Below are 72089 nucleotides of genomic sequence, written 5' to 3'. Positions count from 1 at the left end.
ATAATAGCACAGCACTTTGTATGGTGTCTCTTTATGTCAGCTTTGGAAGGCTCTATTCTCTTCAAGTTGGCAAACGTACTCCCACTGGATTGAGAATATGCCTTTTTAGTTTCCTGCCCTAATGTGTCACCTTGTGCAAGTTGTGTGTGTGTGTTCAAACTTTTACTACAAAGGTGCTGTGAGACATGGCTTCCTGATATATAATCATAATTCCTATATGTGTGTTTAACAGTATCTGCCATTCTTTGGCATTTTGGGTCAGTAAATATCCGTATCAAATATCACTCTGTAATTATCTGGTAAACTAACTTGACTGAACCTTGTAAAAGCATAGAAAATTCCACATTCAACTGCCTGAGTAGAATAATTTGACAGAGATGAAATATGCCACAATTACCTTTTACCTCCTTTGAAAATGGTCATTTTATGAAGATTGATCCATTCTTACCATTATCATACAAAGACTAAAGTACTATGCACACTTACTTGAGGTAATTCCTAATGTAGTAGTGGCCAATGCCACCGGCCGGGGAGACAGAGAACAGGGCAGACAGGTGCAGAACGGGCCGCAGCTCTCGCGCTCTCTCTCCCTCCCTGCCCTGAGTGTAATTTGAGCTGCACAGGCTGATCATTCAATGGGTTGAACCACGTAGGCTGGTCATTCTCTGGGCTGGAATCCCAAGCAAATGACCAGCCTGCACAGTTCAGACTGGTGAATGACTAGACCGTGCAGCTTTATTTTCTTTATAAATTATTACTAATTTTTTATAAATTGCAACCCCTGTAGCTTGGTTTGAGTATCTCCTGGTTTTGCTTTCTCTTATGGATCTTAAAAGTCTCCTGGGACTCTGCTAGATTTATTTAAATAGAAATAAAACAAATAATAATACAGTGGATCTCTTTGTTCATATTTATGTTTTCTTAAATCATTCTATTGAAAATTTCCAACAGCCTTTTAACTACCTTCTAGCTTAGTATATTAAACCTCTGAATGAATTTATTGATGGTGGCAAAGAAAAAATATGGAGGAAAATGAATGAATTCCCTTGAGATACATGGTATGTCATGAACTTCCTGAAGTTATTTTCAAATGTTTCTGCCAGCACCAATAAATCCCTCATGTTTCAGGATAGACTGTATTAATTAAAGAACTGGATTAGGTGTTTTAAAGTTGCTGAAAGTTATATCTGCAATCGGTCATGTTCGGAGTGTATGTTCAAGATGAAATATCTGCTATTTTAACAAGCAGACACAGAAACCAGCAGTAACAGCATTTCAGATGTTTGATTAGTAACATTCTTCTTGTAATTTTGGTTTACAGGATGTGTGCTTATTATTTCCATATACAGCACACATAGATCATAGAGCTCCTAAGACTGGGTGTCTTGCCTCCAGTCTCTTAAGAAATCTTGACATCTTTGTGAGAACCGTTTTCATCCAACTTTAATGATATTGCTTATTCATGTTAATAGCAATGAAAGAAGAGGTGGGCGAAGAAGGAAATAGGGCTTTCTTGATGTTCTGTAGTGAACTTGTGGTCAAGGACTTTTGAGATTTGGGTTTATGTCCAGTTAGAATTAATTATATTTGCAGTCCACTCATATTAATCTAAATGTGTGGATTAATCTGAATGTGTGAACAGCGATGTATGTGGGGCGGGAGAGGAAACCCTCTGGATAGAAAAGATTGAAGTTTACATATAAAAATTCTTAGTGGGTCTATTTACACAATCGTGCGCGGTCAGGCGGAGGGGGCGGGGTGGAGGCAGGGTTCGACCTACCTTCCCCCATACAACTACTCTGAGCCCCTGTGGTGCACAAGCTGCGTCCCAGTGCTTCCGGGAGCAGCACAGATGACTAATTGTGCTGCTCCCAGCAGTACTGCATGGGTAAACAGAGGCCAGGACCCATTGTTCCAGAGAATCCCACAGTGTGCTGAGCACAATGCACTGGAGGATTCCCCCAGGGAATGGGCATTCTAGGCACCTGTCTCTATGTCAGCAGGAGCTGCGAACGGCTCGTGCTAACACACGATCCCAGAAGTCAGATTAAGGGCAAGTTTGCACCCTTAACCTTGGCTGAGAGCCAGGCTTCAGCGCTGAATTTAGTGTTGCAGTGCCACCAGAATCCACATGGATCCCGGTGGTTGTCATGGGAGCCAAGCTAGTGTTCTCTGCTAGTGAGAACAGCCTCAATATAAGTAACAGAATACTTAACATTTAGAATGTTCAAAACATACCACATCAATTTCTAATCCTTACAATTCCTCTGTACAGTAGGTTCATTAGCATTGATATCTCCACCTGTAGACTGCAGCTGAGGCTAAAAACATGGCTTGCCTAAGGCCACTTCATGAATACATTTTGGTGTTCTCCTCCTCCCTCTCTTGTTCTTTTTGTTTCTTTCACAGGAGACATGAAATAACCCATTTTCTCATATGAAGCATGAGATATGAACCCATTAACCCATATGAAGCATATTACCCAATATGCTTCATATGCAACAAGCTTTCTGGAGTATTTCAGTAAATACGTATGGTTTTAAACTTCTTGTAAAGTTCCTCTCACACTGTTGGTTTTTTAAAACCGTGCTGTCCTCCTTTTTTCCTGTATCTCACTGTACGTGGCAGTGATGCCATTCTGGACTGTAAGATCAAGGTGGATCTCTTACCCCCCCCCCCCCTTCTCTCCACATTCTGGAAACCTCTGTCAGTAAGGTGTAGGTGTCTCAGCAATGATGCATACGGAAACAGAGCAGAGTGGTGCCCTCATGGCTTCTTCTCTTGATAAGTATGGATGAAGGAACCATGTAAGCAGAACCAATACTATGACTGATTCCCTTGCCAATGCTGCATTCCCTGGAACTCAGCAATAGCTGCAGCTGGGGGCTCATTGTGACAGCAATATAGCACAATTACATGGCATAGATGAGGTAGGCATTTATAATAAAGTTCAGGCAGTTCATTGCATTGACAGGAGCAAAAATAACTAAGCTCTGCAATTTTTTGTTATATTAATATTTTATATATTACCTGTTTAAATAACATGTCTATCCTTTATTTTGATTAAAATATTTGAAGGGGGGTCTGATTTAATTTTATTTATTATTATTATTTCTTGTTTACACAGTCAGACAGGTGTTATTGACTGGTTTGTTTTATCCAGACATCGAGTCCTTCCCAAGGACCTGGGATTCCAGAATTTTATTGTCAATTGTTATAGATATCATTGCAGAATATAGGCTGTTCCAATAAAGCTGCTTTTTGTAATTGGCTGATGGTGATTTCTGTGGCCCCTATGGTGTTGAGGTGCTCTTCAAGGTCTTTTGGAACTACACCCAGGGCACCAATGACCACTGGGATTATTTGGGTCTTTTTCTGCCACAGCCTTTCAATTTCAATTTGTAGATCTTTGTATTTGGTGAGTTTTTCTATTTCTTTTTCTTCTATTCTGCTATCCCCTGGTATTGCTATGTTGATTATTTTGACTTGTTTTTCTTTCTTCTCGACTACAGTTATATCTGGTGTATTGTGTGGCAGATGTTTGTCTGTTTGTAGTCGGAAGTCCCATAATATTTTTGCATCTTCATTTTCTACCACTTTTTCAATTTTATGGTCCCACCAATTTTTGGCTACAGGTAGCTTGTATTTTTTGCAGATGTTCCAGTGTATCATCCCTGCTACTTTGTCATGCCTTTGTTTGTAGTCAGTCTGTGCGATCTTTTTACAACAGCTGATTAGGTGGTCCACAGTTTCATCTGCTTCTTTACTACTACTACTACTTTACTACTACTACTACTACTACTATTATTATTATTATTATTATTATTATTTATTGCATCAATGATGGCAAAAAACCAGATCTATGCATTGCTTTTGATGCGTGTGCAAGGCAGCAATAAATCTCTGGTGCTCATTAAGTTAACAGTTAAGACCATGGATGATGGGCTGGAAGTCCCTGCTTCAAATTGCAGCTCAGCTTACTGGGAGGGGTTGGGGCAAGCCATTGTCTATCACTCACTACACCCCTCTCCATCTGTAATCCAGGGCTAGTAAATATTGGACTGAGACCTGGCCTGAGCCTCAGCTTCCCTGTGCTTGAGCCATGGAGAGCCAGTTTCCTGCCTCTGTGGCTCACATAAGATGTCATTTACCAGTCTCCCCCGAACCCCTGCCCAATCTCTTCACCCCCATCCCAATCTTCTTACCGATGCTGCACAGCACTGCACTCACTCCACACAACCTCACCCACATCACACCACCCATGGAATGCAGAGCACACCAAGAGGAACAGAGCAGAAAGGCGTGTAGGAAGAGAGGTGAGGAGGAAGAGCAACAGCAGCGGAATGGCAGCAAAGGGGGCAGCTGGGGAGGTGGTTAGTGGAGGTGGGAGGCACGGGGGGGCTCCTTGCCATCACAAATCTTCCACCTGACCGTGCCTCATGAGCAGGCGGGCCCTCATCAGCCTCTCCTACAAAGTCATTGTAAAGACTGCTGAAATAATGTGGGAGGAGCACTCAGTGCACTTCCAAAGAGCACTACAGAACAAGAAGTGTGTTGGCACGTTAGCCATGAACAAGAAGCTAAGGCATCCAATGAAGTCACATCTCCTTGGCCAAAGGTGGTGCTCTGTAGTCCTATTCTGAATTCTAAGCCTTTAGGGGGAAACTGCCTACCTGCTTCCACCTTTTGCTGTAGGACTAGAAATGTGCTTCTCTTTTATTTTAATGCAGATATTATGGATTTCATGGTTTCAAGAAATCCACCATAATCTCTGCTTTAAAGGCATGATTGATCGATATTTATTTGTTTGGTTGGTTGGGGTTTTTTTGTTTTTTTTACACTTATATCCCGCTCTTTCTCCGAGGAGCTCAGAATGGTGTACATGGTTATTTTTATCCTCACAACAACCCTGTGAGGTAGGTTAGGCTGAGAGAGAAGCGACTGGCCCAGAGTCACCCAGCGACTTTCATGGTTGAATAGGGATTCGAACTCGAGTCTTTGCTGTCCTAGTCCAACACTCTAATCACTATGCTATGCTGGCTCTCTTAATAATAATAATAATAATAATAATAATAATAATAATAATAATAGTTGCTGTTGTTGTTTACACAGTCAGACAGGTGTTATTGACTGGTTTGTTTTATCCAGACATCGAGTCCTTCCCAAGGACCTGGGATTCTAGAATTTTATTGTCAATGTTGTTGCTGTTGTTATAGATATCATTGCAGAATATAGGCTGTTCCCAGTAAAGTTGTTTTTGTAATTGGCTGATGGTGATTTCTGTGGCCCCTATGGTGTTGAAGTGCTCTTCAAGGTCTTTTGGAACTGCACCCAGGGCGCCAATGACCACTGGGATTATTTTGGTCTTTTTCTGCCACAGCCTTTCAATTTCAGTTTGTAGATCTTTGTATTTTGTGATTTTTTTCTATTTCTTTTTCTTCTATTCTGCTATCCCCTGGTATTGCTATGCTGATTATTTTAACTTGTTTTTCTTTCTTCTCGACTACAGTTATATCTGGTGTATTGTGTGGCAGATGTTTGTCTGTTTGTAGTCGGAAGTCCCATAATATTTTTGCATCTTCATTTTCTACCACTTTTTCAATTTTGTGGTCCCACCAATTTTTGGCTACAGGTAGCTTGTATTTTTTGCAGATGTTCCAGTGTATCATCCCTGCTATCTTGTCATGCCTTTGTAGTCAGTCTGTGCAAACTTTTTATAACATCATCATCATCATTACCCCTGCTAACTGGGCAAAGAGGCACCTTTTACCGTGGTGATTCTCTTTATTTAGCAGGGGGAGAGTAACTGGCCCTATCCACCCCCAGCACAGTACCTCCGGTGAGTGTCTTATGTTTCTTTTTAGAATGTGAGCCCTTTGGGGAGAGGGAGCCATCTTATTTGTTATTTCTCTTTGTAAACCGCCCTGAGCCATTTTTGGAAGGGCGGTATAGAAATTGAATTATTATTATTATTATTATTATTATTATTATTATTATTATCATTATCATTATCATTATCCTTACTTACTTTATATGAATTATTATTTGAGGTATAAAATATACCACAAACATGTCGATATTGGATGACTTAGATTGGATGACTTAGCTAACAGTCCAATCTGGAAACAAAGATTACTTGCATTTGAGTCAAATTAATTCTTTAACTGTAAGGAAAAGCCTTAGATCCTAAACACACAATCCTAAGCATGTTTACTTGGAAGAAAATCCCACTGTGTTCAATGGGACTTATTCCTTAGCAAGTGAGTTCTGAAAGGCAACTGTCATTTGGAAGCAAGTCCCACTGAAATAACATTTGGGTGGATTGAAGTACTAATTGTTTGAGGATAACTTGTTTGTAGATAATAGCCAAAGTATATTGTGCAAATCCCTAGTGTGGAAGTAACCATGCACACATTTTGACATAAGCACAAGAAGTCCCACAAGGAAAGAAAAATCTGGGTTTCCCAACCCCTGAAGGAAACATAATCCTGAGTTTATATCAGATGCTTTATGAGAGTTTATTGGAATATCCAACAGGGTTCATGTACTGTGTCACAAGGTAAAGCCTGTTCTTTGGTGATTTAGTAGCAGCATGTGCCGGTGTTACTGTAATTTATAGAACACAGATGGTCAGGGAGTGCCCCTGCTGACTTGTACCTCAATATAAAACCAGGCCTCATGTGTCATGTGTTGTGGATACCTCCAGTTGACTTTCCAAAGTTACACACTGATGCTGAGATCTCTTCTAACGTCAAAGATTCCAGGAACCAGCAATTTTGCAATTAGAGGCTTATTTGGGAGGGGCAGGGGCAACTGCAAATAAATACAATTTAGAAAGGCAGATATAAATGAACTACATGAAAAGAAAATGAATTGGAAGAAATATTGCTTCCTTTCTCTGGGGCTGAAGAGTCTAAACTGACACTTTCTGTCATCTGGTAAATCAATAAGGGAAAAGGGTTAACTCTATTATCTTGAATCTTTCCAAAATAAGTTTTCATCTCCAAAGTGGGGTGGGGGGTGGGATCTGTTTTGGTTTTTACAGAATAGGCCTGATCCAGAAGTGATTGTGCAGTTCTAACAGCCCATGCTCATCTACATTTCATTCGTACATACATTCATTCAGTTTATATACCACCCATCCTAAAGTGGCTCAGGGTGGTTTACATTAAAATAAAAAACATAATAAAACAATTAAAATCAGAAAATATTTAAAGCAGATTAAAATTAAATCTAGATATCATTAAAAGACATGCTAAAAAGATGGGTCTTTAAGGCTCTCCTGAAGGCCTCCGAGGAACATAATCCTCTTATATCCACAGGGAGCGCATTCCACAACCCAGGGGCGTTAACTGAGGAGTCCCAATCCCAGGTCACCACCAGAAGAACTGGTGGCACCCAAAGATGGACCCCTCCTGATAATGAGCAATGGGGATCTTGTAGAGAAAGGTGCTCTCTTAGGTAACCTAGACTTAGACCATTCAGGGCTTTAAAGGCAATAACCAGCACTTTGTACTTTGCCTGGAAACATATCGGCAGCCAGTACAACTGTTTAAGAACAGGCATAATGTGGTCTCTCCAGGATAACCCAGAGACCAACCTGGCTGCAGCATTTTGGACTAACTGAAGTTTCCAAACCACATACAAAGGCAGGTCTACATAGAGAGCATTGCAGTAGCCCAACCTGGAGGATACCAGCCGGTGTCCCACTGTTTTCAAGTCATTCTCCTCAAGGGACTTGTGAAGTTTGAATCAATCACATTTACTCAGAAGCAAATCTTATGGTGTTAAATGGGCCTTACTCCCACATACATGTGCTGTGTCCGGCAGGCTTACTCTGTTAATGTAATTGATTTCAATTAAACAGTATGTGATTAAATATTTCCATTGCATTAAAAGAACTGAAAGGTGCTTAATTTTAGCTTGATCCACCAAATATATTCAGTCATGATAAAACAAGAGGCTGGTTTGCACACATACCACCCAGTAGCTTTCTTTATGTCATGGCTGCTTTCCACACTGCACGGAAGGAAGTGGTGTGAAATCCTAACATTTTGAAGCCACGGTCAGATTTCACACCACTTCCTCTCGGGAGAGAGCAAGGGAGAGAAAGAAGAGGAAGAGGGGGGCATGTGACTGATGGCTTTCCCTTGCCACCTCCACCCCCACCTTGGTGAATTAGCACGGGGCGCAAGCTTCCAGAAGGCTCAGAAGGAGTTTGCGGCTAGCATCTTGTCCAGCCAACCCTTGCACACAGCAGCTGCTAATGCAGCACCAGGGTGGCGAGCAGTGTCTTCCAGCCCTCATAACGGGTTGCGGGTTGAAATCAGCTGCTCTTCTTCTGGCTCCATCCCGTGATTTGTGCAAGAGCACTAACTCCTTGCAAAAAAAAAAACCCCACACAAAACCACTGGCAAAAATAGTCTGCCTCTGTGCTAGCCACACTTCTACAGCTGCACTCCTATGCACTCTTACTTGGGAGGAAGCTCGTTGAACTAAATTGTTTACTTCTGAGTAAACCCATCAAGCCAGCAAACTGTTCTAAAAACTTTTTTTTAAAAACCAAACCAGCTACTATTTAAAATGTTGTATGTTCATTACAAAATAGTAGCTGAGATGTCAAAATAAGATCTGCATGCAGGCTGTGTCTTTGTGATTGGCACCTTGCTGCTCCCATATGCAAAACAGTGTCAAAACTCAGATCATACGAATGCACATCGAGCCTGTAGGTAGTGAAGCAATTTTAAGTTGCCACCTGGTAAGCACCATGGAGATGAGAATACACACTTCTCTCCACAATGCAAGGCTGGCCCACATGTGCATTATCATGAGGCTTCCCCCCCGCCCCACACACACACACACACACACACACACACACATGTTCTTTTAATTATGTTCATATGACAGCTAGTTCTAGATTAGTGGCAAGTACTGGATTGCAATGGGAGAGACCTACTTTCAAAGCTGTGAACTCTCTGGTAAAGCATTAAGCAAATCATTCAGTTCCCCAGTGATAAAATGGGACTGTGAATAACTCACTTAATGGGGTTGTAATATTTTTGCCACAATAATCTGTTCCCTCTTACTGGTTCTAGAACAATAGCATCTCTTTGTTGCAGTGCCTGTTTAAGAGAACAGTTGGAAGATCTTGGTACTAGGAAAGAGTTAAAGAATTCCTACTATGGATCTTACAGCTGGATTTGAAATCTGAAATGCAGGTTGGGTAGATTAATGGTGGTGGAAGGTTTAAATTTGTGTTTTTTATTAATATTATAATAAGGGTAAAATTTATAGTTGTTATCACAAAAAGAGGTGCGCGGGAAGTCAATTTGTAATTGTGTTTATTATGACTGTTATTGTTAAAAGTTAATAAACATTTGAAATTTTAAAAAAAGGAAAGAGTTTTAGAAAGAGGGCAGACTTCTTATATATTATTCAGTCTAAAGAGGGAGGGGAGAGAGAGAAAGAACGAGTACACACACTTAGGAAGAAAAGATTTCACAAATTAGTCGTCAAGCTCCCTTCCCCCGTTCCATTCCAGTGCATTTGTTTCAAGTCATTAACTTGAACGAGAGCCAGCGTGGTGTAGTGGTTAGAGTGCTGGACTAGGACCGGGGGGACCTGAGTTCAAATCCCCAGTCAGCCATGAAACTAGCTGGGTGATTCTGGGTCAGTCACTTCTCTCTCAGCTTAGCCTACTTCACAGGGTTGTTGTGAAAGAGAAACTCAAGTATGTAGTACACCACTCTGGGCTCCTTGGAAGAAGAGCGGGATATAAATGTAAAAATAATAAAAATAATAACATGATATCTAGATAGTGCAAATATTCTTCATCCTGTGATTTTATTATTTTGTTTGTTTGTTTGTTCAATTGTTCAATTTCTAGACCACCCTTACAAAATAGCTCAGGGCGGTTCACAAATACCACAAAACAGTTAAAATCAATCAATGGTCAAAAACAAAGAATTTAAAATACAATAAAGCAGCTAAAAATAAAGCAATCCAAAACCTGATTTTAAAAAACCTGATACATTAAGAACCCTTTAAAATAATTTAAAAACCCTCGAAGGCCAGGCTGAACAGGTAGGTCTTTAGGGCCCTCTCTTTTAGGCAGAAAGGCAAAGGAATGCTGCAGGTGAGATGAAAACCAAGTTGAATAACTGGGCAGCTGCAAACACAAGCAGCAGGAACACCTTTTGCATTACCAGGTGATGATGTTCTTGACAATTTTGCTACAGATCCCCAGCTGAGGTGTGTCAGTTTCTATTTTCTCAGAGCTGTGCTGATTTACACCAGCTGAGGGCCTGGTCCATTGTCTGCTCTCATACTTCTGACTGACAAATAATGTTGCTGAGGAATGCATCTTCTGTATGCAATGTGTCAGTGAACCTACTTCTTGTATTCTACCCAGTATCTATTATATTTGGTTGTTTAGAAGTTTGTCCCAACAGGGATCCAGTATAGAGTGTGTGGGTGGAGTCAAGTAGCCTCTTGTGGATTTCTCCCAATACATAACACTCGTTTCTACTTCTGGTGCAAAGAGATGCCACCATTTTAGCTGCTTTGGATTAATTTGTCACCACCAAACACTGGACTGAGATAATCTGATTATGCTGGCAATTGAACTTTTTTGAATTTTAAGAGCTTAGATATCTCAGGTTCAAATTTTTATTATGAGAAATATTGCCTGACATTTGATACTATACATATTTATTTAATCTAAGATATAAGACTATACATGATATAGAAGATCACATATGTATTTCAATCAATGATTGCATAATCAGTGTGATGTAGTGGTTAGAGTGCTGGACGAGGACTGGGGAGACCCGAGTTCAAATCCCCATTCAGCCATGAAATTAGCTGGGTGACTCTGGGCTAGTCACTTCTCTCTCAGCCTAACCTACTTCACAGGGTTGTTGTGTGAAAGAGAACCTCAAGTATGTAGTACACCACTCTGGGCTCCTTGGAGGAAGAGCGGGATATAAATGTAATAATAATAATAATAATAATAATAATTATTATTATTATTATTATTATTATTATTTATTTATTTATTTATTTATTTCTTGTTTACACAGTCAGACAGGTGTTATTGACTGGTTTGTTTTATCCAGACATCGAGTCCTTCCCAAGGACCTGGGATGGCTGAATTTTATCATCAATACTGTTGGTTTTTATAGATATCGTCGCAAAATATAGGCTGTTCCCAGTAAAGCTGCTTTTTGTAATTGGCTGGTGGTGATTTCTGTGGCCCCTATGGTGTCGAAGTGCTCTTCAAGGTCTTTTGGAACTGCACCCAGGGCGCCAATTACCACTGGGATTATTTGGGTCTTTTTCTGCCACAGCCTTTCCATTTCAATTTGTAGATCTTTGTATTTTGTGATTTTTTTCTATTTCTTTTTCTTCTATTCTGCTATCCCCTGGTATTGCTATGTCGGTTATTTTGACTTGTTTTTCTTTCTTCTCGACTACAGTTATATCTGGTGTATTGTGTGGCAGATGTTTGTCTGTTTGTAGTTGGAAGTCCCATAATATTTTTACATCTTCATTTTCTTCAACTTTTTCAATTTGATGGTCCCACCAATGTTTGGCTACAAGTAGCTTGTATTTTTTGCAGATGTTCCAGTGTATCATCCCTGCTACCTTGTCATGCCTTTGTTTGTAGTCAGTTTGTGCGATCTTTTTACAACAGCTGATTAGTTGGTCCACGGTTTCATCTGCTTCTTTACAAAGGCGGCACTTGCTGTTTGTGGTGGATTTTTCGACTTTTGCTCTTATTGCATTTGTTCTTAGTGCAGCCAGTATTAAACCCTCTGTTTCTTTCTTCAAGTTGCCATTCTTAAGCCATTGCCAGGTCTTGTTGATGTCTGATTTTCCACTTATATTGTGCAAATATTGACCATGCAGTGGCTTATTTTTCCATTTTTCTGCTCAGTTCTTGACTTGTTCTTTCTTGTAGGCCTGCTTTATTTCATTGGTGTCGAATAGTTTTGCATTATCGACCATTTGAAGTGCATCTTCTTCACTGACCTTTATATATTCTTCAAGGCCTCATTTCTCCTCCTCTACTGTTTGATGGACTTGCAGCATTCCCCTTCCACCTGAGCTGCGAGGGAGGTAGAGCCTATCGACATCACTGCGGGGGTGCAGAGCATGATTGATGGTCATGATTTTCCTGGTCTTACGATCTAGCGTCTCTAGCTCTGCCTGGGTCCAGTCTGTTATTCCTGCAGTGTATCTGATAACAGGTATAGCCCAGGTGTTTATGGTTGTATGGTGTCCCCGCCATTGAGTTTGGACTTGAGGATTTTTCTAACTCTCCTGATGTATTCACTTCCCATTTTTCTTTTAACTTCAGTGTGTGCGATGTTATCAGCCTGGAGAATGCCCAAGTATTTGTAATGTTCTTTCTCTTCCAGTTTCTTGATCTTGCTTCCATTGGGCAGTTCTGTTCCTTCTGTTTTTGTTATTTCCCCTCTGTTCATTATTAATGCAGCACACTTGTCTAGTCCAAACTCCATTGCTATATCGCTACTGAATATACGGACAGTGTTTAGCAGTGATTCGATTTCTGACTGGGACTTTCCATACAGCTTCAGATCGTCCATGTACAGCAGATGGTTGATTTTACTGGATGTTTTAGATGTTTGGTATCCGAGGCCTGCTTTGTTTAATATTTGTGAAAGTGGGGTCATGGTGATTACAAACAACAGAGGGGTTAGTGAGTCCCATTGGAAAATGCCTCTTCTAATGCTAACCTGTCCAAGTGTCAGACACCTGTCCAAGTGTCTCGCCATTGATTGTTAACTGTGTACTCCACATGCTCATTGCTTTTTAAATAAATATCTGAATGTTTTTGCTGACACCAGTTGTTTCTAAACATTTTAGTATCCATGTGTGAGGCAATGAATCGAAGGCTTTCTTGTAATCAATCCATGCAATACTTAGATTGGTTTTTCTTCTCTTGCAATTTTCTAAAATCATTTTGTCAATCAGCAGCTGGTCTTTTGTGCCTCTGGTGTTCGGGCAATTTCCTTTCTTTTCAACTGGAAGCTGTTTGTTAGTTAATAAGTGTTGTATCACTTCATCTGCTATTATTCCTGTTAATAATTTGAACATGGATGGCAGACAGGTTATCAGTCTATAATTACTTGGAACTGCACCTTTTGCTGGGTCTTTCATGATGAGATGAGTTTTCCCAGTTGTTAGCCATTGTTCAATATCACCTCCTTGCAAAATGTGATTCAACTGTTTTGATAGTCATTTATGAAGGCTTGTTAGGTGTTTAAGCCAAAAGCCATGCAGTTCATCGTCGCCTGGAGCAGTCCAATTCTTAATTTTCTTTGCTCTTTCACTTATTAATTCTGGTGTTGTTGTTGTTGTCAACAATAATGACAGAATATCCCATGTATAGAGAGAGAGAGACACATGTTGACAAAAAGCATTACAGAATGAATAAGTGAATATGAGGAATCTCCATATTGTCAAAGTTTCATCATTTGTAAGAAAAATTGTCAACATGCCTTTGGGGAGGTAGACAGTCTTCATATTTTGGATGTTCATGGTAGCATGTATAAAAACAAATTCTGCCAATCACAAGTTAGAATCAAGGGGGTGGGGTCTGACCTGAAACACTACGAGGATCGGAGTAATATCTGATCTTTGAATATGAGAAATTTAGATGAAGATTCTAGTATAGATGAACAAAAAAAGTTATTTAAAATATTTCTATTCCACCTTTTGTATACTCAAAGTGGTGTATGCCATTAATTTTAAAAGAATATATCATTAAAATACAAATACAACAACAATAAAAACTGAGAGTGACAGAAAAACCAACACTGAGACAAAGAAGCTGAGAATACACAATGAAAATTTGGGGCAAGGGGGAAAGAATGGGGACAAGGCGGATTAGATTGAAGAACAGAATAAGCCCACACAGAGAAAAGAACCAGAAGGAGAGCTGTAAGGCAAATAAAATTGACAGCCTCTCAAAACTCAGGTGGCACTTTCTCTTTCCAGTTAATTACAGTTTTAATTACACGGCTTCTTGTGACTCCTTCATACCTAATAAAGTAGACTCTGTGGGGTGGCAAAGTTGAATTTTGCTTGAACTGCAGGTGTAAGACGCAGCATGAGACATAAATCAACTTCTTAAACATGTTGTTAGGGTGTGTTCTGGCTTTTTCTTCCCATTTGCTTGTAAAAATGTGGCATCTTTTCACCGTCATCCTTGAAATGTGCAAAGAAGCTGGGTACTGAATTGGGTCTCTGTATATTTTCACTGACTTTGAATATTTGCTCCTCACTGTTTCCTGCAGTTCCACATATAGATGCTCCTGGGACCAGTTTCATGATGTGCAAAAGCAGTAAACACGTGGCAAGATGGAAACTGGATGGTGGATGAATGAATGAGTTCATTCTAGAGAAAACAGAGGAAATCTGCCCACAGCACAACTGTCCTGCTCTCTGTGTATTTACAGTATTTCATGTCAAGGCCAAGCCAAGACACCTCAGTTTGAACCAGTTTGGAGCTGGTCCTGAGGTACCACTTTCCAAGAGGAAGCTTACCACAGCAAGTTGGTAGTCCAGTTGTCTGTACTGTCCCACCCAATGATATGAAACTTGCTTTGCTATATTTTTGATCAGGTGCAGAAGTACGGTAACATTTTCCTCTACATTTGGCAAGAAAATACAGATAACAAAGCAATTGCACATGGTGATAAGTTACCACATTGTTTATTTCATATGGAAGTACTGTACTAAGTCAACTGGCTTAGTAATCTTTGAAGTGGTTTGCAAGTAAATATCTTGCTTGGCAATGAATGATGGCTGTTAAGCCATAGGTTGACAAGACCCACCATGGTAATGGAGACAGAGGTAGGTGTGGGGATGCTGCTGTGGATGGAGGAACTGTGGGGATGGTGCTTTCACACCCAAACATTGGCACCAGCATCTTCACTGCTTAGGAGTTCACAGCAGCATCCCACCATCTACAGATCAGCTGCAGATCATGTCAGCTGTAGCTCTGCATCTTCTTTGCAAAAATAAGAGCTCTGCTCATGCACAATCAGAACCTACAGAACTTTTATTGATATGGCTATTGACAAAGTGAATGTGACTCTGCATATCCTTTTGGATCTCTCAGTGGCTTTTGATACCATCGACCATGGTATCCTTCTGGGTCACCTGAGGGAGGTGGGATTGGGCGGCATTATGTTATAGTGGTTATATTCCTACCTCTCTGGTAGATTCCAGATGGTTGTTTGGAGACTGCTGCTCTGCAAAGTGAGAACTGAAGTGTGGAGTTCCATAAGGCTCCATACTGTCTCCAGTGCTCTTTAACATCTACATAAAACCACTGGGAGAGATCATCAGGAGGTGTGGTGCAGGGTGTTATCAATATGCTGACAACACCCAAAAATATTTCTCCATATCAACCTCATCAGGAAATGGCATAACTTCTCTAAATGCCTGCCTGGAGGCTATAATGGGCTGGATGAGATATAACAAACTGAAATTGAATGAATCCATACAAGACAGATACTGACCGGGCAGAGGGGGCGGGGGGGGGGTGACCCAAGAGTTGGTTTAGATTTGCCTGTTCTGGATGGGGTTACAATCCCCCTGTAATATCAAATACATAGCTTGGGAGTCCTCCTGGATCCCAAACTCTCTGAAGTTCAAGCAGTGGCCAGGAGCGCTTATTATCAGCTTCGGCTGATATGTCAGCTATGCCCATTTCTGGAGGTAAGTGACTTTAAAACAGTGGTTCATATGCAGGTAACCTCGAGGCTTGACTACTATAATGCACTCTCCATGTGATGCCTTTGTATGTAGTCTGGAAACTACAATTGGTAGATTCTGAAAGAACTGCACTGGCTGCCAATATGTTTTGAAGTGAAATACAAAATGATGGTTATTACCTATAAAGCCATCAATGGCTTGAGTCTAGGGTACTTAAGAGAAAGTGATGGTTCCTTTGTCATGAACCCAGCCACCTATTAAGATCATTTGGGGAGGTCTGGTTACGGTTGCCACTGGCTCATTTGGTGGTGACTTGGAACCAGGCCTTCTCTGTGGCTACCATGGGGCTTTGGAATATGCTCCCTATCAAAAGCATCTCCATTTCTGATTGCTTTTGGAAAGACCCTCAACACACCTGTTTTCTAAGGCTTTTAAGTGAAATTAATTTTAAACTATTTTTATCCTATGAAATTGGGTTTTTAATTTTATTCTGTGAAACTGTTTTAATTGTTTTACTCTTTCATATTAGTTGTTTTAAACTGTGCACACCACCTAGAGATACACATATCAGGCAGTATATCAAAAAATTAAAATAAATAATATTGACTGTTTGACTTATTAAGTGCCGTCAACTAGGTGTTGACTCTTAGCGACCACAAAGATAGATTCTCTCCAGGATGATTTGTCTTCAGCTTGGCCTTTAAGATCTCTCAGTGGTAGATTCACTGCTGTCGTAATCGAGTCCATCCACCTTGCTGCTGGTCATCCTCTTCTTCTCTTTCCTTCAGTTTTTTCCAGCGTTATGGACTTCTCAAGGGAGCTGGGTCTTCACATAATGTGTCTGAAGTATGATCGTTGGAGCCTGGTCATTTGTGCCTCGAGTGAAAATTCTGGATTGGTTTGTTCTATGATCCATTTGTTTGTGTTCCTGGCTGTCCGTGGTACCCTCAAAAGTCTTCTCCAGGACTAAAGTTCAAAAGTGTCAATACTTTTCCTATCTTGCTTCCTCAAAGTCCAACTTTCACATCCATAGACTGTCACGGGAAAAACCATGGTCCGAACGAGTCTAATCTTTGTAGGTGTAGACAGGTCACGGCATCTAAATATCCTTTCCAAGGCCTTCATTTCAGCCCTACCAAGTGCTAATCTGTGGCGTATTTCTTGACTGCTGGATCCTTTACTGTTGATGGTCGATTCTAAAAGGCAGAAGCTATCCACCACTTCAGTGTCTTCATTATAAATTCTGAGGCTGGTTGCTGTACCCGTTGTCATTAGTTTAGTCTTCTTTACAGTTAGTCATTGTCCCATTTATTCACTGTGCTCCTTGACTTTCATTACTAGAGCTTGCAGATCATTCGCATTCTCAGCTATCACAGTGGTGTCATCAGCGTAGTGCAGGTTATTGCTGTTTCTTCCTCCAACTTTAAAATCACACTCATCTTCTTCCAATCCAGCTTCTCTCAGTATATGTTCAGCATATAAATTGAATAAATACGGAGAAAGTATACCGCCTTGTCTTACTCCTTTGCTGATCTGGAACAAGTCTGTTTCACCATGTTCTGTCTGGACTGTGGCTTCTTGTCCTGTGTTTAGGTTTCTTGTGAGAACAATGAGATGTTCTGGGATGCCCATTTTCCTAAGGATATTCCACAACTGGACATGGTTGATGCAATTGAAGGCTTTTCTGTAGTCACATATTGACTTCTTTTTGGTGCTCTTTGCCTTTCTCAATTATCCAGCATGCATCAGCAATGATGTCTCTTGTTCCTCGGCCTTTTCTGAAACCAAGTTGAACATCTGGCTTTTCCCTTTCCATGTAGTGCTCTAATCTGTGTTGGATGAGCATTATTTTGCTAGCATGTGAAATTAAGGATATTGTGCAATGTTTTGCACAATCTGTTCAGTCTCCTTTCTTTGGTATGGGTATGTAGACTGACCTCTTCCAATCCGTTGGCCACTGTGTTGTTCTCAACATTTGTTGGCATAGTTGGTTAGAGCCTTGACTGATTCTTCTTCTGTTGCCTGCCATATTTCTGTAGCTATTCTAATTATTTTGCAAGATGGTGCCATGTTTCTCATCTGAGCCCCTAAAGACTGCTTCATCATAAACCTTAACAATCTTATATCTATAAAATCAAGTCTGTGACTTTAAAACACAGCATAAAGCTATACAGATAGGAGCATGATTGATTCAATGCCTAGGGACAGGAAGAAGGTTCAGCCCCTACCCAAATTCTATCCTAAAATGCAGCACCCTTTTACTTTCTCCCATACAATTGAATGGATGTAGTAAGGTACTGCACTTGAAGGCAATACTGTAGTCAGGGTGCCCTTCACCTCTAGCTGTGTGGCCCAGCCCTTACTGAAAAGTATCCCCTACAGAGGGTGCAATGTTTCTGTATGCTGTGGACCCCACAAGGGCCTTATGATATATAACCTGCAATTCACATAACTCCACCTGTCACAGTATGCGACCAGACATAAATAAAAAGTTATTCTTGAGAATAATACTTGAGAAGACTTCCAGCAATGAACAGAGCAATTAGGGCAAAGTCAAGAGATCCATGTTTGTTTGTTTTAAACAGTGTAATGTTATTTGCAGTGGCCAGATCCAAGCAGGACCATGGTGATGGGTAAGGCAAGTTCAGCCCCTATCACCCATACTGTTTCCCCCAGGTTTTTTTTCCTCCATGGGGCAAGCAGTAGCTGTGGGACAATTTTCACAGGGAAAATGGTATGGGTTAAATCTCTCCTCCAGGAGCACCACAGTTCCAACCAGATTTGGCCCTTTGTGGCTGTAATTAAACATTTTTAAAGCTGTAGATTTCCTGGTGTCGGGTCTAGTTTGGCCCTTAGTGTGGTGTCAAAGCATAGAAATGGGGAGAGAGGGGAGAAGCTGTCTCATAAAGCAATTTAGTGAAGAAAGCAATAACACACAAGTAAAGAAAGCCAGGTGTGGATCTTAGGCAGCAGCAAATGGTCTTCAGGGACTTCATTAGCTGATTAATTCAAGCTTGCTATTATCACTATAAAAACTCCACTTTGGGAAGAAGAGTTTAAGTGGGAAAGTAATCCACAAGGAAACTCAAGGATAAGCAATTTTGTACACTTTTCTCAAGTCTGCTTGGCTTGCAGTGTGCAAAAACATGATCTGAACAATAATTTGAAGAACTGGAGTGGAAACACAACTGTCCATTTTGTACTTGGATGGGAACCCTGCTAAGAAAATGGCCACTAACACAACCTGCTTTGTGCTGTTAACTGTTTCTAACTTTCCTTTTGGGGGCAAGGTGATAGAGCATGTGGTGGTGTCTCAGTTGCAGAGGGTTTTGGATGGTATGGATAATCTAGACTCTTTTCAATCTGCCTTCCATCCTGAATATGGGACTGAAACTGCCTTGGTCGCTCTAGTGGATGACCTTCACCAGGAGCTAGACAGGGGGAGTGTGTCCCTGTTGGTTCTGCTGGACCTCTAAGCAGTGTTCGATACCATCAACCATGATATCTTTCTGGACCACCTCGAGTATGGGGATTGGAGATAATGCTTTGGAGTAGCTTTGGTCCTCTCTCAGGGGGAAAGTCTAGGAGGTGGTGCTAGAAGACTACTGCTTGACTCTGTGGCCATTGACCTGTGGGTTTTCACAGGTTTTGGTTTTGTCTCCCATGTTGTTTAACATCTACATGAAAGCGCTGGGAGAGGTCATCCGGGGACTTGGACTGAGTTGTCAGCAATACAAAGATGACATTCAGCTCTATCTCTCCTTGTCACCTGATCCTAGGGAGGCAGTGAATGTCCTGAATCGTGGGCTAGAGGCTGTGATGGGTTGGATGTAGGCTAGTAAACTAAGATTGAATCCAGGCAAGACAGAGGTGCTGTTGGTCAGTAGGAGAGCCAATCAGAATGAGGAGATTAGACTGGTTCTGGATGGGGTTGCAATCTCTTTGGAAGAGCAGGTGCACATGAAAGGGCCTTCTCAGTTATTGCCCCAGACTTTGGAATGCTCTCCGGGCATCTGCTCCTCAGTCTCCAGCACAGTTTTTAGATAGCTAGTCAAAGCTTGGCTTTTTACCCAGGCTGAGTGTTGTTGTTTTTTGTTGTTGCTGCTGCTGCTGCTTTGTAAGTTATGGTTATATTGTGTATTTTTAAAAACTTTTAAGTAGATTTGTATTTTTATATTCCATTTTAATATTCTTATTGTATAATATTTATAATCTTATATTGTTTAAAATGTTTTGTAAACCACCTTCAGATTGTTTTTAATGAAAGGGGGTATAAACATTTAACAATATAATGCATAATGGGTTCAAAGGCACATTTTTCTAGGTTGCTGGCAATCTCTTCTCCATGATACCACCATAAAGTGATTGGCTGCAAAATTGCTCCTTTACATAAGGAGGCTATTCTCACGATCGGCAAAAATCAGGCTAGGAGAGCCTAGCCCGATTTTTGCCAATCGTGTAAACCACCGGGCTCGCAGACGAGCCTGGTGGTTTACAAGCGGGTCACCCACTTCTGTAGCCCTTCCCATAGCCCAGTTTTGCGGAGCAAGCGCTCCGCAAACCCGGGCTATCTGATCATGAGTAGCCGTGGCGCAGCTCCACGCCATGGCTACTCGCGAGTAGTCCCCCGGAGGGGAGGCAAAAAGCTGCCTCCCAGCTCCGGGGGTCTCCCCAGTATGCCCTGCACGCTTGCGCAGGGCATACTGGGGTGACCCCCGGAGCCGGGATACTGGAGCTTCCAGGGGCCACGCAGCCCCCAAGCTCCCCAGCCCCCTCTGGCTCTGTCACGGAGCCAGCAATTGTGTGGGCCGCTGATCCGGCTGCCCAGGGCTCCCTCCCCACTTACAGTTCTAAACCGGGTCTCACTGATTGTGAGACCCGGCTCAAGGAGTCTTCTACAAAACTCTTGAAAATCCAAGGATAGCTCAATAGCACAGCTCTTCCAAGTTCATGTTTGATATATTTATCAGCTGTAGACACCTTTGGGGCATGTTTGGGTAAGGAGGAAGATTGGGGTTTATTCTTGCAGCCACTGTTTTTCTGCAGCTGTACAGATGGGGCACTTTTTGATAGGGCACTCTTTTCACCTAAAGAGATCAACTCCTATCCTTCCCTGCCCTGCTGTTTAGGCCTCTGGGACCTCCTCAAGCTAATTTCTCAATTTACAGACCTGATCTTCATGACCAACATCCTGACTATGTGTGTGCCCATGTACCAGGGAGAAAGCAGAGCAGCAAAAAAAACAACAACCACCCACATACAAACATACATGCAGTAGGTGCTGCAGAGCTTTTGAAGCTCTCCATAGTGAGGACACCTCTTCCTGGCATGAAAGCACATACTTAGGATGCACACTCTGCATGCACACCAGAACCTTTCCCCCCCCAGTAAATCACCACTATGTTATTTTACTCCAGCAATTCTAAAAAGAGTCTTGTGGGAGAAGGTCTGTCATAGCCAAGAATCACACTACCTAACCGAGGGCCTGAATCCCAAATATTCACTGGGTGTTGAAGGCCCTTCAGTTTTACTGGTAAGCCCTGATCTTCACTGAGGAATTGAAATCCAGTTTTGATCTAAATTGGAAGTTGTGCTGTCTGCTTCCAAGTGTCTGATTCAGAGTTGTCAGCAGAAACGTCCAAGTGGTTCTTGGCAGAAGATTCAGATGAGAACTCAAAGCATTATCAGCTTTCAAACTCACAGTCTGAAAAGTTTTTCTTTTTCCTTTGCACAACCTTATACACACAAAAGTATCATTCCACACTATTATTCTGTTTTATTTTGTGACCTAAGAATACTATAATGCAACAATAATTATCTCAGGCTCTCTAAGCGGATGCTTTAATACTAATCTGTTATTTTTCTGACACATATATAGACACTGATATCATTAGCTATGATCTAGCCTGGGTTCAAAGCTAATATCACAAAATGCACCAACAATACTGTAAAAGTATATCCATAAAGGGACAAGTCTACATATGAGGTTAACATGAGCTATACATCAATGTGGAACATAGGAAACTGCCATATAATGAGTCAGACCATTGGTCCATCTAGCTCAGTATTGTCTACACAGACTGGCAACGGCTTCTCCAAGGCTGCAGGCAGGAATCTCTCTCAGCCCTATCTTGGAGATACCAGGGAGGGAACTTGGAACCTAGATGCTCTTCCCAGAGCGTCTCCATCCATTATCTCAAAGTGCTCACCCATGTAGTCTCCCATTCTTATGCAACCTGGGCAGACCCTGCTTAGCTAAGGAGACAAGTCATACTTGCTACCACAAGACCAGCTCTCCTCCCTTAATGTGCAACCAACCAATGAAATTTACACTACGCCGTGATCCTGATGAACAGCATTCAGATACATTTTATATGGAAAATCTAATGTCAAACTTGTATGACATGTCAACACTGGCATAGGTTCCAGAGATACAGCACTTCTAGTGCTGGTTCAGAAAATACTTTCACTCGCCGAAGCTGGCAGAGAAACATATCTCCACCCTGCTTTATGCAGACGATGCGGCAATCCTCCCAAGGACCCCCAAAGGACTTAAAGAGCACTGGCGGCAAGCACAGACACTCTCCCCAGTTTTTTAATGCCTCTGGGTTCTGATGCTGCCAAAGGGCTTATAAAACAACGTATAGTAGACATTGGGGCTATTCCCACGATTGAGAAAAATCGGGTTAGAAAAAGCTAGCTGCAAGCCCGGTGGTTCTGTAGTGGGTAACCCTCTCAAGAACCCCTGCCCCAAAACCAGGTTTGCAGAGTGAGCGCTCCGCAAACCTAGTTTTTTTAATCGTGAGTAGCCGCAGCATGGCTTTGCGCCATGCCTACTCATGAGTAGACCCCTGGAGGAGAGGCAAAAAGCTGCCTCCCAGGTCCGGGGGTCTCCCCAGTATGCCCTGCGCACTCACGCAGGGCATACTGGGGCTTCCATGGGCCGCGCAGCCCCCGAGCTCCCCAGCCCCCGCTGGCTCCGTCTCAGAGACGGCAATCATGTGGGTGGCCGATCCGGCCACCCAGGGCTCCCTCCCCACTTGTGAGCGGGGAGAGCAGGCTTAGCCCACTCTTCCCACTCACCGCCCCAAACCAGGTCTCATGGATCGTGAGACCCAGTCCATTGAAAAGCAGAGCGATTTGGCATGAATCTCTGCAAGAAACATCCTTGGTAGTTTTACAAACTACCCTAAACCAACCCATTACTTAATGCGTTTAACTACTCTATCCCAGAGAATCGGCCTTCTCCCTTGCATGCTTTAATGCACTTCCATCAGCTGTATTGGAGGGCAGGTATCATAAAATCCCTATCACTAACCGGATCTGTCCTTGTGGCCAAGCGTTGAGACTGTGATGCACATCCTTTTATATTGTTCATTTTATAGGGATATTTGTATCTCTCTTATCTCCCTCCTCTTATTAAATATCCCTGTTAGATGGATATGCATCCTTTTTACTAACTGATCACCATGTACCCATAATGCTGTATGTGGCCAAATTCTGTGTGGCCGCATGTAAGATTAGGTCTATCTATCTATCTGTCTGTCTATCTATCTATCTATCTACCACTGAGAGCCCTTGCCCAATACTGCAAATAAGACCTTAATTACCATAAAACCAATATTATGGTCTTCACTAAGAAACCAAGGACACACTCCTGGGATATAAACAGGAATGACATTGACCAGATCTCATACTGCAAATATCTGGGGATCCTCTTCCACACTTCTGGGACTAGGAAGACCCATGGCAGATATGTTGCTCAAAAAGGTGCTGCTGCCATCCTAAAATTCAAAAGGGGGCCAATACATACTCACAACCCTTAAGCTATTTGAAGCGATACGGTGTCCAGCTAGGCCCCTTTTCCAGCTTTGCCCCTCTAGAGCTTGTCTAATCAAAATTCCTAAGAGCAGTACTTCAATTCCCCCATTGTGTCTAACACTGGTCTACAATTGGAGGGAGGCCTGATGAACATGGAGGCCAGAGTCTTGCAGTCCATACTCAACTACTGGCCAAGACTATCCCTCCTCCCAATGGGACTAGCCCTCTTGACACTGGTGGATTGCTTCCACAAATCCACATAGCAACAACCTCTATCAGTGAAACTATCCTTACTTGGACTCTCCCCTTCCCACCTACTTTCCTTGGGTTACAAGCAGGCCAGGACACTTATCAAACAGCACATAATTGATGCAGAACACCAAGCCTACCTAGATAGGTCCCTGAACTTTCTTCTCTCTGAACGTCTAGGTATATTACAACACCTGCTGGATACCTTACACGGCTAGAAGTATCTAACCACATAAGGGCCTTTACCTTGGCTCACTGTGACGCCTTTCCCTTGGCTGTCCTAGAGACCTGGAACGTCTGTGCCCCTTCAGGCCAAGTTGAAACCATTGAGCATACCCTCCTTCACTGCCTATTCTATAGAGACGTATGAAATGCCCTTATTCTCCCACTACTTGGCAAGTCACCAGGATGCTCAGGTCAATCCTATGTCTCCCTATTACTCTCAGACTGTAATCCCTCTAGAACATACAATGTTGCCAAATTGTGAGCATCAGCGTGCAGAATTCGCTGACCACCAGCAAAAACTAATTCTTCAGTAATTCAGCCCTATTGCTTTTACTGTTTCTGTTTATCCTTTAGTATTTTACAGACATTGCCTTATTTTAGCACTGCAGCAATTTTATAGCATGCAGCCTTTACAACATCTTACAGATTTTGGTCCTACTGTGACTCCATTAGTCCTCATGCTACTGTTTTAACAATTCGACAGTGCCTTCACCGCTTTTTAGTTATTCATAGATCTTAGCTTTACAGTAATCTTATAGTAATTTTATAGTATTCTCACAGTGTTTGTGCTAAGAGGCATAGACTCTATAATTTTAACTGCTTTTAATTCACCTGTTGCATGCCTTTTTTACTTTACGGTGGTCTAAGACTGTAATAAAGATTTGATTTGATTTGATTTGATTTGTTGGTTGGTTCAGAAAATACTTTCCCCCAAACCAGTCCATGTCATTAAGAAGGGGACTATGCCAAGAACATGCCAGTCCCAACCTCTTTCCTGGGCATCCTGATGTCCTCCTGGCATGCTGCTTTATTGCATAGGGGAGGTTCATCCAAACCGCCACTCTACATGTGACCTAAATGTAGGTTTACGCTAGTCTTGGGGTTGCATGTGGTGTGGCAAGTCAGATGGGGGTGGGGTGGGGCTGCCACAAACCCCCATTATTCCCTATGGGAAATAAAAAATATTTTCAAAAATTCACCAATAATCAGAGAAGTGTCTGATTGCCTTGGGGTTTGCCATGGGTGCCTACCACCCACCCGACTTTTGTGCCCCTAGGTGCTCTACATAGGCTATAATGGGTTGGTTCAAATCCCATTATAGCCTATGGCAAACCTTCCCAAACCGGTTCGAACTTGGTTCATGTTCGAACCGAACCGAAGCGAAGTTCGAGCAAAACTAAAATCACCCCCCCCCCATACTCCAGTTTGAAGCTGGTTCAAATTCGAACCAAACAGGCCAAGCCGGTTTTGTGCACATCCCTAGTTCAAATGACCCCACCCCTCCATGCAATAAAGATACAGACTAGGGGGACATAAGGGTGTCGGGGGGAGATGTCAGGATGGGCATGCTCTTGATGAATCCTCCTTCTTAATTGTGTGGCCCAGTTCAGTGGAAGTGTTGTCTTAACTGGCCCTTAGTTCATTCCTTGTCATACTGTTCTTGGTTTAAGGACAAAACACCACGTGACCTTTTATCGTGCTTCCTGTTGAGTCAGAGTTGTAGCATCAAAGAAGACAGACACCCTTAAATGCATTACATCAATGTATTTGCAGCAACAGAAGCAGCACTGTTCTTCTTTCTTTGAAGTTTATCAAGCACTCAGTCACATCTGTTGGCTCTTCAATATGGCAGCTGGTAAACTGAAGCCTAAGGCCACCCAAGGACAAAGTCTGCAGGTGTAGCTTCTCCTGTCACAAAGATACTATTCTGGAAGGGTTGGGGAATATCATATTAAATTGCTTTCCTCCATGCAGTTATTAATCCCAGAGAATCAGACTTCAAGGTCAGGCACTAGCAACCCTGGTAGCAAGCAATGAACCTGGGTTAAGTTCTCTTTAAAAACATCTGAATTAGCACGGGCAAATAGCATTCGCTTTATTTTCAGAACTAATGAACAGGGAAGGAACTCCCTGCTAGGGCTGTGTGAACTTCAGATTGCTATTCAATTCATCTATGGTTTGGGCTAAATCCGGCACTGAATAGCAGCATTTGCTTATATACTGGTTTTCAACAAAAAGCTCGTAAAGCAGTTTAGATGGCGGCATGGGGGGACCAAGATGGTCAAATCCAAATCTAATTTCTATATCTCTGAATCAAACTAGTAATGTTTGAATTGATTTGGAGAGATTCAAAGGCTGTTTGCTTGCTGTTTTTCAGTGGCAAAGATTACTTATTGAAACTAACTTAGGCAGCTGCCTTATACCAAGTCAGAACATTCGTCCATCTAACTCAGTATTGTCTACACTGGCCGGCAGCAACTTTCAGGTTTCAGGCAGAAATCTCTCCCAGCCCTATTTGGAGATGCCAAGGATTGAACCTGGGACCTTCTGCATACAAATCAGTTGCTTTACCACTGAGCAATGAGGGAATTCGATGCTATTCCACATATGGAAAATACTGAGACAGAGAAAAAGTCCTGTGAAATTGAAATCTCAAGTTGGCCAATGACTTTGCTTTGCCTCTCTGTTCTCTTCCAATCACAGTGTTGTTGAAAGGAGTCTTAGAAATAATAGACAGTATCATTCTGTGTTACCTCTGTTTCCCTGCCTTCTGAGAGCTGCTGAGCTTTTGCAAGTTACCATCCCTTCTGTCTTCATCCCATTTTACCTGAAAGCAAACCACTTATAATCAAGGCCGGATTAAGCTAGTGTGGGGCCTGTAGCATATGTTATAAAGGAGCCCTAAAAAAATTTTTTTAAATGCACATAAATATTAAAACATAAATTATTCACTTGCATAGTAAAGTAATTCAATTTTTTCATTTGCTATATTTTGGAGTATGGGAGACCAAGCCACAAACTCACACTTACTACAACAACAGTGCCCTTTAAGCAATGATTTCCTCGTTCCGGAGAGGCTGCCCCTATGGCTGTCTGTAACTTCTGCTGATATAGTTAGTTTAGCTTCAGCTTTAAAGCGCCTGGTCCAGATTGTATCCTCTCTGAGTCCCTGTTGGCCAACCTGAACTGGTGGGCTCCTGTTTGGGCCAGCCTGTTCTCTTCAATTAATAATACTGGCATTATTCCTCCCTCTTGAAAGGAGGCCACTGTGATACCCATTTATAAATGTGGTTCTCACTCAGATCCCTCCAACTACAGACCAATTAGTCTTCTGTTGATAGTGGGCAATCTTTATGCGTGTTATCTACTGGCTAAGTTGGAGGGCTGGATGCTTGACTTCAATGTTCTTGGTCCTGAACAGGCTGGCTTTCGGGTGGACCACTCCACCCTGGACCATTGTATGTTACTGCACCACTTGGCCACTAAGTATACAAGTACCTTTAAGGGCAAAATCTTTGTTGCATTTATGGATCTCCAAGCTGCTTTCGACTCTATACCTAGAAAGCTATTATGGGCCAAACTCACAACAACATCTATTGATAGAAGACTTTTATTTCAGATAAATTACTCTATGCTGACTCCCCTATTCGAGTCAGGTTTGACCCAAAAGGGGCACTGACAGACTCCATTTTTTCGTCTAGAGGAGTCAGGCAAGGTTGTCTTTTGGCCCCAGCCCTCTTTAATTGATTTATTAATGACCTGGTCTCTGAGTTGAATAAGGTGGACAGTCACTCCCCTAAGCTGATAGACCATTGGGTTATGGTGCTCCTATATACTGATGATTCAGTCCTCTTGTCCCAGACCTGAATTGGTCTCCTCAGACTTTTGGGAGTGTTTGTCCAATATTGTAATGATAACCATCTTTCCATTAACTTTGCTAAATCTAAGGTGTTGGTGTTCTCGAATGCCAGGAAGGTTTACAGCTGGAGTATCAATCATATTAAGATCGACCAGGTTTTTAAGTTTAAATACCTTGGCATTTATTTCCAATCAAACCTTAATTGGAAATCACAGCATTTACATGCGATCCATACTGCATGTTCCACATTATATGCTTTTCTCCTAAGCTCACAAGCGGGGAGGGAGCCCTGGGCAACTGGATTGGCCGCAGAGCATGCTGGCAAGACCCCCGGAGCTGGGAGGTGACTTTTCGCCTCTCTTCTGGGGGTCTCCTCATGAGTAGGTGTAGTGCGATGCCACGCCGCTGCTACTCACGATCTGGAAAACCACGTTTGCAGAGCACTCACTCTGCAAACCTGGTTTTGGGGCAGGGGTTCTAGAGCGGGTTACCTGCTCTAGAACCACCACGCTCGCAGCCGAGCCCGGTGGTTCTTACGATCTGCAAAAATCGGGCTAGGCTCTCCTAGCCCCATTTTTGCAGATCATGAGAATAGCCCCATTGAGTATCAACACCTTGTCTCCTTAGCGAATAGATGCTGCTCTCCCATATATCATGGTATTTCCCTCCCTGCTTGAAATCATCCTGCTAAATATCTCTCCATGCTCCATCTGGTTAAACTGAGGTCAGCCTTTGCAAGAGCCAGGCTAAATGTTTTACCCTCTGCCTTGCTCCTTAGAAGGTTTTGCAGGATTCCTCTGTTTCAGGGCTATGTTCTTGTGGAGTGGGCTGCTTAGAAACAGTTGCTCACGTGCTTTTGTACTGCCCTCTGTTCTGCGACTCAAGGAAAGAATTATTGACCCCTCTATTTGATCTGAATCAGAGAGATCTGAATAACTGAATTTATTATTTATATATCATTTATATAGTGCCTGATATGTGTAACTCTAGGCAGTGAACACAATTTAAAACACAGCAAATATAAAACAGAGTAAAAACAATTAGAATAGTTTCACAGAATAAAACAGAACAATTTCATGGCATAAAAACAATTAAACAGCTTAAAATTAATTTCAGTTAAAAGCCTGACAGAACTGGTATGTCTTGAGGGTCTTCCTAAAAGCATACAGATGGAGATGCTCTTATTTTGACAAGAAGCATATTCGAAAGCTCTGGGGGCAGCCACAGAGAAGGCCCGGTTCCAAGTTGCCACCAAACAAACTGGTGGCAACTGTAACTGGACCGCTACAGATGATCTTAATAGGTGATAGGGTTCATGACAGAACCACAGGGTTCTGTTGCTTCTGAGGTGTTCTGGGTGTTGATTCTATGATAGCAAATGAGAGTGGATTCATGGTATCTCATTGAAAATCTCATTTGCTAACCCTAAACCAATCCCTCTGCAATTTGGGTAGTAGCCTCCACCCATTACGTACTACCACCCCACCCCACTCTTCCGCCCCAGATCCCACTTTATGCCCCAAATCTACCCCAAAGACACTAAAACTTCAACAATTCACCAAAAATCAGCCCTTTGCCCAATCCCTCTGCAATTTGGCTGGTAGCCTCCACCCATTAGGCACTACCACCCCACCCCACTTTTTTGGCCCTGGGACCTGAAATTAAAGGAGATGTCAGATCGGACCTTTTTGCATTGAAGTCAATGGGAGGCAAAAAGGTTGGAAATTCAAATAGACATCATTGCTCAAAATGGAGGGGGGGGGGAGAAGCACTTTAGTGTTTGCAAAGAAAGACCAGCAGCCATTTAAGAAGAACACAAACTGAAGAAGAAGCCTCCCAGGAGAGGCAGTCCTTCCTTCTCTTTAATTCCATCTCTTTAATTCCATCTCTTAACATGTTGAACTGTAACCCTTTAAGTGCTAAACACTATTATATCTCATCTCCCCTTCTTCCATCTTTAAAATCTTAAACTGTTTTCAACATAAATCCAAAAAGTACCCTTTGAATTTCAAAATGTCTTTTTATGAAAGTAAATGTTATCCAACCATTTATTTGACATTTGAGCCTATCACAAAGTAAGTTTCTGGGGAGGTCTGACATATCTCCCTGACCACCCTTGAAAATCTACCAGAGCCTCTGGATGTATCGGCAGTGTGATATTTTTAAGGAAAATTTTGGAAATTTTTTACCAAATCTTGCACAAGTCATGAAGCCCCTATGGGAACTTCTCCACAGAGATGCTCTGTGGACCTGTGATTATGCACAAAGAGGTGCATTTGCATGAACTGATTTTTGCAATTCAATTCATGTTCAAATTTAATCAGCCTGATTCGATTCGAGCTCCAATCTGCTGCCCTCAAATCTGGGTCAATTTGATATGAATTTGATTTGATTCTATTTGAATAGATTCGGCCTAATTTTTAAAGGCTAGGGGGCACCAAAGTGGTTTGGGTGGCAGGGTCCCATGGGTGACAATTGTCATCCAACCCCCAAAGGAATAGGGCAAAGGGGTGAATTTTTAGGAATTTTTATGTGTTGTGGATTCTTGGTTGTGAAATAATGTGTGAAACTGCTGGGATTCCAGATACCAGTTGTGAGACTCTCTTTTGAAAGTGTTCTGGATCAGATACAAGACTAAATGGAAGGTGGTTGAAACCAAACCTGCTGAAGGGAGCAATGTAGGTAGTGCATAGTCATTCTTCTTCTGCCAGGGGAAGCTTTGAGAAAACCTTTGCACCAGATAATTGAGCCAATATTTGGTCAACTGCCCAAAGCATATGCCTTTTCCTGCAAACATATTTGTTAAGTTCTAGGAGATCCACACAAATGTGGGTCTTGTCATTGGACTTTGGCACTGCTACTAGTCCAGCACACCAGTCCGTAGGCTCATCTACTACAGAAATGACACCCATCTTTTCCATCCTGGCTAATTCATATTTGACCTTAGCTTGTAAAGGCATAGGGGGTGCTGCCAAGGCAAAGGGCACAACTAATGACTTTGACTTAATTTTGTATTGTCCTGAAAGCATTGTCCATGGGGATATGCATCAGGGATATGCATAATAGGGATATGCATCAGGAATCTGTGTCATGTCTGTGTCATGTGAATCTGTGTCATGCATCAGGAGGTGTAGTATAAGCAATCCCAGCAGGGGTGTACTGAGATCCTGTATCACATATAATGATGTAGAACACTCCCCTCTTTTTCCAGCATGGCTTGAAACTGTCCCGATATATACAAAGGATTGTTATAGGCACCCTGCAACACTTTAGTTGTGGGAATTAAACATCCATCTTGGGATGGGCCATAGACTTTCATAGGGATGACAATAACTGCAGCTCCTGTATGAATTTTAAATTGAATCTTTTTGCCATTCAAGTTGATACTGGCATACCATGATGACATTTGATCAATAGAGGATATAGAGCCTAAAAACGGTGGTACATATGCTCGTAACCTCTAGGCTTGACCACTGTAATGCACTCTATGTGGGGCTGCCTTTGTACGTAGTTCGGAAACTACAATTGGTTCAGAATGCGGCAGCCAGATTGGTCTCTGGGTTTACCTGAAGGGACATATAATACTGATTCTAAAAGAACTGCACTGGCTGCTATGTTTCCAAACACAATACAAAGTACTAGTTATTACCTATAAAGCCTTAAACGGCTTAGGTCCAGGGTAATTAAGAGAGTGCCTTCTCTGTCGTGAACCCTGTTACTTATTAAGATCATCTGGAGAGGTCTGGTTATGGTTGCCACCAACTTGTTTGGTAGCAACTCGGGACTGAGCCTTCTCTGTGGCTGCCCCGGGGCTTTGGAACTTGCTCCCTGCTGAAATAAGAGCATCTCCTTCTCTGTTTGTTTTTAGGACGACCCTGAAGATGTACCTGTTTTCCCAGGCTTTTAACTGAAATCTAATTTTTAAATTTTAATGTGTTTTTATCTATTATAATTTTTTTTAAATTTTTAATGTTGTATATTATATTAATTCTGTACACCATCTAGAGATTTCGATGTTAGGTGGTATATAAATTCGATAGATAGATAGATTCCACTGCTTCTTCATCACTGGCTTGTAGAATGTCTTCTTGAACTATTTGCAGATTTTGGGGTGTTCTGCAGGCAGCTGCAAAATGTCCTATTTTATGGCAACACCTACATTCCACATATTTTGCCTAAAGTGTTAAAGGTTTAACATATTAAGAGATGGAGTTAAATAAAGGAAGGACTGCCTGCTCTAGGAGGCTTCTTCTTCAAAGGCAGTCTCTCTTCATGGACAGTCCTCTTCACCTGAAGCTACTGAGTCAGGAAAGAGCATTCTGGTGCATTTTATGCCATCCCTGCAGCCCAGAAAACCTGGGAACTGCATCACTTCTTTCCCTTTCAATACATGTTTGTAAATTTAACCACATTTTGTCTTAAGAGACTACATCTCATCTCCAGCTTTTACTTTGTTTTTAATTTGTCTCTGGGCCTGAATTGGGCACCACAGGTGACTTACAGGAATTTCAATAAAAGTACAACTCAAAAAGTCCTTCCCAGGTTGTCACTTTCAGATCTTCTGACCTGCTCAAGAAGGCCTTCACTGATCATAATAGCCCTCAGACAACTTCTGCACAGATCTGTAGATTCTAGAGTAGGGCAGTGAAATGCTAGCAGGGTAGGATTATAGAGGTATATATAACCATCTGAGCTATAGAGATGGTACCTTTGACTGGCATAGCTGCTTAAAGTTGGAAGTTGAGAACTGGGCTGGATTGAGCTTTTGGACTGCAACAGCTGCAAGAATGCATTTACCATAAAGCCTTGTAATTTGCTTTCATGGCTAGTTAAACTAAATGACCCATACTTATGGAAAGGAAACACTGAAGAGTTATGAATGTAACTGAATTAAAGATTTCAGCAAATCTTCATGAGATGTTTTAACTATGTTCCCAGCTCTCATTAATATTCTCAGTAATATCCTTCAGAAGTTGGCATTAGGGAAGTAACAAGAATTTTAAATATACAGATGCTGGCTTTAAAGGAACAAATCGCTCAATCTATAGCCTTATCCAGAGTGGTGCGATGTATTAGATTTGCACCCCATTAAACCCTTTTCTATAGCGGTGGTAAATCTGGGGTTCATTAACATTTAGAGATCCAGTTTGCACATAGCCAGATGACTCCATCTTATTCTTTGAGAGGAATGTGCCTTTACAAAAAAAAAAAAAGTGATAATTGATTACAGAGCTCTGCTATTTGCAAATTCATTTTATTGGCCTTTCATTAGCTCAATACTAGCTCTTGCGGAGCATTTTTAATTAGTGCGGTACAATAAAAGGATCAGAACAACTTTATGGTGGATGCTATTAATAAGAGAAAAGGTAATTTTTAAGTAACCCTTGGGTGAACTGGTAGGGGGAGAAGCCCCACCCTCATTTAATGTTTGAAGAGGTTTTCTATACATTCCCTACTCCAGAGGCATCTGTTGGGCTGTTGAAATGCAACAGATTTACTAGAATGGGTTCCCCATAGGCAGGATTTTAAAATTTCAGGACCCATTTTGAGGACTTGGAAAGATTTTAAAAACAAAAAATCTAACTCCAGTAAAAACTCCACTAAGATAAGTATATTCCCAAAGGACTATGCTCCCAATTACTTGTCCTCATTCTAGCCCCTCATGCTCCATAAGCAGGAGCAGAGCAAATGCTTGGAGATCTGATAAAACAAAACTTTGCAAGTCAAATCCATCACATCCAGGCCTGGTGTCAGCATCTGCCAGGCCCAAGGTTTGAGAGATGGCCCATTGCTTTATGCTGCTGCTTGCCTGCACCACTGTGCCTGCTGCTGCTACAGCTCCTGTTTGTCCCTTCTTGCCCTCACTTCCTTGCCCACTCTCCTCTCATTAAAAAACAAGGAAAGCAGGAAGCCTCAGTGATCCCAAACAACATCCTTTTTAAGTAGACCGGGAGAAGGCAGATCCATAGGAGGGTGCTGCTAGTATATGAGGAGGAGAAACAGCAGCTCCTCTTGAACAAATCATAGGCTTCTAAACTTTCAGGAAGCCCCAAGCTAGTGTGAGAGAATATGCCCTCTTGTTCTTGCATCACAAAGAGTTAAGGGGAAAGGGGAGCAGTGTGCTAGCTGGCCATCCTGCAGTGCCAGAGCGGCACAAGCGTTCGTGCGATGCTCCAGCCTTCTTGGTAGTGAGGTCTTTCACCTTCGCCTTCTTTCTCAGAGAGTGCGCGGGCATGAATGACCAGGAAATGAGCTAAGTGCATAATGAAGCGAGTGGGCAGCACTCACAAGAGTTAGGTGAACGACGCTAGGAGAAGGCTCAGTCAGCGGGGGCAGGCACTGATCCTGCCCAATGGTCCCCATAATCCTGATGCCAAGCCTGGTTATATCTTTCCTGAGTGAGAGTTATGTAGCAATAAGGTGTGACATTCTTTCATGAGCTTCCCCCATAGCATGCCTCCAAATTTAAGCAAAACTGTGCATTAAGACCACCATTACATGTACCCGGACCAACATGGCCCACGCTGGCTCTGTGGTTGCTCCTCTGCCAGGCAGGACAGGTAAAATCTTCCAACTGCCTGACTGCCTTCACCTTGGGAGGTGTGTCACCTGTGTGGTATACTAAATACACTGTTAGTGGAACGGTGTGGGGGTGAAAGCCTTTTCTATGGGGAGGAATGCAGCTCGGTGCTTTGCATTGTTATAATGGTACCAGTAGTGGCCGGTGCAGGTGCTGCCAAGGGGGTGGCGAGAGACACCTTTAAGATTAAAGCAATCAGTGCTCACCTCTGCTCTTGCCACACCTGAATGCTGCCCGGAGCAGCAGCGTGCCACCCAGCACGCCCTGCGGTGGGAGATCGCCTCCACCACTCACCTGGACGCCGGCAGGGGATCGGCTCCACGGAGGCCAGGTGAGTGGTGGAGGTGATCCCCCACCACAGGGGGTGCTGGGCAGCACGTTGCTGCTCCAAGCAGCATCCAGGTGTGGCAAGAGCGATTGCTTTATTATTATTATTATTATTATTATTATTATTTTATTTTACATTTATATCCCGCTCTTCCTCCAAGGAGCCCAGAGCAGTGTACTACATACTTAAGTTTCTCTTTCACAACAACCCTGTGAAGTAGGTTGGGCTGAGATTGAAGTGACTGGCCCAGTCACCCAGCAAGTCTCATGGCTGAATGGGGATTTGAACCCCAGTCTCCTCAGTCCTAGTCCAGCACTCTAACCACTACACCACACTAGCTCTTAAAGGTGCCTCTTGCCACCTCTGCTGGCGGCCCCTGCACCAGCCACTACTGAACTGTACTACCCGTCCCACCAGTTTTCACAACAGAATGGGCTTTGCTTCTTCAGAAGTTAAGTAAACGAGTTTTATTAGTCAGAATTAATATGCTCAGCATCAGTTTCAGATACAATTGGCCGCATGATAGCTAACATACACAGAGAAGACCCAGGGAGTTCTTTTCCCCAGATTCCTCTAGTTTATAAGCTCCTCCTTCCATTATTAACCGATCATTCCCCACAGGACTGTTAAATAAACTTTTCTGCAGAATGTGCAGAAGCTTCCTGGTTCAATCCCTGCCATCTCCAGCTAAAGGAATCTCAGGCAAGAGAATTGGGAAATAATTCCACCTTAAGTGAGGTCATTGCCAAGGTCATTGCTCTGACTCAGTAAAAGGCAGTTTCATATGTTCACAGATACAGATCAGCATGGGAACAACTAGGACTAGGAGGTAGGACAACCATACTGGGGGATAAATGTAAAAAAATGTGTCTAAGAGCCCAATGAAACAAGCAACAATTGAAAATGTAGAAGTCATTATAAGTCTACCCAAAGAAAGTTGAAGATAAAAATAATTACTTGTACATGTTTATGTTTACATCAACCATTCAGAGATCCATAAGGTGGCAAATCAAATTTGTAATAGAAGTTTGATTGTCCTCTCTTTTACATTTGTTTTAATCTCATGCTGGTCGCTGACCGAAATAAAGAGACTGAAATCAAATTTGCCTGGGATGGAGGAAAGGCTGGCTTATACCTCTCTCTCTGTATTGTCAACTTAAGCAAAACCCTGATTCAGAATTTCTGCACCTCTGTTGAGAAACCAGTTGGCAAAATGGTTTAGACAAAGAAGGCCCCATTTGCGCATGTGCTTTGTTTTTCTTCCACAGTCAAGCTGATTAAATGCTATACTGTGCAGGTGCAAGGTATGTTTGTTTTAACAGTGGATGAAGGTCATAGTGCCCAGTGGCACAGGTGTCAGATTATTTTTTAAAAATTCTAAACAGCATGAAATCACTCCATTGCATAGCCAATTATATTTATTTTATCCTGTCAGGTTTGTTACCACTTGGAAGTAGACTTTATGGGGCTGATAACATGCACAGAGGCAACATCTTCCATCAAGCAGCCACTGTGCAGGCAGCTGGTAGCTGTTCCTCAGGATCAGTAATTCAGGAAGAATCAGCTTCCATGTACTCTAGTATGTGTTGCATATGCTGAGCCTGCCATCATAAGGGAGTGTTTCACAGACTCCGAGTGGTGGCCTAAAGCTCACATGCTGACCTTGGGTCAGTCTGTTTCTCTCAGTCTAACCTACCTTGCAAGGTTGATATGAGAAGCAAAGGTGGGGAGAGAATGATGTGCAATACCCTCAGCTTTCTGGAGGAAGGGTGGAATAGAAATGTAGCTAATCAAAAGCCCTTGGGTTATCCCTAAAAGGAGAGAACTTATTTCTCTTATAGGTATTGAACTCATTCTTGAACTCCATATCAAACTTGTTCTGTATCAAGCATAAATTACAGATAAGTAGCAGCAGATCTGTTTGTTTTTTAACCCAGTTCTGATCTAGTAATCTATAAAGGTGTGTGGGGTGCATTTTTTAGAGACATGAGGTGGAGGCATGCTAAACTCTCTTCCTCCACTTTTTGCCACCTGCTGCTTACCTTCTTCAGTTCCTCTCCCAAGGATTCTCTCCTCCCATCTGGGCTCTGACAGTAGAAGTTATCCCACTTGGGAGAAGGAGATATAGGGATGCAAGTGGCAGGCAGGAATAGGGACTGTTCAGTGGCTGTCACTTGTATGTCTCTTTTGCTCTAATAATTGGACCCACCACATCCCTGGGTTTGGGCAGACCCAGATTTAGACAAATAGGTCTACCACCATCACATCTAGTTTAAGCCTAAATTAAACACCAAATAAATATCTTGCAAGCATTAAAATTAATTTCCATGAGTTTCTGGTTCATCATATATATGATGTTTAGCTGCACAATCCTCATAATTAAGTTCCAGCAAAACTTGTAGAGCTATCAGAAATGAATGTGTTATAATCATATTTATTTACATTTAAATTTTATTTATTTATTTTACATTTTATATCCCGCTCTTCCTCCAAGGAGCCCAGAGCAGTGTACTACATACTTAGGTTTCTCCTCACCACAACCCTGTGAAGTAGGTTAGGCTGAGAGAGAGTGACTGGCCCAGAGTCACCCAGCTAGTTTCATGGCTGAATGGGGATTTGAACTCGGGTCTCCCCGGTCCTAGTCCAGCACTCTAACCACTACACCATGCTGGCTCAATCATATAAGTGTAAAACAAAGTTTTAGCAATGTTCTTACAATACTTAACTGCATTCTCACAGTAACCTCCTGAGATAGTTCACACTATATACCTGCTTGGCAGAGGGGGTAGGGAACTGAGACTGAGAAGCCCTGAACAGATGAAGAACACCAGTAACTGATGGCTCCCATGAGAGTTAAAAGGACGTTTCAGCAAAAGCACTTCATCCAGAAACATGTGTGAATGTATATATGGATATAAAAGTAGTACAACTACGCCAAGATTTTGAAAATAAACTCAAACTAGGACTCCTAAAACAAATTATCAACAATTAAAATAGAGAAGGTCACTTTGAAGCTGTGGAGTGCACGGCAGTTCTGAGAGCGGCACAGGAGTGGGAAGAAAGCAGGCTAAGGCCTCCTGCATCCCACAATGCACCACACAATAAGCACGGTGCATTGAGGAGTACCCCCTCAGCCGGGCACTTTTGCTGCCCGGCTTTGTGTGTGTGCTCGGACTGCCCCGGGGACCCAGGGAAAAGGGTGCCCTCGCACCCTTCTATCTGGGTCAAAGCCTAAGGAAAAAACTTGGGATACCTGGCAAGGCAGGGCCAGGATCAGCCCCCGTCCCAGCACTTCACATGAGCAGCCCTGCCCCAGTAGGGCTGTGCAAGCCCAGGTAGGGCTGCTCATGTGAATAGCCTTACCGTCTTTTGAAATAGGGCTAACTTTTTTTGCCGTGGGAGTACGGCAACTTTAAGGTCTGTTACAGAATGTCCTTCGAGGGTTATGTCTTTTTTCCCCCCTTCTTAAAATAAATGACATTAGCAGCCCTACCAAATGCCCAAAGGTATTAATTCCATCCACTTATCTCATAAAGTCATTGCTTATCACATATTTGCAGGAGCTGCTATTTCCAGGGCATTACTTATGCACCATTTAGAGGTTCTGGAGGAGCCCACATGCACACAAAAGCTACAATGGGACAGAAAATGCCTTGCCAACATTGCAGCATAGATTGTACTGTCATTAATTGTAGTCCACATTGGCCTTGCTAGGCAGCAGATCAGTGTAGGCAGAAGACAAACAGGTATGTGGACTGCAAGAACCGCATGCAATGAATAAGCTCATCCGGTCCCTCACAAAAGCCCTGTGCAACTAGAAAGTCGGGCTGTGCATTGAATTGGAATAATCATTATTTCCAGTTTGATATTGTTCATATCTTTGAGTTTTTGCATCATATCGTTCCTGATGCAAATATCTTAATCGAGACACACACACACACCCCAGTACAAAACTAGATAATATTTTTCCAGGCTGTACCTGATTGGATTCCCCACTACCACCATCACTGCTGTTGTTTTATCCAAAGCTTGAATCTGTTGATGTTCCATATATGAAAAGTAAAGAAGCGGGTAGTTAACTGATTGACATCTGTAGCTGGTCATTGCTTGAATACTTTCACAGGCTTGCAGATGCTGAAAGTGTGTTTCAGTTAGTTCATCTGCATCTCTTTCTCCTTCCAGTCACTGTGGGGAGGGACATAGAAATAATATATGAGACTGTTCTTTTGCTAGTGAGTAACCCTACCCTTTTGCTAGTGACTCTTAGGAGGAATACTTGATAGCTGCAACACATCCAAGCAAAGCAGAAATATCAAAGAGAGAGTGTGCCCCTTTCTCACAAACCCTAGCACACATCAGCCTGCACTTTGGGGGACAAAGTACTCACAGCAAAGGCTACCAGTGCCTCCAAGTATCCAACTAAAGCAAAGATCCAAGCATCAGAGGGCCAGTTCAGAAGATGATACTTTTAAAAGCACTATTAGGACAGTATATCTGTTGTTTTTTATACCCACTTGGAAAACAAATTAAGACGAACAGACAAATGTGGGTAGAGTGAATGATCCTATCCTGGGCTCTGTTGTTTTTACAATTTGAACTCAATAGTGAGGAGGAAAAAAACACTATTTAGCAATCCAGATGATCATCTAATCACTTTATAGTGACTAAGGCACATTTTAAATCCTACATACTGAGGCTGTTCAGATGAGCAGCCCTACCCAGGCTTGGACAGCCCTATTTGGGTAGGGCTGCTCATGTGAAGTGCCAGGATCAAAGCTAATCCCAGTGCTGCCTACCCGGGAAGTAGCGGTACGCTCAAAACTGGCTGGCCTGGTTCTGTTTGAGTCCAAACTGGACCCGAACTGGACCGGGTCAGTTTGGTTTTGTCCCCCATCAACCCCCACCCCCGCACCTGGTTCGGTTCAGGGGGGTTCGTTATACACACACACACACACACACACACACACACACACTTACTTATCCCTCCAGGGGGCTTCTCTGAGGCCATGGGGGGGGATCAGTGGAAGTTCCCCCTCCCTCAGCTGGCTTTCCTTATGTCAAAAATCACCCAGTTTGGGCATTCTTTGGACCTTTCCTGGCCTTTCCCCCTCACGGTGGCCATTTTGGAGGCTGCCGCACATACGCAATGGGCCTCTGTGTGGCCTGGGTCATGACAGCCCTGGGGGGGCTACATCTCAGAATCCCTGGGACCTCTACATGTGGTGTATAATATGGCTTGATATATCAACTCTAATATTGGTCTACCATGCCTAGAAGTTTCATCCCATTATGCATTACAATAGTACACACATAGGCATTCTGATGGCATAGGCATTCATACCTTTATGTCCTATGGAACTATGTATCTTTGCAATATGATTCAGTCTGCCATCTGAGGAACAATGCAATGATCTCATGAATCAGATCAGATCTGATGTTTTGATCTGTGAACAGCCCTACTAGGAGGCATATTTTCATTTGGTTGTAAACCGCCCAGTTTTGGGTGGTATAGAAATATGTTAAACAAACAAACAAACAAACAAATCTCAGGAAGATAGATCTCAGCAAAAGAATGTATCCAAACAATTCTTCTTCAAAGCAGCAGCACAGAGATGTCCTTCAGTTGATGAATCAACATGGAGGATTACGGCTATATGTGGTTATGTAAATCTTTTTACTTTCCACTTTCCAAAGTTACAGATATAAAATCCAGAAGTCTGCGATAGCATGTTGATATATGACTGGGAATTTATGTGTACCAGCCTGGAAAATGAGAACAGCTCTGACTTTTGAAGGGAGCGCACACTGAGATTCAGAATGCAAAACTAGTATTTGTCTATGGAAAGCATTTTGCATAAAAGATGTTCATGGGAGTAAATGGGAATTTTCAGCTTGCTAGAAGGTTTTGGGAACTGGGCCCTTATTGGTGACTTTAATTTTCACCTACTTCTACACTTCCTGGTTTTGACTGGGATTGAAAGCTGAAATGCCACAAAAAGGTTATTCTCATATTTTCTCAAGCCTGGTTTCAGTCAGGAAGTAGGGGGTAATCTTACAAAGAAAGACACCTCTCACAAGACAATTCTAGCTCAATTTTCAGAGTTTAAAATTTGTATTGATAGGTTTAGTGGGGCTTAGATAAGCCCTGAACATTTTTATGGCTAGCCAGTCAAACACTGAGTTCTAAGTTTCACATAAATTGCTTGTGACCATTTGGGGGGAATTTGATAGCAATAAGTCAGTTAGTTTTTATTCCCATTTTTTAAAAAATGAGACAAATCATCTGAGAATATAAGAAATGTCCACATATACATACAATAGTAATATAGATCTTTCCCACTCATTAAATTTTGGGAGTTATAAATGGCTATAGGTTTACGAATGTACTATATTCTGCTTGTACTGAACAGCTGGCATGGAGTTAAAGAGTCTCATGCACACACCCAAAAGCATGAGCCACTACATCTGTAAAAGTAACAAGTAGTCCAGGCTCCACTAGAACCCAGATCCTGATAAAGAGTACCCATTTATTCTGTCCCTGCCAAAGACGCTTCTCGGAAATTCCACTGTTGCCTACCACAGAGACTTTACTAATGAATCTAATACTCTTCAGCAGTTGTGCTGTCAAATGCTTAGTTCTGAAGATTTTCTCCCACTCTCTGTAGGCTTCTAAATGTCATGCAGTGTGACTCCAGACAACAAAGTATATGTGCAGAGGAAAGGAAAATGTATGGGTGTGTGTTGTAGTGGCTCATGTTATGTGTGTGAATTATATTCATAAACCATTGTGCAGTTCTGAATTCCCCTTTTTAAAAGTGCAGCTTTTATACATCTTTTCTTTGTCGATCATTCTAGATTAGGACAGAACATGAACCAAGCAAGATGTACTTTAGCAGACTCAAATTAAGGAATTTCACATATGGACAATACAAAAGCCTCATTAATCATATCAACAAACATTTAGAAACTTGTTATTACCAAACTCCTGGATGTTTATTAGTATATTATGATTTATTTTCAATTATATGTTTCAACCATTTAACCACTGGAATGAATACAAAAAACAAAAACAATTTGGCATGGTAGTTTGTTTTAAACTTAACAGTACTTCTGTTTTGAGTGCAAAAAAATCAAAGATTTCACTTTAAAGCACTGGGTGACATCCTGACTAAATTACATGACGGAAGTGCAATTGAAATTAATTATCCTTTGCAGTACTATTGAGTAACTTAGTCTGGATGTCAGCCACTAAGCTCAAAAATTAAATGAAAACTTTCTGTGCATGCTTTGCTTCAATTAAATATTTTTTAAACCCTGAAAATAAAGTTACGTGGTGAAAATTCCATTTAGTAAATGAAGTCTGTGTCTTGGGAAGGGCATGGAAGAAGGAGAATCCTTCTGGCATGTGAAATCCTTCTGTAAGAAGAAACCTTTAATTCAACTATTTGCCAGGGTCTGCCAGCTCTAAAGATATTTGATTTACATCAAAAAGCTGAGGAGGGAATTGGCCTTAAAATAATTACTCTCTCTGCTACGGTTTTCTGCAGAGGCCTGTCAAGTAACTGAAGTTTCCACTTCTTTTTCCACTCAAGAAGGGAAAGGCCCTCTGTGTAATGGCTTCTATCACTGGTACATCTGCAGTATGTTACACCTCACCTGAATAAGAGTGCAAAAGGAAAGCTATCTTAACAGCAGGTCCCATTTACACCAGATATCAGAGAGCTAGAGAGGTGACTATGAGAGCAATGTGAGGAAATGTCAGTGAGAGCTGAATAGGGAAGTCTTTGTGAAGGTTTAGTATGTTTGCAGTATGTTTGCCTAGGAACAAGATGTCAGTCCATCCTGCTCTCCTTGCTCAGGGAAAAACTCAGCAGCAGTACAAGAGGTTACCTTTGTTTAATAACTAGGTTGCTTATTTGTGAAATTTCTGCATCTTTTTTCCACCTTGTGTTTGTTCCAAAGGTTAAAGCTTATCTAATTGGATGTTAGGGATGGGGAAAATATCCTAAAGTGGAACAGAATACTTTAGGTGTTAGTTCATAGAGCCTGCCAAAGCCACCCAGAGATTTGGATCATGGTAGGATAATGAGTGTTCCACACATGTTGAGAGGTAGGTACCAACCCTCCATTTATCATTTTGTAGACATTAACACCAAATGTATTTAATGCAGCAATAATTCTTATAGAAAAATTACTAAGGCAATTTCAACATTGTTTATGGTCACCTGGTTATTTGGAACTTTAGATATGCTTCAGATAGTGTCTTTTTTAAAAAGATGGCAAGGAATTGGGAATCAAAAGAGCCAACTGCAGTTGGAGACAGTAGAACGTGTTAGAATGCCAGTGAAGTCTCTTTGTTTAATGCACTGTCTCCAAGGTAATAAAATGCATTTTCACTGATTTGTATATAAACAGTGGGAAGGAAAAAGTGATCATTCCAAACTCATCTTTTAGAAACAAATATGTGGTAACAAGAGTTGTTGTTCTTCCAACTCTTTTTTTCAACTCTTTTTGCCAACAAAGAGGTTTGTTGGCATTTTCATTTTGTTTCTAGGAAAGTGCCTGCTGTTCCACAGAATCTATTTGTTCTGTCTTTTCTTTCTTTCCCTTCCACATTGCTTATCTGAATATATATGCCTGCCCTTTGCTCAGATTTATGGGCTGGGGCAGTGCTGTGTGTATTTACAGTCTCCTGACCTGAAGACCTGGAGCTGAACAAGCAAAGGAGGAAACCAGGGCCCGTTCCATAAACAGAGACAGATATGAGGGGGAGGAAGGAGGCACTGCTAGCACTTAACATTTTTAACTTCTTGACCAAGCGAAGGAATTAGAGATTAGATTAGAGACCAAGAAAAATGAGAAACATGGTTAAAGATGTTTTGGGAGAAAAAGATATACTTTGGATTCAGGGTGCGTTCAGTATTTGTTAAGAGAACAAATGGTAATATAGTTGTAATAAAATGAAAAAAAAGAACCCAAGGTATAAGCAAGATATCAAAAGCATTTCAGTCAGAACTTGTCTTTCTTTAGGTGAAATAAAATAGGAACTTTTAAAAGGGGAAACCATGGAAAATATAGTGTCCACATGCAGCAAGCTATTATTAATTCAGAGTTTGTTCATAACAAAGATTTCCTAATTTCACATTTGTGGGTTCAGACACAGCTTTAATCAGATGGGCTGAAACTAACCATTAGGACATCTTTACAGCTGAGAAAGTGGCAACAACATGAATCAAAAAAGAAATGTAAGTTTGGAGAGTACCCAGAGGTCGCACAATGATAAAGATATTACTGTGATGAACATTTTGGTAAACAAAATGACCTATTTTTTTTATTCCAGATTGTCTTTCACTATAAACTAACTAATAACATTAGACCATAACAGAGTCTGATAGATAGGACTAAAGACTGGCCAAAATTTGAATATTTTATTTTATAGAAATGTAATTAACATTACAAGTGTGTATTTTGTTTTGTGTTGCTTCCAGGAGAGAAAAACTCTGCCATAAATTCTTATTGATTAGTTCAAAAGTGCCATAGTTTTGTAATAAACAAGTTTGTTTCCAAACTTAGAAAATCAATTTAAGCTTTGTTTTTTCAGATAGTTTCCTCTGTCTCACACTTATTCCACACACCTCAATCATGTGTGTTGAAATAATTACAATTTAAATTATATGTTTAAAAGTTAGTTGTGAATTAATGTATCAGGAACAAAATTGGATCATGAGACTTGTTGGTTGTCATACCTCAATAGGAAAATCAGATACGATGGTTAAACATTGTAGTTACTTTTGATACATTTAGAAATCTTGTATGATTTGCATTAGCAGAAAATTGAGAAGTACAAACTGAATAAGGAAACTGAACATTTGTGAGATGGTAGGCAAATAATATAATGATGATTTCTCACTGGGATTTATTTTGTTTTAATATTTTAACATAAACACTGCAACTCTTTACTTGAAGCCAGGCAAGCTCGAAATCCAGTCAAGGAAGGCTCTGCCTGTGAGAATTTTGGAGGTGATTACTCAGCTTCTAACCCATTCTGCTTTATTGTTTGTGCTGAGTTCCATTTGCCCATCAAATAATTTTTCTCCCTCTCTCATATAGTGCAGCCCATAGCAACAGTACATTTGGCTGCAACCATTTTGAACAGAGGCCTATCTCGATCTACCAGGGGAGAAAAAGGCACCACAAAGAACATTGAGATGAATTACTCTATTTTATGAGCCATAAAAGTTTTATTCATCTTGACACTGAAACAGGTTTAGGCAGTGAGTTGACACACCTTAAATAAATAAGTGGAATTAATTCCCCAGCTCTTGAAACAATAGAAGCATGCCTGTACTACTGAAAGCAGCCCCAATTGTTTCCTGGTGCTGCTTGATATTGATATTATTTGTGTTTTTCTGTGCAGCTTCCTCAGGGGCCTGCTTGATCCACTTCAGATTCTTACCCTGTTTTATTAGGGGTTGAAAAAGGTTCAAGACCTGGTTGTACCACTGCTCCCACCGACAGCTAAGGAACCAGTTTGGCGTCTGGTTTGTCTGTTGTTTTACTGCTGACCTTCAAATCAACTTTCACCCCTGACCCTTGGAGGCATCTATCATGACAAGAGGCTGTTTAACACAAATGGTGCCCATTTATAGGGGAAGAGACTCAGAAGATTTCCTTTTTATGAAGAATTTGGGTTTTTTTCATCCCTCTTTTCTCAGTCACCACAGGTGAAATCCCTCCTAGCAGCTGGCTTATGAAATAATGTGAGGGGAGGCCTTAATGAGCTGAAAGCACCCTCAGCTGGAGATAAATATATGCAAATGAGATGCACAAACAAAGGCGCCTGGACAGAGAAATATCTGCAATTCCAGCAAAATGCTGCCTGCAGCTAGAAGATGAACAGCTTTGATAAAATGGTAACAGAAAGCACCTTTTTATCCTCCAGCTTGTTTTACATTGCAATAGACCATTGTCACCGTAACCCTTCTGAGTATGCAGAGTTTTCTGCACTGGGGGGCGGGGGGGGGGAGGAAGTTAAACACTTGTTTTTAAGGTATTCAGGACCTATCATCCATGTGGGGTTGGTTTTTTATTTAGTTTTGGGGAGCTGTAATTTTTTCCCCCGAGTTTTGGCGATTGTCAATTTTATTTTTTACTACTTCTTGGTTTTAGGATATTGTTCTCCAGGATGCTGCTTTGTGTTGCTTATTTCACCTGCGGTTCAATATAGCTGTGTAACAAAGACCCTGCCGTCCTTTTTAAGATTGCATGGAGAGAAAACTCTGAGTTGACAACTAGTGAGGATCAGTGTTGGAGAGGAGAGAAAACAAACAAACAAACAGACACTTGAACATTCGCGGAGCAGCACCCAAACAGCCAGCATTAATGAAGGCAATAAAGTCTCTCTAGCTAATTCAAAGACAGACATGTAACATGCTGATTTTAATAAGCTTTTTAAAGGCAATCTCTAACTTTTGAAAGTGTCTCTCTTTCATTTAATTGTTTGGGGCTCATATATTGTCAAAACAAACACATCTACCTAATATGTTTCCAATATGTGTGTAAGTATTATATATCTAAGATAATGCTTTGAAATAATAGTTAAATTCTTTTGGGGAGGGAAAGAAAGAAAATTCTTAAAACAGTTCTATGCACAAAGAAAAGTTTGTTTGCCTGTATTCTTGATAAAGCCATGTATTTTTGCATACCAATCTTTCTTATTTAACTCTTCCTTATGTATCCATCTAATTTAGTGGCAGGTGAAGAAAAGTTTGCATGAAACTGGACTGTATAAATCTGAATACAAATATTTAAGAGTTTTGTGAATTATAAATACTTGTACATGGATTGGGAGACTTATTTCTGTCAAACTGTTTCAACATTTTTTGTACATGGGGGGAGGAAAGCCTGTGTTTAAGCATTCTTATATGGTTTGAATATTTACAGCTGTTACACTATAAATGTGCTAGATTTTGTTTTCTCAAATAAATTTTATGTTTATTTTTTGGAGGAATAAGCTTCATTTCTAATATATTCATCATAGAGATATAGATGAAAGTCTGTGCATGTACACACACACAAACACACACACACACACACACACACACTTCTGTTTTGATAATCATACTTTCAGAAGCTCAAGAGTTAAATGAAATCTGGTTTTGTATTACGAAGGATTTCTCCTCCCGCCCAGGTCTGAAGCGGCTGCATTATTACATTCAGTTGCTGTTGTTTGGAAAGGGCAAACAGCATCTTAGGCACAGAACAATGAAATTACAGCTGAGATTTAGGTTAGCAAAAGCCGTCTTCCGCAGGCTTTTATGATTCATTATTTCCCATTAAATACAGTATTAGAAGTGTACACCAGATAGCTCATGCTTGCTGCTCTCAGAGCACATTATCTATATTACGCAGGCCTGGGGAGCAGAATTAGAAAACTTTTGGGGAATGAGCAATATGTGTTTGCTGATAGAAGTACCATATGGCTCATCTTCATCAATTGCTTTCATTGCGACTCGAATGCTGGAGAAATTAAAGTTTTATTTGATGTGGCACAGCTTAATGAACTGTCTTCTGTTAGGAAAATTGAATATGTTTCCTGTTATTTGAGTGCAGAGTCCTCATGGTTTGGGGTTGATGAGGGATGCATTATGTATTGTTTATTTAGCATTTTGAAAACAAAAGCCAAAAAAAAGGAAGATAAAATTGTTCTGCATCAGAATAATCATTCCACATTTTTTCTGGACCAATCCCCCCCCCACTTTATTTTAAATTTACCATCCTGCTTATTAAGTGCAAGGATGACTGTATACTTTTTTATCTAGTCTTGATATGCAATGTATATTTAGATATTTTGTCTAATCCCAGCATAACAATTTTAATAGCATATGGTATAACCATTAATAAGAAGGAAATGTTTCCTATGAGCTGGATTGCTTAACTTTTGAAGATACTCCCCTCCCTCCCATCTCCAGGAAGTTTTTAATGCTTCAGCAGTATGTTTAAGATCTGCATTCCGTGAACATAATATGCCTAAAATGGAAAATCTAGGGGTCTGTCCACAGAATTCTGAAAAATATCTTACCATTTTCTGCCACAGACATCTGTGGATTGCACAGCATTCTTATAAAGTCACACCAATCACTGAATTGTAACATGGTGAATTGAAAGGGAAGGAGAAAAAAAATTGTGGACAATTATCTAATGGTCTAGTTCCATTCAGGTTAATTAAATTCTGGCAACAGAGAATTTAGACCCAGATGAATTTAGCATAAAAATGTAAATGTTAGATGGTTAAAATGATAGGAAGCAATCAAACACAAAAGATAACGTTTGACATTTGTAGCAAAGTTGTATATTACAGTAGTTAACTCTCTAATTAGTGGATCAACATAGACATGTTTTAATTTGGGGGGAGGGGGAAGTATTTTAATAATGCTGGAAATTTTCCAAGGCCTTTAAGAGTCAGCTTTGATCATAGGAGAGGAATCTCCCCTTTCTTGAAGCTTTGTTTCTGCACTGATGTTTTAGCAATAAATAAATAAATTAAATACATAGGTCTTCTAAAAAAAAAACTTAAGATGACCCCATTTGCCATATTGAGAATTCTTTTTGCAATAAAAAGCAATTTGTCATGTACATCCCCTGATGTTTTTGTGAAATCTGTCAAATGTTCTTGTTAAACAAATTCCTTTTGGAATCTAAATACTGTCCTTTAGAAGAGCACTTTCTATTATTATGTTTATAGTCTTGAAGCCAAAAATTGCAGCTTTTGCTCAGGAAACATTTGCCATTGACATTACAGGAAGGTTTTTTCATAGGAGCAACACCTTTGTCTTTTGCTCAATAGTTGTTGCACAATTACAGGATATTACAGCTAAACCTGTTTTAAGAAGAAATGACAAAACAATGCTATCCTATTTTTCTTTCTGTATTATTTGCCATCTTAAAACAGTCACTGCTGTGCTTTCATATTATGTAATTTTAACTAAATCACACTTAAAGAAGCAAACAGGCAGAGCAAACACTGCTGAAGCCCCCAAAAGTTTGTTGTAAAACACTGATCTTTCTTGGTGAAGAAATTGGTGCATTTTATGAACACTCTTCCATGAGAGACACCTCCTTTGAGGAACACCATTGTGCATTGTTATCAGCATGGCGTAATTTGACTGTTGACAAAGTATCTGTGGCAGTGAGAATGAAAGCAGTTAGAAGTGTGTCGGATTGTAATCAAGAAGATGCTTAGCTGTGCAACACTGCATCTTGAGCAGATTTGAATCAACATTGCCTTGAGGGGACATGCACATACAAAAAAAAGTCCATTAATTTTTAGTGAGAAAATTAGAGTGGCACTTGATGAAGTGAAATTTGACATGCGTTAATTGCTCCGCAGCTCTTCTAATTAGAGATTTTCAAATTCTTTTACTCCTGTCAAATTGATGCCACATTGCCTTAGTGGACAAAGAATAAAATTGCAAATTGGTCTGATCAAGTAACTAGACTGTTTGTGCTTTATTTTTAATGTCAGCATTTCCATTTTGGTAAAGCTTGTGGTCTGGTTACAAAAAGAGGCAGGAAACAAGAAGATAAAACAGTATTTTATTGTGACACTTGGTAGTAAATACAAATTTCAGTTGCTCATCAAATTTGAACTCAAATGAAAAAATACTCATTCTGAATTTTTAAATACACATTGTTCAGCTTTCCAGGGTTGTGGATTAGGCTAAATTATTTATATTTCAGACACTATTGTCCCACTGAACTTAACTGGGCAAAAACCTATGTAAATCTAAGTACTCAATTGGGTTGTAAATCAGTCTGCCATATAGTTTATCATAATACAACCAGTTTCTTAGCTTTTGCTTGCAATAAGCCATTAGGAAAGTACACATGCATTGATGCTTAATGCCATTCTAAAATATGTACTTCAGTGATGCAAGTCATACAGTGGAATTCCTATTTTCTATAGCCTCAAAACATGTGTGTGCTAAATCACGGTTTTGATGTCATCATATGAAACGGTAAATGAAATGTATTGCAACATACTAGCTGGATCTGAAGTAATTATTTTTAAGCTTCTGTTCTCTAGCTCTTGAACCCTTTCTTAATTCATTAACATACTGAAAATTTTTTCAATTTTCCATTTTCGTGCAATAACAATATTAATGCCAGGGCCAAAGCCTGATTGGAGCTAAATTACTTGTTACCTGCTGGCATTTATTTATATGGCATTGAATTATAAAGCTTTGCTATTGTCATGCCTTGGGCGAATTGTTTATGACACCAGTAATAGGAGTAATTGTTATTGTTGAAATTACCTGTCAGCTACCCATAGCAGTGGCCCTTGTCCCACTGACAAATAGTGACAGGGGAGAGCGATCCTCCACGCGTCCTCCTGATGACTTCTCCTCTGATAATAAGGAGTGCAGGGCCTCTGATAATTTGCCTGTCACTGCTGAGTGTGGCTTAGAGAGAGTTGGCCAAATTGTTGTCATTCACTTTGACAAAGACAGCAAAATGCTCTGGAGCAGGAGGGAGGTTTATCAAAATAAATGAAATTGCTTACACATCCTTTGTTTAGATTCCAACTCTCTCCTCCCCCCCCCCCACGCTCCAGCTTTATATGAGGGTTGTAAAATTGCAATAAATTTCTTTTCGCAGCTACCTGAGTCCACTGCAAGCCACAGGAGGCTTCAAGAACTTGCTGTCTGCTAAGTGAGAAATATTATCAAAAAGCACGCCCACCCACAATCGGTTACACTGACCTCAATAATGATAACCAAGAAATTGTGGTTCTTTTGAATTAGCTGACTGCTGTTGTTGTTTCTGCATGTTGTTGTTTGTGGTATTTTCTCCCCACCCCACTCACTGTTTTTTTGTACCTCAGTCAAAAACAGATAGCCGCTTTTAACACTGAAATACCAATAATGCTCAGCCTCCTGCCTCTTTAAATCATGATGTGTGCCTGAGCAGCCAGGATTCTTACAAGATAATGTGGTTGTTGCACAGAAATTAGTATTTCCTCTAGAGAAAAAGCTTCAGCATCTTAATAAGCAAAGACTGTTTTCTCTCACAGAGAATTGGTAATCACAAGATTCCTGAAGAAGCAAAGCTGCTTTGTTGTGTAGTGAAGACTTCAGATTCTCTCAGTTCTGTCCCTGAAGGTAGTGGCCTGACCCAGTGGGTTTGGACAGTGTGGGCTGGACAGAATGTTCAAACCTGTCAGATGTTTTTAGCCAATAGAATTGTGCCATTGCTGAAAAATGCTTTCCAATTTCTCCAACACACCTCTCAGCTTATGGCTGCCAAAACTGATCATACAATTAGGATGTCCAAAACTGGATATCCTTATTAAGCATTCCTTTTGGTCCTATTGAAGCAATGAGGGTGCACTGGCTGATTTCTCCTTTTACCCATCCTCTTGTGATAGCAATAATTACCTGCATCCTGGTCTTCATCAGACAGCCAAATCACTGAGTACACTGAGCACCTTCAGCTTTGCCTTGAGTGCTGTGCACTCCTTAAACTTGTCATGATTTGATGAGGAAAACCTCTCCACAAGTCACTGTTGCATAATTTTATTGGCTTTAATAATGTGGTTTTGTGGATAGAAATATCTGGAGATGAGAGCCAACTGTACACAGCTGAGTCATGCACTTGTTTACATGGATGCTCTTTCTTCTGTAAGTAATTAAGTTTGAATTATCCGAGAACTCTTGGGTGTGGTGCCAACCTACTTCACTTGGCTCAAGCAGGGATGAAACAGAGAAGCAAAATGGCTGATTCCCGACCCAGTTAAACTTTCCTACATGGATTTAGCCTGTCGATAAGTGAAGTCTTAAACTGCCTAGTCTAGAATAATCCCATTGAAGTCAAAAGGGACTACTCCAAAAGTAAGTGTTTTATACATGCCAATTAACTGTCTATGGGATTTTCGTGAGAGTCCCATTGAAGATAATAGGACTAAATCCGCCTAAATCCGAGTATTAACTGGATTGTGGATCAGGCTGCCTGACAGACACACTGAGCAAGAAAGTAATTTTAACAAAATGACCAAGTACTTTGATCTTTCCATGAAGTTAAGCCCAGAGTTTTAAGCTATGTTCAGAATCCTTCAAATAAGTGGGAAACTAGTGTGATATTAAGTGTTTTCTAAAATGAGAAATCTTCCATTTCTGGTCAAACAGTGTATTTTTGTAAATTCCTTTTTGCTTGTATTTTTTGCTTCTTGTTTGCTTTCAGTTCAGAATATGACTGCTTTACTGGTAGAATGCAGTGATACCATTAGGAATGGCTGAAGCTCTACTTAAGACTCAGATAGCTGAAGGGTGATAGTTTTTTACAAACATGATTCTGTTTTTTATCTCTTGAGAGCAACACACACACTTTTAAAACCTTCATATAATTTAGTGAATCACTTGATGCACACCATCTGATGTCTTCTCCCATTAAATTAGGTTTCTTAGGAATGTGTGGCTTAGTTTGTCTAAAAACACAATGCAGTTTAAATGTATTACATTATTCAAATTCAGTTTGATATGTGTATATATAACTGGAATTTTTCCTTCTCTCTTTTCTAGCCCTGCCATCTTTCCTTTCCTTCTATCCCACCTTCCATAAGTTGGCCCAGCCAAGAGCTAAACTCCATAGATGCACATGGTAATTTAAATTTAAACTTTCTAAAACAACTGCTTGTGAATGTGCATTACAAAGTGAATGATGGCAAATTCTTTCCTTTTTCTTTCCATGTAAGATTTTCAAAACATCCATTATTGTCGGGGGAGACTAGGCAAATCAGTTTTGCTGTTCTAAATAAGGCAATGCGATGTTAAGAAAGATGTCAGAAATAAATCTTACCAGATTCAAATAACATTTCTGCACCATGTCATCATTGACGGCCATGTCTAATTTTTTATTTTTACATAATTTAATAAAATATTTGTTACCTAATGATCAATACATAAACAAGAAACTATTATGATTAAACGTTTAAGATTACAAGAGTGATCATGCGCAGTATGAAGTGAGTGTGTATGTGTGTATAATCTTGTGTTATTCTTTAGGATACATTTTTGGTACAAATTATAAATATACTGTAAACCATAAAATAACTCATAAAAAAACTTGATGTAGTTTAGTATGAACATGCAGCATAGCAGGGAGAGCAGGGAATGATGTCAAAGTTTTGTTTTTTCCCCTTTTAGCTCACTCCCAAGTGTCCCCCCCGCCCCCGTATTTTTTTGAATAAACTGGATTAACTGTACTTAGGACAGCAGATAAGGAACATATTTCTGTTGCTTGAAAACATTCTTGAGGATTTACACAATCATTGCAATACATTTATGCTTCTGCAACTAGATTTACATACTGTATTTATGGCGTTTCAGAGCATACGTACGAGAAAGAACATACAACAACCCAAATCTGGAATAAAAAGTTCATACAGTATATAGATACACATACTTTTTTTCTTTACTAAATCCATGATGAGAACACCTGCTCTGACTCTGATTTCTGATATGTTGTTAACAAAATCTTCTGCAGAAGTGCGACCTTCTGAAGCCATAGGCTTCCATAACTAGAAACAATATGAAAAGCAAAATGAAAAACAAAAAGATAAGGTTTACTCGTTTAGGTGAATGCTTGGATTTCAGTGGACACCATGCCCCCACTGCCAAACTCAGGCTTAAAAATGGGTGGGGGGAGGAATTTAGACAAATTTGCCTCTTAACCTTTAAAGATTTTCTGCCTATTCCTGTATGTCCTTTATTACATTAATTTTTTATTTAAATTACACCATTAACTGGATATGAATTTATCAAGAATATATATATTGATTTATAAAACACTATCATTAATTATTATAATAGCTAGATGTAGCTGGTATTACAAAGCCATTTAAAGGTTTTTAATATAATTCGGACATACATAGATAGATAGACATTATGGACAAGAGTACAATTTAAACTGGCTACCAGCAGTTAATGAAATCCTTGATTTATATTCTGCTTGTGAGATTGATTAGGTTGTTGCTTTGTGAAACTATTTACTTTGTGTCATTTTTCAAAGGAGGTCTCATTTTAAAAATAATAATAAAGCCAACTAAAATATCAAATAGTTTTCCAAACAGATTTTGGTTTTGGTGTTTTAAATGCTAGGGATAATTTGTTTGAGTCTGGAGATGTGTCATATGCATTCCAGGGTTAGCTTTCTTGACAGCACTCCTGTTTGCATATGTACAATGTCACAAGCTCCTTTGCTGAAACAAATTTCTCTTTGGCTTTAAAAGATTATCTCATGTATCTAATTAAATATGAAATTTAGGAAGTCCCTATTGACACAGTTTTATTACGGTATATATAGATAAAGCTATAGATATAATTTAAAGTTGTGGGGGGAAAATGGGACTTACCCTAATGCTGCGTAACAGGCAATCACAGAGAATATTTTGATTTAAAATGTAATCCGAAGAAGAGAAAAGGAAGGTACAAATAAGGAATGATATAAACAAAGCACAGGTATATAAGACTTTTACATTACTGACAATGCATTAATCAGTTACACACTGGAGGTTTTCATCTTTTCATTTTCAGTGTTTTTTTGAGCTGCTTGATCTCTTGATTCTTTCTTTATATGATGCATTCCTTTCTAGCAATGTGTGTTACAGATATACTATGTTTCTGCTGCTAGTCAGACAAACCTCAAGGCTTGCAGAGAAGGTTATCTTCATCCGATGAGTTTAACAACAATTGCAGGGCATCCTTTAGGGTTAGCCAATAGGCTCTTCTCTGGCGACGCTACTTGGTATTAACCATTCTGTTGCTGATTTTTTTTATGCCTAACAACTTGGTATTTCCTGAGGCAGGCCTTGTTTGTTTGTTTGATTGTATACACACACACAGAGTATTCAAACTGATTTCTTGTGTGCATCTTAAGCCATCTTGTAATTTAAGCATATGCTTTGAGGATGAGTGGTCTCACCAGCTTTTTTGTTTAACATGATCACAAGGAACTGCATCGTCTGAATTAGAGTCTTTCCAAATAATTTTGTTGTAACTTCCACAATTTTGTGGGGACATTTTAGCCACCAATCTGAAGCCCCATGTGTAATGACATTTCAAAACATATTTTCAAAACATGTCTGACTGGAATCATTCCTGAAAGATTGTTCTTTAATTCTAACAGTGCTACAAGATTTATTTTTAATTTAAAAAAAAACAAAAAACACCCAACCAAAAACCAATACATTCTTGGTCTTAGAAAAACATGGAGTGCACAACCCAGTGCTGAGTACATGGGGGAGAGCAGAGTGTGTAACTGTTAGGAAAGCACTGCTAGGCCCTCATCACTGATGGACAACTGGAGAGTGAAGAGTCATCCTTTACACACTGTAGAGACTATTGGCGGTGCAGGGTACAACCAACACAGCCCGTGATTATCAGGAACCTGTGGCATCTAGGCTGGGTTCCTTGAACTCAAGAAGGGGTTACTGAGTATACTTGGAGCTTTTTTTTTCATTTGAATAAATGAGAGGACATCCCAACCCCGTCAGCCTTCAGCAATGAGATCCTAGCACTACCTTACCTTTTACATGAACCACAACCCAGCAGTTGGACAAGCATCTGGAGCCACTAAGCACTCTAAGTCTGGGCACAGAAAATCAAGACTGCTAGATACTCAAATTCCAGTCCTTTATGTTCTTGGCAGACCAATGCTTGGCATGATATCAGAAGTACACCTAGCTAATTTTGGAGCCTGGACCTAAAGTCCTTCTTCGGAGCCCACCACCCAGCTTGAGCCCCCGCTGCGAGTTAAACTTCATCCCCCTACACACAGACCCCTAGTATTTTTAACACATGGGTTCTTGAAGACACAAACAGCAACTGCTCACAAGAATGTAAGAATATAAAATGGGTATATTTATGCAAATAAGCATTAGCAGAAACATTTCAACACACAACTTAACATATTGCCATTCCACATATTTCTTTCCCCACTCTCCCCATCTCTAAAACACTGGGCACAGGTCACAATCACACTTGGCCACCTGTCACGGTGCGGGCCAGCAGTGACCACACCACCCAGGACAGACTAAAGAGGATTTGATGGCCCCCAGGAGATGTGGAGGCCCTGGACTTTGGCCCCAAAATCCAGGGGTAAGAGTGCCACTGCATGATATGGCACAACATGACTTTATCTGAATGAAAAAGCCTCCAAGAATACTCAGTAGGCAGAAACTGAATCAGGGCTCACTTTGTGTGCTTTTGGTGCTCTCTGCAACTTGACTTCTGTATATACAGGACAAAAGCTGGATATAATTTTAAAAAATTGCATCAGAACAAATTAAAAAATAATTTTTACCGTCAAGCAATAATGTACAACTGATAAATAAAAGGCAACTTCTGATATAAAAACCCCAAAACCCCTTCTTGAGTTCAAGGAACCCAGCCTAGATGTCACAAGTTCCTAATAATCACCTGCTCTATGGAAATACTTATCGGTAGTTGGGTCTATGCATTCCCATATAGGTATCAAGACATGAACAAATTCCATCACACTTACCCTGTGTGTTGTACTACACATTGTACAGAAGATTACCACAAAGACTTCTGAAACAGAAGAAAGGTGTGAATTAAGGAGAGGTTTGTAATTCTCACTCTCTATATTTCTTGTAATTTGAGAGTGTCAGAATTTAAATGTTGTAGAAACTATTCTTTTTATAGCTACATAAACAAAAGCAGACAAGAGAAAGAAACCATTGCCTAAAAGCATCTGGAAAGAACTTATTTGACTCAAATGAGTCAATGGATATTAGCAGAATTATTTTCAAACGTATCTAATGGGCAGATATGAATTAGGAAGCTCAGTTGAATTCTATAAAAGGAGTGGCTTTTGACCAAATGGACCCTAGATCTTCTGCTATAGTATGAAAATGCTTGAGAAAATGTTCCACGATGTAGTACACCTTTCATTTAGGTGGAAAGACTTATGAAGATGTTTCATAATTTTTACATACACTATTTCTGTTTCATCTGACAGAGCTATTCTTGTATGCATTTAGTTTTCATTATCTCACATTCAACATCCTGATCAATGGTTAAAAATAATGTTGATAGTACTTATTTGTTTTCAGCACCTATTTTTGAAATAGCAGCCCCTCTTCTAAAAACATTAATATTACATTCCTAAATAACATCAGTGCAGAAGCAAACTTGATTCATTGCAGAGGAAGGTGCTTTCTAACGGAGCTTGCATAGGACTACAACTTTAGGCACAATCCACAAATTACTCTAGCAATTCCTTTAATGAGTTAATGAGAGCTGGAGTAGGTAATGTTTGGCCCACAGGCCAGGGTGGCCTTTTCCCACCATCTAGTGTAAATGTTGGGCTATATGGTTGGGAGAAAGGCCTTGGGCCAGATTCAAGTTCTTGGTCTGCAGATTGCTTACCCCTACTGCAAAGGGAACAGGGCTATGGCTTGGAGCTTTGGGTGTAAGTAAATAACATTGGATTCAAGAGACATTTACATGCACATTTATGTATTTCATATTGGAACCATTTGGTTTTGAATTATTCAGCATCTGCAATAGATAATGATATCTGGATGGACATAAAAGATATAGCTCATGCAATCTTAACATCATACAGCCTTAAGCTCAAAAATATGCATCTGAAAATTCCTTTTAAAAACATCCTTATAATAGGAACACTAGAAACTTGTTCACACATGCAAGCAGGGCCATCTCTGTACTACATAGAGAAATATTGGTATAAACTGATTTGTATGTAGATACAGCAAGCAGCGGCCAGCAGTGATTCCTGTGATTGCCACAGACAGACAAATGCTATCATATGTAATAGCAGAAACTGCTGCGGCCTACTATTATCTGTGCAGCCCAGTTCACATAGACATCCCCCCCACCAAATTCCTTAAAGTGCTGATTTAGTTAGTCTGTTCAAACCTATGCCAGTGATCACAAGGATCTGATGGTATAGGCACTAAGTAATAGCATGATAAAGTTAAGAGCCTCCCTGCTTATTTCTCTCTGTCTCTCTTTCTTGTCCATCATGTTGGTTGCTTTTCCCTGTTTTTGACCTGCACTTTTTTTCTGGATCAGACACAGACAGGTTGAGAGGTAATAAGAACCAGATGGACATAGTGCAGAAATTGCCCAAATGTGTATGAGAATGTGGGGAGCTGTCAGGCATGGAGAGAGGCTGGAATTTTTCAGCAATAAAATGGGATTTATCACCCACTCTACCACAGTCATTGCCGACAACCGTTTACCTTGACAGAAATCCCATTCCAATAGGCCACTCTGATGCAGATTTTTTTTTTTCCTCCCAAAGAGTGATGATTGGTATTTGTTCTAAGGCTCAAATGGCCTGCACTAAAGGTGAAGCATTAGGCCAAAGTCCTGTATTCCCTACTGAGGCAAATGAACCTGCTAAAATAAGTTCCTTCCACAAAAGCTGTGTAATTGAAACCAGAGTGAGAGAATTTGATAAATGGCTTGACCCTGAAGGAATGTTAAGGTCATAAATTTTCATTGCATTTCCCCTCTTATTTTTTAATATATTGATTATATTTAGTATTTGTCTCAGACTTTTTCAACAAGCTTGCAGATCATCAGCCATTGTCCAAGAGCAGGGCACGGGAAGTGGAGGGTGGGAGGTAAATCAACCATTTTAAAAGGCTTAGCTGATCTTTGGCCATTTTGGGAAAACATAAGGGTAAAGACACCCAGTAGTAATGACTGTCTGCTCTCTTATGCTACATCTAGGGAAGAACTATATTTAGACCCTAGAACGAGGCTACAGAAAGTGCAGTTCAACACATAATAATAAAGACTGTATCTATAAAATTATGGGGAACTTTATGGATGCCATTGAAAAGAAAAGGTTGCATATCATCTGCAGTGATCAAAATGTACTTTGATGTAGTCTCCAGAGTGACAACAATTTCATTTTATCTGAAAATGATGGTTGAGAGTATTTGCTGCATAAAATATACACATGTGTTTTGCACTTATTTCAAATGCATATTTGGGGGGAAAGGGAGGAATGCAACAGAATAGCAAGTTTTTTTAAACAAACAAACAAGCAGAACACAGATCATTAGCCTTCTTTTTACATCTGCCACTAACAAGAAGGCCCAAATCTCACACATGCATTTTAAAGTACTTCAGTTAACAATTTGGGAATATATTTTCTTAATTCTGTTAATGCTTACCACCATTCACAAATTATGCTATTTCTGATTTAAATATCTTCACAGAACATAAACCAACAGGAGGCACCCCAACCTTGCCTACACCATGTGCAATGCCGCTCCCTGCCTATCTCATGCGACTGTGGGGGTGGGTGTGTGCACTCGGCCCCTTTGAGGTAAGCAAGGAGTCCGCCATGTTGGAGTTGGTCACATGACCTGGGCCAGCCAATCAGGTGCTAGGAGCAGCAGTTTAAGACGACGGCTCCATAGAGCTCCTTCTCAGTTGCTTGGACTGAGCAGCCTTCCGTCCCAAGTAGGAATTTTTTGGGTCACACCTGATTGGCCTTGGTGTGGCCTTTTTCCGCCTACTTCTCACTGAAACTAATTTAGGGTTGTCATCTTTTGACTGGTCACTTGCCGATGAGTGCGGTTTAGTTTAAGTGTATCAATCGGTGTTTGACTGGAGGACTCTTTAAGGCGAGTAGGCAAGCTGAGGAACAGCACTTGAAGGTTTTGCAGGCCTTGGGCTGGGGTCCGCCCCTACTTGGAGGCAGGCTGGCACCCAGCACTCAGAGTTTTGCAACCTGGGTGGGTGGGGCTGCCTGACCTCCCCTCAGTGGGGTATCACCCCATAGCTGTTATGAGTTCGAGTTCCGTCCGGGTGGAACTATCATCCAGTCTGTCACCTGGGGTTGGTCGGGTCTCTTTATGAGACAGACCCTTACTTGGGGTAACCGCACTCTGACTTGTCATGCCTCGCTGCAGGATTTGTGTTATCTAAATTAATAAAAGTGGCCAAGTTCATTCAGCTATACGTGTCTTGTCTTTATTGGGGCCTGGGGGTGCAATAGATACTGCTCAGATGCAATCCCACGGGTATCCTCCCAGCTCACCTGACTGCCATTTATTTCAGCATTCCCCCTGTTGTGACCCACAACAGAAATTATATAGTGAGTGCTGAGCTAGGACTGAGAGGAATGAAGTTCAGATCCTAATTTGGACCAGATCCTCTAGCCCTATTCAGACATTACATTGTATAAAGCGTACAGAGGTATATATACGCATGTACGTGTTCTGGTGTGAATGACTGTACATGTGTTCATTTAAAAAGTGAACCTGGACGCAGGCTCCCTCCAAGGCAGGGTACACAAAGGAAGTCTACTACTGTGCATGTGTTCAACATAGTGGCTCACATACCAGGCAGCAAGCCCCCTGCCTGTCTAAGCAACGGGTGGGTTCGCTGCTTCTGAGCCCCTTTAAAACCTGCCAGTGTGGCTTGTGAAAGTGGGGAGGCTCTGTGGATACGAAGGAGTGCATCCTTACACTCCTGCTGCCACTCTCATTCTTTCCAATGGGAGTATTATTGATTATTATTATTATTATTATTATTATTATTATTATTATTATTAATTCCATTTCTATACCGCCCTTCCAAAAATGGCTCACGGCGGTTTACACAGAGAAATAACAAATAAATAAGATGGCTCCCTGTCCCCAAAGGGCTCACAATCTAAAAAGAAACATCAGATAGACACCAGCAACAGTCACTGGAGGTGCTGTGCTGGGGTGGATAGGGCCGGTTATTCTCCCCCTGCTAAATAAAGAGAATCACCATGTTAAAAGGTGCCTCTTTGCCAAGTTAGCAGGGGTTAGCAGTGGGAGTGAAATCATTCCTTAGCCACAGAGCCTGTTTGCCTTTGCAAGCCATGCTGGTGGTGGCTAAAGGAGCTTGGAAGCAGCAAAGTTGCCTATCACTAAGACAGGCAGGTTGCTCGCTGGGTGATATGTGAGCCAATGAATGAATATCTATCTGCCTATGCATACAGATCTCTACGTACACACATACACTGTACACAAACTGTAAGTACATAATGTGGATATGGCTTCACTTTCTGACTAACCTACATAATAGGGTTGATGTGAAGTTAAAGAGAAGCAACACCATTCATTATACCCTCAGCTCTTCAGAGGAGAGGTGGGACAGAGATGTGAGGAATGCATTGACAAGGTCAGGGAAACGCCTTGCTGTCACTGGAGAGCAAGCAGACAAGGGGGGCAGTGAAAGAAATCAGCATTGATAATCCTGTCAAGGCATTTTCCCCTTGCCTCTACACAGCAGCAAGAGACAACCCTTTGCAGAAAAGGGATTCATCCTTTCTATTCAATTCCCTTTTTTCATCCTAATAGCATGCTGAGTTAAATGTTCTGTGCTTTGTGCAAACAAGGAAATAATTCCCCATAAATAAAGCTATGTGATTAAAGCCATCCCCAAGTGTGTACAGTTCTATGGGAAAGTGGGAGTGGTGCCATGATTCTCAAACTTGGGTCCTCAGATCATCATCCAGCTGCAGTGGATTATTGGAGTTGTAGTCCAACAACATCGGGGCCTAGGTTTGAAAACCCATGGGCTAAAGGATTTAAAATGAACTTCAGATAGAACCCATCTGTTCACAGATAATACAAAACACCACATGAAGGCTGAAATGTGGTTGTAAATCCACCTTCCTGCATTGCCACCCATTAACAATTGCATTTAGAACTGCATTTCTATCTTTTACTCATGCACATCCAGAGTGGGAGAAAAGTGCAAAAAAAGAAAGTGGCACATGTGAAATCTCTCCTAAAACATACAAGAACACATGATCTTGTAGGTCAATTCCCTGTAGGTATTTTCACTATTGCAAGTGTATCTAGTTATATTGTAGGCACCAATTTCTAATGCCGATGCTATTTTCCTCAATTAACTCTAACATTTCAGAAGCCATAATCTCATGCATGACCTCAATAAAGCACTTTATGTAGCACTCATACTTAACCCACAAAAAGTTATGCCATCGTTAATAGTATCCCCACTGCTGACATAACCTTGTTGGTCCTCTAAAATCTAAATTAATGACCTGTCTTCTTACTGTATGTTGATGTCTATCTGGTTTTTTACCCACTTCACAATGAAGTCATAGACACTTTATCAGTGCATGAAAGATTAAGACTGTAGGTAGGGGCTATCTAATATGATTGAATGTTTCTCCAGACAGAAAGTGCACTCACCTAGAAAATGATACATGACAGAGGAGAGGTTCTAGCCTAGCGTTGTCCCTGACATGCTAATCTTCTATGTGCAGGGATTTTTTTAATGGAGCAAAATTTGCAATACAACCCTAATATTGCTTTGCCACTTCAATATGAACTAGGTCCTAGATTTGAGAACCAGTCTCTGACTAGAGAGCACCTCTGAAAGCCTATGTGAACCTGCTTCTTCCACTGAAATTAACAAGACAGCATTTTACGTATGCATTTTTAAATATTTAGTCCTTTCCAAGGTTGAAGGAGGCTTCCAGAAATTTTCAGACACAGGAGAAAAATTTTAATATGGGAGCTCCTTCAAGCAAAATGGCTTGTGGTAAATATGTACACCATTCCCGAGAAGCAACATTGGACAAGATCACATATATGTGCCATTAGAATGTATGGATATATTACTTCTTTTTAAACAAAAACTCTCAAAGTGGTTTACATTAAAAACAATTACAGCAACGAAGCAACAATATAAAACAACACATTCATCAACGGCATAAAAATGTCAACCAAGAAATTAACAGCAGTTCAGTAAGAACTCCAGTAAAAGCAATCCAGTAATTACAATTCTAGCTAGCAAAATGCCCACCTGCCTTCTTAAAAACAAGTAGGTCTAAGTAGAATATATGGAGCTAACTTTGTTTCTTTCAACATCAAAGTCAACATTTTAAAATAAAATCCATTGAATAGTATTATTTGTTTACTAGACTTGGAAACTGGGCTTGTTTGTTCACTATTGCAACAAAAAGACCCTCATCAGGATGCCTTGGGGTACTCTTTTATGTGCTATGATTTGTACTGAACCGTTAGCACATGATATATAAAGAAAGGCCACCATCTTGTTTCAGGATGGCAGATGGGGGGTGGGGTGCAAATAGCCCTGTCAGCATAATCCACGCCCACTTCTAAGTACTGTGAATTTGGTTTGTATCAGTCTGTAAACACGTGGGCCATTGTGAAGTTCACCCAAAGGATCTTCCCAAAGGTATTTTAGATGTCATGGCCTGGGAGTTCTTCACACAGCAGGATTTACCGCGAGTTTTCTGCAAGGCTTTACTGCGAACTCGAAGTTATTTAAAAAGGAGGGGGAAAGATGCAAAAAGTGGATCTCTTTACCCCGGATAGAAATCAGGCTTCACTCTAACATGCAGTGAAAAACCCAAATCGTTTGTGAAGTTTTCCCCGATAGTTCACAGGGCCTTTTGGGTAAATCTGCCTGATATGTGAATGCACACCTTCCATTCCAGAAGAGATGCAAGCTAAAGGGTTTTAAAAGCCCTGTATAAAAAAACTCCCTGGTGATCTCATACCCACTTCCCTTTGGAGGGCAGGCTAAAAGAGCAAAAAGGGAGAACAGACAAGCCTCCCTTAGCAGGAAATTCCATATTTTCAAGAGCCACTACCAAGAAGCCCACCTGCTGTACCTTAGATGGCAGAGGACACTTGCATCAGGACCTCTTGAAGATTTAATGCAAAGCAGGAGCTGTGTGTGTGTGTGTGTGTGTGTGTGTAGAGGGGCGGGGCATTTTCCTGAAACTATCAAAGGTAGAAGGCTTTTGGAGAGACTTTTTAAAAGAGATTGGGAAATTGCATAAATATTTTTTCCTGCAAGCAAAAAAAAGGCAAAACAACTGTCCTACATACAATCCCGATGGATGTTTCATTTTAAGTTTGATGTTACAGTTTGAAGAATGCTTTATGGATATATATGGAATTTGTATGATTTCGCAAGGCAATAAAATTTTTTGGAAAAAGTTGTATGCACTATGAGTAAGTTCTGTTATAAACTGTGGGTGAGATAAGCCGTGAAATATGGTCCAAACGGCAAAGTAAAATGGTCTGTTAGAATGAGAGTTCTCATATGTTTCTGTATAAATATTGTAATAAAAGTTGTAAAATAATGTGTATTCCTGTGTATTTATGCAAGATAGACTTAGAATCTGATGGGTAAATGATGCAGATTTGGATGTCTATTTCTGGCTTGATATCCACCCCATCCCACCTCAACATTAAAATATTTATTTGTGCTCACACTCAGGACATTTTTTGCCAAGCGCTTTGAAACAAAAAAAAGTATAAATCTTAGAAATATAAATAAAATATGAAGAGAAAATGGCTCCAATCACTAACATTTTTGTAAACTAATGTTCAGCTGATGCAACTCAATTTTATTTTGCATCACATTAGTGTCAGGGCGGTAATGACTGGCCTTTATTCACGAACAGTTTGAGTCAGCACTTCAAGACATTTTTCAAATTAGGTCATATGGCAAATTTGTAGCTGATACAAAGGTTGATTAAAGAGAGAGCGCCACGATTTTAAAGTAATGGCGTGTGGGGAGAATGAAACCCTATGCAATAGTTCCAGGAAATGTGAACTACTATCACTAAGCAAAAATAATGTATGACTATAAGGGAAAAGAGCATATTTCTACAGAGTGCTTGAAGTAATTCTCATTTACAATTTAACAAAGCCCTCTGTCGATTATGCCAGACTTTTACTATGGGCCCTGAAAACAAGCAATGAATTACAATAAGGTACACAGAGATCTTTCCTCTATTTGTTACAATGAAACTCGTTCCTCTTCTTCATGTTTCTTTGATTTTGTCAATCATTTCCCTCTCTGACCTGTCTTCTGTCTTAGGAGGGAAACTACCTAAAGTTCCAATAAGACCTTTTTCCTGTAATATAACTAATCTGAGGCTGCATTGCTGAACAAAGTAATGCTAAACATTTAGCACTCTGATGTGCAAATGGCTTGTTCATTACCTGTTGCTTGGATCAGTTTTTCAAGAGCCCTCAACTCTGTTTTTACCCAGCATTATTAGCTCCTCCTCTGAAAATATGATTGAACATAGCATGGTGAAAAGATCAAAGATAATTAGCATATCTGAAACAAATCAAGATTATCTGAAACACCCATTGATACTTAGGAACTTAGGACAGCAAAACTGGATATACACATCCCAGTAGGTAATAAATGGGGGTTTATCTCCATATGGGGAAAAGTAACGTATAAAACATCACAAAGGATTTTTTTTTTAAAATGCTATATTTCCCCTTCCCTGATAATAAGCATCATGAGACCAGATGTTTACAGACCTCAACATTCCTGGTGTTTAGGGAAATGTTTTAAAATGGGAGTCAGAAAATGCACTAGGACGACATTGGTAAATGTTCGTGCCTCCTGAAGTATGATATTGTGACTCTTCAGTACAATCAAGCAAGTATTAATCAGGAAATGTTCAGCTACTACTAGGAATATTTATATAGCGCTCTTCAGCCAAAGTTCTCAAAATGGTTTACATAGAAAAATAAATAATACATAAAGAAGATGGGATCCAGTCCCCAAAACATTCACAATTTAAAAAGAAACATAAGACCAGTACCAGCAACAGCCACTGGAGGGATGCTGTGCTGGGGTTGGATAGGTCCAGTTGCTCTCCCCCTGCTAAATATAAGAGAATCGCTACTTTAAAAGGTGTCTTTTTGCTCGGAATTCTTTGGACAGAATTCTTTGTCTGCGCTGAGGTCCCTTGTCCACGTTTGCTGTATTTTCTCACAGGCTTCTCAAGGGCTCCCTGGCTCAGTGTTTACTATGTGATCTGCCCTCCCTTGGAACTCTCTCAGCATTGCATCATACTTTACATGGCACATGCACTTACTGTCTTCTGATGCATATTTGTCACCATGTCTGCAGATATGTCTTTGCTTCAAACATGTGGTATTCACTGTGTGGGCACATGCTGGATATGTTTGTGATACATAGAGGCTATCCACACAATCCCCGCTGGGGCAGGGAGCATGGTGTGAGGAAAGGCAGGGCTTCACCTTCCTCCCCCCCCCCGCCCCCAGACAATCCTTTGCCAAGTCTCTGGCATACCGCCGAGAGCCCAGACAATCCACGCTGCTCCATGCTGCACGAATCGTTTGAGGCTGACTCATTTTCCCAGCCTCCAGATATCCTTCAATGCATGCATGATGAGCACAGTGCATTGGGGGAATCCCCCAAGAGTTGGGTGCTCTAGGCCCCTGACTCTATGCACACACACTACCCCAGCACCAAGGTTAAGGTCGCGCTTGCGCTTTTAGCTTTGGCTAAAGGTTGGGGTACAAAGTAGGGATCAGCAAGTGAGCAGTGCCAGGATCCAGCACTGCACACGAGCAGCCTAACCCAAGCTGGGATGCCCTAGGCTGGGACAGGCTGCTTGTGAGAACAGGCTTCATCCACAAAGGGGATTCTGGGAGTTGTAGTCCAACAAAATCTGGGGGGCCCAAGGTTAAGAAACCCTGTCCTAGATGACTTACCTGGGAACCAGGTATATAATTTATCTAGTCACACAAAATAAATGAAGAAGGATGTAGCTAGGTTTTGATGCTACTGCCAATCCAGAGATGGAGAACACATTTCAAGGCACCAAAAGCAGGAAAGGGAGGCATGGAGTAGTAGTTCTCCTGTCATATATTTTTAATATTGTATTCTGAGAATGGTACTGGGACTGCTTCAGCTCTGGGTCCCAAGGCAGAAATTCTAGGTGTGGCTGCTTCTGAGTTGACTTGAAGCATTTCCAGTATTAAATTGCCATCCATTTCTGTGCTCATTGAGTGCATTTCATCCTCCCACACTGTAATTGTAATAACTAGTCTGAGCACACCTAAGTTTCCTTCCCACTGCCCGCCTTCCCAACACAGGTTGCATTTTGTAAATCTTCCCAGGGTCATGGAGAAGTGGCAAAATATTAAATCTCGTAACACATTGAATCTTTCCATATCTTAGTGGTCCTCAAGGTATTTAGAATGTCTTGAGGAAGTTAAATGTGTGGTGCAAAATCAGTCAATCAGTCAGTCAGTCAATCAATCAATCTTGTTGTTTATGGATAGCCCACTACAACGTACTTGTGAACACTTAGCCCATATACAGCAAAACGCCTTGTACACTGTGATAAAAAGCAAAAGGCTAAGATGACCAAATAAGATTCATCATATTAGAACAAAAATTAGAACAAAAACAGTCAGAAATTATACAATACAGCAAATTATAACTTATTAGTAAATGCAAATTATGCATTTAGATTATAAATCCAAAGGTGTAATTGCATAATATCAAACAACACTATACTTAATTGGTCATAAACAAACTAAGAGGAGTCACTAGCATGATATCAGTGATAATTAAACATAGCACTAGTCTAATAACATTAGATCACAGGCATTACAAAACTAGCCACAATCTCTCTGAATGTATTTTCCCCTGATTTTAGCTGCTTCTATTGCATATAATGCAACAACTGTAGTAATTCTCACCTCTGAAGATACTTTACTTTCTCACTTGGAGTGGGAAATTACAACAACATTGCTTCTAGGAACCCCTAAACAAAACTAACTACTGCAAATATGTTGACAATATCTGCAGAAAAATTAGACATTCTTGGCCACAAGGGCAACGATCCAGCCCAGAGTGAAGTCTGTCGGTTTCAATTGGAATTGTGCTTATCTAAATGTGTGTTAGATAGTGACCGAGGTCTGAATTTTATCAGAATTTTAAAAAGGGAACAGAAATGATGGGAAAGATATTGAACCTCCGCCATATATGGAAATGGCGACCAACAATGCTGGAACTGGTAGAACTGAGGGCGGCTTCAATGTTAGGGGGGGACTTCCAGATCTGTGCCAAAAAAATGTTCCCACATGACAGTGCTACATACGAGGGCCATAGTAATTGTGAATTTGGCCTGACCAGCGTGAAGGGTTCCTATGTACCTGGACACACGTTCTTGATCATTGCTACCACCAGCATGAAGATTAGCCACCTCTTTGAGCTGATTCATGTGAAAAGCAGCGATTGTCCCTATATGAAGAAGCTTCCATAAAGGAGCCATGAATTGTTAGCAAGGTTTTCAGATAACTTTTGTACATTTGCCCCAGAAGTGGTGATTTATGAAAATGTAAATATGTTTATATTAAAAAGAAGGAAGCGGAGGGAAACCTCTTTTACCTTTTAAACTTTACTGGTCATTGACTGAAATAAAAAAAAATATCTATCTTATCTTTTAAACTAGAAGCCTGTTTGGGCATTTCTCATGTATTTTTCTTGTACCAATAATATCCCAGAACTTATATTTTCACATGCAGGCTGCAGCATAGCTTTCTATCATGTGTTTGATGTCAGATTCAGTGACAAACCTTACAGTACCCTGTAGGTCTCTGGATTCAGTCACTTCCCCCACAGGCCTCTGACAGTACAACACCTCAAATCCCTCTGAATGGCAAAGCCCATTTTCTTCCCAGTCACTTTCAATTTGCATCCAAGGCTGCCCTGAAGGTTTTCGTAGATGTGATTTCTTGGACCAAAAATAAACGAGAGAAGCAGCAGCAGGCAGACCACAAGTCAAAAAGGTAGCGTGAGAAGGCTTCTACAAGTAGTAATCTTGGAAAATATCCATTTAAGAACATGAGTCGCTAACAGCCACACTTTTCCATGCTGTTTTCCATGTTTAGAGGTATGTTTATACTTCTACCTTCAACAGCTGTTCACAAGATCAAAATGTGCCTTTAAATATACAGGCACCACTGAGAGGAAGTTTTCCATTTCATCCTAACGTTACTCCCTTTAAGGCCGATCATCTAGATTTCAATAAAAGAGCAAAAGCAAAAGTCAGCATTATTTCTCACTGCCTATTCTTGTAAGCTGCTCTACCTGGAGCAGGCTACTGAAAATACTCTAAGGGTACATGGTTTCAGGACTGTGGCTTTTCTTGAGAAAGAAGCCTGAGATAGTCTCTTGAGCATGGTTTATCGGTTCTGAGCTCTCTCGCTCTCTCTCAGTAGATACAGAGGAGAGGCTGTGCTATATAGGAAGTCAGCCTATGCACCATTTGGATCTGGGTATGACAGGAATAAATTCATGTGGCTGAGATCCCGTTCCAACATAACCCTCTGAAATTTGATCCCCATGGAATATGGGAGACTCAGTACTGTACAGCATGATGTTATACTTCTGATTACATTTTATTTCCGCTTTGGAGCACTGATCACTACAATGAAGATGTAGAAGTCATTACTACTACTACTTCTACTAACAACAACAACAACAACAACAACAACAAATAGTGGCTAACATGATGTTCAGCCTTCCATCACTCTAATGCTCCACCCCCAGGCTGCTGTGGAGTCCAAAGGCAGCGTCAGGACTGCTGGGAATGTGCAATTGCACTAGGAACTGCAAGGGGGGAGGGAACAGCAGAAGCACTGCTAGTGTAACTGTTTGTTCTCAGCAGCCCTGTCACTACCTTTGGACTCTGTAGTGGCTCCAGAATGGAGTGTTTGAATTGCGCATCATGTCAGCCAATACACTTTTATATAGCACAAATTACATGTTCCGTGTTTTTCAATTGCATTATCTCAGTAATCAGGGACAACCTTGAAATGTAGGGCAGCCTTATAAGGTAGGTCAAAATTATTAGACCCATTTTACAGATGGGAAGCTGAAACTAAAGTGAGCCTGGTGAGTTTGTAGCATAGTACACACACACACACACACACACACACACACACACACAACCACTGCTCACTGCATTAGCTTTCTGGCAACTGTTATTGAACATTAAATTGTCACCAACAACCTGCTCAAAGCTGTACAGCACTCATCAACCACCACAGGTTGATATTAGTGGTTACTGGCTCTGACCGAGGACCTAGTGCCTGCATTTGTCAGACCTAGGTGGCCATATTCTGCATTAATCTGAGGACACACAATATATGTTTCAACAGGTCTAAATTCTGGGAGAGTGATAAACTTTCAGTAGCACTGAGCTTTGCAGAAATTTTATATCAGACATGTAATGTTCAGACTGAAGAGGTCAGAGGTTCCTATTACATTAATATGTGACTCCTGCAGAGATTCATGTATACTCCTGCCCCGCTAAGCTCAGTCTCCCCTGCACCTAGTTAAGGTTCTGTGCTGTGGCATTGATTGGAATGCCACAGTTTGGAAAGTAGGGTTGCCAGGTCCAGACGGTGGAAAAAGTCGTTATTCATCTCCAAAAAGGGGAGGAAATAGAGGGCTCTTTTCACTAAAAGAGTCTCCAAAAAGTCTCCACTTCGCATAACATTTGCATATGTTTATTAGTATTATATATGTGTATTTTGATTTTAAAAACTGATAGATCGAGAATAAATGCAGCTCACCCCTGTGAAGCTGATGACCAGGTGAGGGGTATGTCTGCTTGGTCTGCTGTCTAGGTGCAGAGTTCTCCAGGCCCCTGCTGCTTAACCCCTGTCAGTTCATCTCCTGGTTAGGTTTACCACCCACACACAGTCCTCTGTCCTGATTCCCCAGTGGGTCACCCAGCCTGCTCTCCCCAGCCAGGCCAGCAGCTTCACCTCTTGGCTGGAGGCAGGGCAGCCAGCTAGCGACCGAGCCAGCCTCTTTGCATGCTCGTGCAGTGGTGCATGCATGGCCTCCCACTCAGCACCCTACGACTACAAACATTTATATACAGCTCTTCAGAAGGATTCACAGTGGTTTTCAATAATAATAATAATAATAATAATAATAATAATAATAATATTCTGAATATTATGGGACTTCCGACTACAAGCAGACAAACATCTGCCACACAATACACCAGATATAACTGTAGTCGAGAAGAAAGAAAAACAAGTCAAAATAATCGACATAGCAATACCAGGGGATAGCAGAATAGAAGAAAAAGAAATAGAAAAAATCACAAAATACAAAGATCTACAAATTGAAATTGAAAGGCTGTGGCAGAAGAAGACCAAAATAATCCCAGTGGTAATTGGCGCCCTAGGTGCAGTTCCAAAAGACCTTGAAGAGCACCTCAACACCATAGGGGCCACAGAAATCACCATCAGCCAATTACAAAAGGCAGCTTTACTGGGAACAGCCTATATTTTGCGACGATATCTATAATAACCAACAGTATTGATGATAAAATTCTGGCATCCCAGGTCCTTGGGAAGGACTCGATGTCTGGATAAAACAAACCAGTCAATAACACCTGTCTGACTGTGTAAACAAGAAATAATAATAATAATAATAATAATAATAATAATAATATCCCCTGTCCCCAAAGAGCTCCCACTCTAAAAAGAAATGTAAGGCAATACCCATTACCTTCACAGCATCAGCCACTGAAGGGATGCTGTGCTGGGGTTGGATAGGGCCAGTAGCTCTCCCCATGATAAATAGAAGAGATTCACCACTTTTAAAAGGTGTCTTTTTACTCAGTTAGTAACTTGCTAACTGTTAGCTAACTGGTTGCATTTGAATGGGAGACCACATGTGAGTACTGTCAGATATTCCCCTCAGGGGATGGAGCTGCTCTGGGGAAAGCATCTAGGTTCCAAGTTCCCTCCCTGGCATCTCCAAGATAGGGCTGACAGAGATTCCTGCCTGCAATCTTGGAGAATCCACTGCCAGTCAAGGTAATCTTGGTCAAAGCATTCTGGTTAACCAGCATTTAACCAGGATAGATAACCCAGACTCCCCGCAGACGATCAGACAGGAAGCCCTGGGTGGCCAGATCAGCTGCTCACATGACTGCCAGCTCCGTCACAGAGCCAGCAGGGGCTATGGGGATTGGGAGCCACATGGACCCCAGAAGTTCCAAGATGCCCTGTGCGAATGTGTGGGGCATCCTGGGGAGACCCCCAGGGCTGGAAGGCTTGTTTCAGCCTCCCGGCGGGGATCTCCTTGTGTGTTGCTGTGGTGCAGAGCCGCGCTGCAGCAATGCATGATCAAATAGACGGGGTTAGCGGAGCACTTGCTCCGCTAATGTCATCTAAGGGGACGGCTCCGTAAGCAGGTTACCCGCTTTGAGGACACTGGGCTCACCTACAAGCCTGGTGGTTCTCAGACTCACCAGAAAGCGAGCTAGGCTCCCTTAGCCCGCTTTTTGGCGATCGTGAGAATCGCCTCATTATCTAATTAAAAGCCTGGGTGAACAAATGTGTCTTGACTGCCTTTTAAAAAGTTGCCAGAGATGGGGAGGCTCTTATTTTAGCAGGGAGTATGTTCCAAAGCAAAGGCGGCCCATCCCCAAGTAGCCACCAGATAAGCCGGTGGCAACTGCAGACGAGCCTCTCCGGATGATCTCATTGAGCAGTGTGGTTCATAGTGAACAAGATGTTCTCTTAAATACCCAGGGCCCAAGCTGTTTAGAGCTTTATAGGTTATAACCAAAACCTT

At 41.0% G+C, this 72089-nt stretch overlaps 3 long non-coding RNA genes across 4 annotated transcripts in view; 1 reads left to right on the top strand and 2 right to left on the bottom strand.

The window, feature by feature from the left end:
* Positions 1 to 26526: 26526 nt before the first annotated feature.
* On the bottom strand, positions 26527 to 58938 carry LOC128346636 (uncharacterized). 2 transcript variants are annotated; one of them, XR_008317098.1, is made up of 4 exons: positions 58823 to 58938; positions 56152 to 56198; positions 38573 to 38778; positions 26527 to 26653 (listed from the first exon to the last, which is right to left on the bottom strand). It is a non-coding gene; the product is annotated as an uncharacterized LOC128346636 (long non-coding RNA). The 2 variants fall into 2 exon arrangements; XR_008317100.1 differs by lacking the exons at positions 26527 to 26653; positions 38573 to 38778 and adding an exon at positions 52481 to 53167.
* LOC128346644 (uncharacterized) lies at positions 42329 to 46600 on the top strand. The gene is made up of 3 exons (XR_008317101.1): positions 42329 to 42703; positions 45011 to 45506; positions 45763 to 46600. It is a non-coding gene; the product is annotated as an uncharacterized LOC128346644 (long non-coding RNA).
* A 9320-nt stretch (positions 58939 to 68258) lies between the features above and the next one.
* LOC128346649 (uncharacterized) overlaps positions 68259 to 72089 on the bottom strand; it is a 73781-nt gene continuing 69950 nt past the window's right edge. Inside the window, exon 4 of the long non-coding RNA XR_008317103.1 lies at positions 68259 to 68500. This is a non-coding gene — a long non-coding RNA (uncharacterized LOC128346649). The remainder of the gene's footprint in view (positions 68501 to 72089) is intronic.

Source organism: Hemicordylus capensis, chromosome 1 (genome assembly GCF_027244095.1).
Source record: "Hemicordylus capensis ecotype Gifberg chromosome 1, rHemCap1.1.pri, whole genome shotgun sequence".
NCBI lineage: Eukaryota > Metazoa > Chordata > Lepidosauria > Squamata > Cordylidae > Hemicordylus > Hemicordylus capensis.
Note: the sequence above shows the minus strand (reverse complement) of the source record. Positions and strands in the feature narration are given on the sequence as shown.